General features: G+C 34.0%; 1 protein-coding gene across 1 annotated transcript; it reads right to left on the reverse strand.

Annotated features, from left to right (window-relative positions):
* Nucleotides 1-7,166: 7,166 nt before the first annotated feature.
* Nucleotides 7,167-32,359, reverse strand: LOC129002200 (uncharacterized protein K02A2.6-like). Its single transcript, XM_054429842.1, has 4 exons — nucleotides 30,229-32,359; nucleotides 11,998-12,129; nucleotides 7,969-8,045; nucleotides 7,167-7,229 (listed from the first exon to the last, which is right to left on the reverse strand). Exons 1-4 carry the CDS (start codon nucleotides 32,357-32,359, stop codon nucleotides 7,167-7,169), a joined length of 2,403 nt encoding a protein of 800 aa, XP_054285817.1.
* Between the last annotated feature and the right edge of the window lie 39,730 nt (nucleotides 32,360-72,089).

Genomic DNA, 72,089 nt, shown 5'->3' on the forward strand with positions numbered 1-72,089 from the left:
AAGTGGCTGGCTCCTCACGACACACTGGGAATACCCATCGGCAGTGCAGAGCACACATCAACCCCTGCAACACAACAGGGGCACTCCCAGGGACTCCCAGTGAGAGCGTCGGTCACCCTTTTAGTCGCCTCTTACGACAAGCCCGGGAGGGCTGCGATCCTATTCTAACCCCGAAACCGCACGGGGGGAACAAAAATACATTAAAAGCAAGAGTAGTGAAAAAGATTTGTTTATTGTTGTACTTATAATTATTTAATAAAAGAACACTCCTACACTTGGGAAATTCGTTGTTTTCTTTGTGGGAAATTTGCTAACAGTAAACAGTAACCAACACAAAACTCTATTATATACATTTAATAATGCACTGTACTAAGCGCAATAAAGGGTGTCACAAAAATCCGTTGCTGGCTATGTATAACCGAATTTGACATACATAAATAAGATGAAAATCAAGACCAACATTTTTCCCAAAACCGCTTCGTTATCCAGTTATCCGCGAATTTGTATTTTTTACACAAACATGTTTATTTTTGGATTTTTCCCACAGATCTTTAGGAAACTTTGCACGTAAACGTTGTACGTAGGTTAAGGTAAAATAGACCCAAATGGAAAAAAAATTGCCATCCAAAAAAATAAAATGGACTTGTTGCCATCCAACTTTCTATTTAAAAATTGTAAATATTTGTATTGTTAATATTTTTGTTACTATTGATATTGTTACTACTATTGTTATTGTTCACTATTTGTACAACTTTTACTATTTTGTTTCCTGTAATTTCAAGTTGTGAATGTTTTTAATTGTAAAGTGGCTATGCCGTTGGGAAATAAAATAAATAAATAAATAAATAAAATCTTGATCCAATACAAAATATCAAAATGGTGGTAACTTTATTTTTTCATGAATGGCTGATTTGATGAAAAATTAAAGTAACCACCATTTTGGAATGTTGTATTAGGTCAAAATGTTTTTCTCTCACGGGTCTATTCTACCTTAACCTACATACAAAGTTTCATAAAGACCTGTTGGAAAAATCTAAATATAAACATGTCTGTGTGGAAAAATACAAATCGGTAGATATTTGGTTAGTGGAGCGACTTTGGGAAAAATGTTATTCTTGATTTTCATCTTATTTATGTATGTAAAATCCGGTTCTGCATAGCCCTTTACGAATTTTTGTGACACATTGTATGAGGAAAATTAACTTAAAAATTCGTTTTTTAGCGCTGACCATTTGAAAAAAACAACATTTCAGAGTGAGGCAAAATGAATTGTCAACTGGTTGTGGGGAGCAGTAACATGCTAGAAACGTCGTGAAGTATGTTGAAAGCTGACACGAGTCTGGAGTTAGAGAGATTAAACTGAAGGATAAGCCTTCTACAGGCTTTTACAGCAACTTGACTGACATAAAATATGTTTTCGTCTGTAACACTGGAATAAGGATTATATATTTACTGTTATGAAACAGATTGGTGGAGAGTATTAATTTCTAGTGAATACACAGAGAAAATATTATTTCTCACTATTTTAACGGAACAAACTATATATTCAATTCATTTTTACGTTTACTCCTGTAAGTAAACAGTCAAACTCCAGGAAATGGTTCAACGGGTCAATATAAAGAGTAAATCAAGAATAAAAATTTCCTTTAGTTCTTACTACCGATCATTATGAAACTTGGTATGTGTGTTAAAGTAAAACAGGCCCACGTAGGAAAAAAAAGATCCTTATCTAATTAAACATTGCTAAAATGGTGTCCATTGAAATTACTAAAGAATTTTAATGTTTAAGAAAAAATGTCACAAACGCTTTTATTTATCATCTATAATTTCCTATCAAACAACACAAAGTTCAAAAAGATCGAATAAAACATAACTGAAATGTCACGATTTATAGTTGTAAAATGAGGCAAACCTGACTAGCTTAGCCTTGACGGTTTTGGAAAAAATATTTATTCTTGATTTTCTCTTTATTTTAACCCATAGAACCATTTCCTGGAGTTTGGCTGTTCACTTGAGGGACACCGTGTACAGACATTTTACAAATGCATAAAATATTTGTGGTTTTATTTAACTAATGTCTATTTCTGTATATTTATTCAACCAATACGTACATTGCAGTTTTTAAATAAAACTTCACCGTATAAAATGTGAAAACTAGAGTCTGAATAAAACTGGGTTTATAATTTGAATGATTTAGAAAGTCACTCGTACCTACAGCTTGATTTACATTGCAAATCTAAGGCGTTGTCAATAACGAGTCACTCGATTCAATAGAACAATAGGTTTGTCGTAAGTTGTAAAATAATGCAATCGTGGTAAAGGTTATAGGTCTACTTTATGTTCATTTCAGCAGAAATATGACGATAACCTTATCTACTAAATGGCAATAATTGAATTGCACTTTAGCTCCATTGTTCAGTGAAATATTTGGTTTACGTGCTAACTCATTTGTAATTTACTTCAGATAATTTGGCCTCGAAAATAACCAGTATGAGACATATACAGGGTGAATAAAAAGTCAAGACCCCCCCCCCCCTCTAATATTTTTCCAAGTAAATATACAGAGATATCCTTTTGGTGGTCAAGCAATCTTAGCAGGAAGTTTCATTTTATCTTTTTGAAATTTTTGAGTGTCCCCCCAAAAGGGGGGATTTGGGGGGCAACTCAAATATTTTAAATGTAAACCCCCTTCAAGTGACACCTCATTTTGAAGTGTTTACAAAAACTTAAAGAATGGTGAAAACTAGAGGTCGCTATCCCTTCTCTATCTAAAATGGTAGCCTGTCAAATGTTGTGGAAAATCAATGGTAAAATTGTTAATATTGGCTGTCATTTTGGATAGAGAAGAGATAGCGAGCTCTGGTTTTCACCATTCTTTAAGTTTGTTTAAACACTTCAAAATGATGTGTCACTTGATAAGGGTTTCTATTGAAACATTTTTAGTTGTCCCCCGAATCCCCCCTTTTGGGGGACACTCAAAAAATTTAAATGTAAACCCCCTTCAAGTGAAACCTCATTTTGAAGTGTTTACAAAAACTTAAAGAATGGTGAAAACCAGAGCTCGCTATCTATTCTCTATCCAAAATGGCAGCCAATATTAACAATTTTACCGTTGATTTTCCACAACATTTGACAGGCTACCATTTTGGATAGAGAAGAGATAGCGACCTCTAGTTTTCATTATTCTTTAAGTTTGTTTAAACACTTTAAAATGAGGTGTCACTTGAAGGGGGTTTACATTTAAAATATTTGAGTTGCCCCCCAAATCCCCCCTTTTGGGGGGACACTCAAAAATTTCAAAATGATAAAATGAAACTTCCTGCTAAGATTGCTTGACCACCAAAAGGATATCTCTGTATATTTACTTGGAAAAATATTAGAGGGGGGGGGGTCTTGACTTTTTATTCACCCTATGACACATTAACAAAGACACTTCAAACGGCTTGGCATAGACCATCGGTTATTGTACATGACATGCTATGTCTGTAAAGTACTTAGGCTAAGTACTATAAGCTATAACCACAAAGGTTTATAGGCAATGTTACTCTATGGTCTATTGCAATTAGTAGGCCTGACGGACGTGGTTATTTACTAATCTTTGTGACAAAAATGTGCTTAATTAGTGTTCAGGATTGTTCTCCATTTTTTTACACAGGAAGTTGCTTTGAGTTTTATATGATCCAGTTAATATTTTGGACCGCATACGGTACCGTAACGGTATTATTTTGTGACTGCTTAATAAAACAATAGTCGATATATTGTATAAACTATGAAATTTGGAACATAAAAATATTATGTCAGGGAAATTACTGACAGTTAACTCATGGTTTTCACCAAAAATTCGTATTCAATTATTAAAAAAATATATATTCAAGTGTAAAAGCTATGGTAATACCAAGGATCTTATGTCATGCGCTGACATTTGTCTGGTCAAGGTAAGTGATACAATAATATACAAACTATAGATCAATGAACCTTGAATTGAAAATATGTAGGCTAATCATATTGGGTATCTAGAATTATAATAGGGATTTTACAAAAAGTTTGAGATCTGAATGTAGTACCGGTAATCTCTAAAAAATTACAACTACTTGATAGAAAAGTGCGGTCATAATAGTGGATTTCGTACCTAGGGCCGAAAATGAGGTTTTTCCTACAGTTACCTAACAATGTACATGTTCTCTCACTGATTTGAGAAAGCAAAGTGGCCAATTCGCTCATCAGTGAGACAATGTTAACATTGTCTCACTCTAATTACTTTGTCTCACTCCAGATTTGCAACGTGAAGGCACGAAATAGTGAGCGCGTAACATGCAGGCAACGTCGTATGCGCGCGAAATACGTTGGCAGCACTGGCTGTAAATCAGCTGGTCAGCTGTTGTACTGTTGTATTTGTCACTTCACATTAAATGTTATATTAAAAGTTCACTTCTGTGTAAAAATAGGTTATGTTTCTTCACAAATTTTTTTTTTTTTATGGTAACTGTAGGAAAAGTATAATGTGCAACTCGAGTTCAAAGTACAATTGCCTCAATCGAGAAACCGTTCCTCACTCGCCTACGGCTCGTGAGTAAGGATTTCTCTCGAGTGAGTCAATTGCTCACTTTTCTCACTAGTTGCACAAATAACTATTTACTGCTCGAGATAGTTTTTAAGTTCGATACAAAATCGAGCACTATTTTTCACCACACTATACCCTATTAACACTATTCACCACTATAATAGTGAACACTGGTAGTCAACACAACTACAACTTTAAGGTTATGTGAAGAAATAATTTGAGGAATCAGCAAAAATAAAAATAAATAGTTGCCAACGGTGACAATAAAACAATTCTATTGCAATGCTATGTATTTTGATTGTGTATTTAAAATGCATTCATGTTTTAAGTAAGTAAGTGGACAGCTAATTTTTGGTAAAAACCTGCTCGGTCCCCAAATTACGATGACAGCTGGCATGGCCAGCAAAACGTAACTTCCAGCCACCAATTAACGTATGTAATACAGCCAAAAACATCATAGTGTGGGGGAAATATTATAACAAACTACGTTCCTATTGATTGTTTTTAATTTTTTCCTAAACATATGTGACGAACACTGGGTTATCAGAATGACATATATGCATATCTGTAACAAATACGATGTAAAATAAAGATATTGAATATTCAAAAACTTATAGTTGGGAATTGATAGTATCGTCTTTAATTTTTTTTCACTAGTTAAACTGGGTATACAAGTTTTGTAAATAAGATCGAACGCAAAAAGTAACGGTCCTCTTCTGTTAAATGTAAACTCATAGTTTGATAAGTTTACTACACATAGCGTGATTTCGCCTCAATTTCCACTGGAGGTAAAGATGCTTGCAGCTTGCCGTCTCCAGGACTATATCCGTCTGCCATTGTGTTTGGTAGCTCCGTGGCCGGCGTTTGGGTCCATTAGGTTTTATGAGTGGCGTTTTGCCCCATAATACATGTCGTTGAACGTCGAACAACCCGAAACATAAGTAGTAAGCGTTTACGTTTCTCGCACGATCTTGTAGTTTAGCTATGGTTTTAGACCATTACAGGATAGCAACTATGTTATCGACCTAACACTTTTAAAGTTAAATACATCAACACAAGGAAAATGTGACTTTTAATGGGACGAGACTGAATAAAATTCGGTTAAACACGATTGTTCTTAGATTACAGTTTTTGACGAAGTGTTAAAAATCAATTTGTTTTCTCAACCTTGAACAATCGCCCAATAAAATAAGATAAATACAACAAATTAAAAATATTACATGCATATTTCCGCATAATGTTCTGTAGTTGTATTGGTGTTTGTCATATTATATCATTGTGCTTGGTAAAGGTAAAGGTTCAAGCTCGATGATCAGCGGATATCGGGCGTGAATAAACGGCTTAAAGTCAATGGAGCGGCGCTAAACAACAAGGCCTCTCAATGAGCGAATTTGAATACTGTTTCCACCAAATAACGCCTATAATGACTACACATCTGCACAATCCGCTTATATTAGCTTGCTCCTAACAATACCTTTTCGTCTTGTAATTCCGTCTATATAAAATCCTAGGGTATCACATTGATTTGTTTGTTTTTACAGCTAACCGTCAATGATTTAGAATTCATAGAATTCAGCTGACTTTTTTACATTTTAGAGCGCTACGGGTTACAAATTTGGTACTGTAACAGTACAACTTATATCAATAGTAGTGAAATACCTCTAGGGTGGTTTAAAATATTTTCAGGAGGTATTTAGATGGCTTAACAAATAAAACTGACATCTATGAAAAGATTTCCAAACCGTAGGAGAGTTCCAATTGTGGTCACTATGAAAACTTAACTAACAAGGATTTGACTCTAGAGTATATTGTATACAACAAATGTGAATATGTAACACATTTCGTGTGAATTTAGAGTGACGAGATGCGCATGTGCAAAAGAACCATTTCCCACCATTGTAGCTTTTGTTATTTTTTAATGACATCTTAAACCACTATTGTCTAGGGGTGTGACACTCAGTTTTGTTGGGAGCCTTCACTCATTCCTACCAAAACACCATTCCAATTTGCACGATCTATACGAACCAACTTCCACCAGTTACAGTTGGTTTTTAGCATGAACTACACACACATTGAGTATATACCTGTATAATCAATACTTTTAGCCAGGTGATAAGGAAGAGCACGTTGAAAAAGCTCAAGGTAGTTCTAAAAACAGTTTCTTAGTTTATTATCTCCAGCATGCCATACCATTTTATTGTGCCATACCATAATTTTTTTTTTTTTAATTTAAAAATTGAATCTTGCTCTATATTTGGGGTATGAAAACAGATTCACTAAGGGTATGCTGATTCAAATCTTTATACTGTTAGAATTAATATTGATAGTGCAGCTTAAAGTATCCGTGTCCGCAGAACTGTTTTCACATCCTAAAGGAAGCTTGATTCAAATACAACCAGAAACCCTTCGTGCTTGTAATGTCATGTTTACTTGTATTAAGTAAACCACATGTGCAGGCTTGATTAAGCCATTTACATCCTTGTAGAGTTGTTGTAGTGAGACGAGACACCAAATTTAAGTTATCAGGGAGAGTTTACGTTTATGTATTAAGTTTTACGATGGAAGCACAACAACATTAGGTTCAGACGTGAACAAATAAAAAGGTTTACTGCCAGAACTTAAGCAGGGCTGAGTTTGTTCGAGGTGTGCAGCCCTCAGGGCTGCACACCTCGAACAAACTCATTAAACGTGTAAACTAGGGGAGGATTATGAGGTATATTACAAAACTTTGATAGGATATCAAAATGGTTACAGTAAATTGATAATCTCGTATATCGATGAATAAAGTCCCATCCAAACAAAACAAATTCTTAAAAAAATATTCTATTCTAAATTAAAATATGTCTATACAAGTTTTTGGGGAGGTCTAGGGGTTCCACATTTTATTAGTTACATTAGAACTAACACTACGAAGTGTTATGCATCATCCTATCTATTGTGTTTTACTCTTTTAAGCGTAATATTATTTTAGTAACCAGTACGATCCTGAGATAAGTTATTAGTGTGTTCATGCTTTGGAATTTATATCACGCGTACTTGATCGTTTTTACTTAAAGATTTTAATGGTTCTGGCCAAGGTAAATCACTATATTCTGCAGTCATTGCTCTTTAATTTCGGTTATTTTGCTCCCCTTTCAGTTGACATAACAATCAGAAATAATTACTGAAAAATAAAGCACAATTATTTAAGTAACACAATATTTATTATTTATATGTTTAGCTAGTGAAACAAGTGTAATAAGTTTTTACACGCATTGGCATTGACCATCGTGTTATGACTCAAATGATAGTGGGGAAAAACAACGATGGTTCATAGATATATCAATGTTTTATTTTTAGCACTGGCCCATACCAATGATTATTTTCACTGATATAACCAGGATGTACCAGTTCTGATAAATACTGACTTTGCTTTTCCGCAACAGTATCGCAACATTGATACCTAACTTATCTGTGCTAGCATCAAAGTCAGCTTTCTGACTCACTAGAAAGTGATACAAAGAATTCATACAAGTAGTCGCAGTATGTCTTTTGTTATAACGAGAATGAAAGTCATTATGTTTGATGAATTAAACCGGTTTTACATTTTTTGAACACAAACCTTTGTGTGTATTTCTTACTTACATATGCTACTGTCCAAACTTGCCTTAACCATAATATTATGGTTTGTTTGTCAATAAGAAGTTTTTCCAGGCTCGGTCATAGAGTGAACTTTTATTCTCTTACCACGTATATATTTTTCAAAATCAATAATCATTTCAAGGCGAGATTCCTTTCGACTGCAAATACAAATTCAATTACTGTAATATGAAACATACTCTAGCTTTGTTATGTGATCACTTAAATTAAAGTAAATTCGATTTTATAAAATCTTCAAAGTATATAACTATGGCAAATGCATTAGTTATTAATTAATAATGCAGTTATAACTCAGAAACTATGGAAGTCAAAACAGTTTTTAAGGAAATCAGCTATTCAAAATATGCCATACTGATTCACTATGTTTTTACCCTTAAAAGATGTTTTGAGGTTTTGCCAAAAACCCTTTCAGCAAAATATCTGAAATTCTGACAATAACGGCTGTTTTTCTGGCTACTTGAGTTGGCAGAGAAGCAAACAAGTCCAATAAAAGAACCGCTCTATAATAGAGCAGTTATCAATAACAAGGTCATGTGGGGCTTAAAGATCCCTTCCTCGTCAACATTACAGACTAATAATCAACTTATTTGAATAACAACACCTTCGACAAGATTGTATCTGATTTGTTTCTTTCAGATAGTATGTATCAATTGATAATTTTACACTATGAAGTTACTTAACTTTTACCACCTATTTTTTAACTGTATTTTCAAGTGAAATAATGTGTAATTTTTTTCCACCCAAAACAATAAACCATTCTAATACTTTTTACCGTTCTCCAGTTCACAGTTTTAAATTTATGGCGTAGGCAATTAAGGTTAGACACCCTCGACAAAACGTGGCATTGACGTTCAGAATGTTAATCCTGCTTCCACCAAGCACTTTGCACTTTAACTTCGAACCTACTTTGCTCTATTTGACTCAAAACATGTTTGGCTCTTACAAGACTAAGTAGGGCAGAAATGGACAGGAAAATAACGTTTTTAAAAACCTTTTCCCACTAATATATAATTCCCTTGGACTAATTGATTTGGTAACTTTTTGAAACATCGCCTATTCCTCTTAATAACTCCACTACACGGACTTTTATACACATAATTGTAAGATATTAATTTTTCAAATTATAGAAGAGTTTCAGTTTAAAGCCTGTGCTGAGCACAATAAGTGGGGCTAACGGGGCTAACGGAAAGAAGTGACCAAGTCCTTTTTTACGATTTTAATTTTTTTACTTTTACGTTGGTAATCCTGTATCATGTGCTAGTTTGGGAAATAATAGGCTCATTCCTGAGAAAAAATAAATACAAAAACACCAAAGGGGAAATAACAAACTGAGCCCATACCTTAAAAACGCTCTACCGTAAAATTTCCCAAAATGGACTTAGCCACTTCTTTTATATTTAGCCCTACCTAATCACTATGGCTTCATAGAAAACAATTCACTACGAGAAGCATACCATCGTCGATGTCTTATAGGGTTTACAGAGAAATTAAGGATTTATGACTGTTATTGTTGTTAATCGACACCACCACAGTAATGGGTCACTCAAGCATTGTAAGCAATAGTCTTTTCAAACCATGTTCAAATTTTTGCCATCGAGTGAAGAATCCATTTGGAACATAGGTTTGCATTCGGAGCAAAACCCCTATCTTTCAATAGTGTTTTAGTTTGGACTTTTTACCTATGATGTTTCAAAAAACTTTTCGATGTGCACATTTCTTGTGTAAGCTTGGAAAGTAACTGTCCATACGTTTGCAACATGTATCAGTACAGGCAATAAACATGTTTAGAAAAACTGGGCATCTAAAAAATATTGAAGTTAAATCATTGGGTTAAACGTCGTATTTTTTTGCAACACATGACTTTCAGCATATACTTGGGAGGAAACCTTGCAGTTTCATCTGAAGCAGCAGGATTCTAAAAAAAAACCATACAATAATGAACGGAAGGAAGGAAAGTCAAGTGTTGAAATGTTTAATGAACAATTCCATTGTTTTTTCAGGGCCAACTGTGAAGCAATGCCCTTGATAGAACTGAAACGAATAAAGCTAGCATCAATAGTTTAATTGTTAAAGAATGGTTTAATCTTGGAATTTAAAAAAAAATAATGGCTATGTTGGTTGTTATTGTATAAGAAAATCATTTTACCAAGGTTACAAAACAATATTGTTTTACTGCTAAATTGGTGTTAGTATGATGCTATTTACATAAAGTTTTTTTTTTATAAGGATAAGAAACTATGCCTTGAGATATGTTGAGAAAATTTCGAACATCTTTTTATGAATTTTTCAACAACCACAAAAACCCATTGCAACTAGTAATCTGCCAAACAGCATCTTTCAACCCAGAATTGTATTCCAAACTTGTTGATATGGTATAGTTACATCAATAAGTGGATAATATAACCTACCACCTGAGGCTTAGACAGTCCAATTACAAATTATAACTAGCTAAAAAATTGTAAAGTTTATTGTGTTAGTGTTATTAGTTTTTTAATCGTTCAACATGAAACTTACAATTTTCATAATGTTTCCCCTTTGTTGTCTTAATTACCTTATGTTTGTAAAAGATAATACCTTTAGTAAAAAAATGTGAACATTTGTAACATTTAGCAAATTTAGTGGAACAAATCATTCATTACACAGAACACATCACAGGAAAAACACAAATTAAAAAAATACCCACGATACAAAAAACATATAAAAGTAACATTTTACGAGTTAAGCTACGGTGTTGTAAGTCTATTGTTTTGTCATACAGAAACTCTCGTGAGTTAATGTTTCAGTGCAGCGCTTATGTGATACCAGCGCTATGTCAAACTTAGTGCAAACATTACAGCACTGCGAAACAACTGTGCAAAGACAAGTTCATCTGTTTATCTCTCTCGTTGGTTCAAGGTTACGAATATTTTCCGGAACACGTCAAATATTTTGTTGGTTGAATAGCTATATTAATATTGACAATTAGTTAATCGTCTTTTATTTGACTTATTTCTTTATTTTAGTTCCTCTTTCTATTCCTCTAAATTTAACGAGTGAGTCGTAGGTAAATATATCTTTAAATATTTATAATAAATAAACATTCTCAAGGTGCTTGAATACTCAGAATAGTTTATTACTAAAGTGTTGTTTACAATAACATTTTTACTATTTTACTAATTGATACATAAATGTTAGTCTTAATGCAAACGTACATAATTAATAAACGCATACTTAATTAATAATTAGTAAAATACATTTTGGTATAAGGAAAACCTATATAATTGTACGTTTTCTCGTCAAAAACCTACGTTACGTTGAAAATCATATTGACGTCTCCATTTTAAATGGAAATACAACTAGTAGAGTACAACCTAGGTAAAAGTGACTTAGAATTAAATCTCTATCAGTGTAAATTTCTCAATCCCGTCAATACTAAGAATGTAAACTGTAACAGACTAAGTTTCACAATAACTTTTAATACTAAGAAAACTAATTTTTTTCTAAATAGTTTTTAATACTGAGAATGGAAGCTATGTCTATAGCGTTATAAAGGCTCGCAGGACATAGTCTAAAAACAGCCTCAGTCCAGTGGGGTTTCAGCTCACTGGACTGGAACATGAAGACGACGACGAAGAGGCTAAATAACAATTTGTTTGAATTAGTTCGATATTTTTAATAAACATAGTTGACAATAATAAACTATCATTGGCAATACAAATAGTTTTAAATAAGTGCTCACATATCTCAAGAACGCCTTGGAGTTGTACAAATAGTTGTAGGATACATGTGAAATATCGATTCCAGGATAAGAGAGCTACCTTGACTAAACCAGTTGTAGAATGATGCACTCAGTTGCACGTAGAATCCTAGAATGTTCCTGTGTCGTACGTTGGAGTACATAGTTTCCCACGCGTCCACGACCCACGTAAGGTATCGTGTCCTGACAGAGACTGTTCAAAGGTCGTCAGAGTTTTGCAACTAGTTGTCACAATGTATCATACCTTATTGGAAACAAGTTGATTGTTTTGTGTTCTGTCAATAAGACAAGAACATTTTCATTATGTTACTACAGAATATTAAGGAATCACAACACAAGAAAACTTAAATCAGTTGTAGAACAAAATCAAACTAAGCTAATATAATCGCTAACAACAATACAATAACCTGTTTACAAAGTAATATTTGCTGTCCTCCTTTGGCTATGCTGGCTTAGTGGTAATAACCTTTGGTTACAGAGTTCGATATTGGGTGTAAGTATGTACAGCTTTTAGTAAATTCATGAGTATTAATTAAGGCTTTGGTGTTTTATTGTCTTCTTTAGCGAATTTCCCTATAGGGAAGTAGCTATTACCGTAGGTGGCACGGCAAGACCTAGACCCGGGACCGATTTACTTTTTCATTTTGATGTCCCCAGAGGCCAAAAACACCATTCGTTCAAATTTTTTTATATATATATACGTCCGTGAACGCGATAACTTGAGTAATTTTTGTCCGATTTTGATGAAATTTGGTTTAAAGGTGTAAAGCGGGATAAACTCGAATGAGTTCGCGAACCAGCACGATCGGACCATGGGAACGGGGCTTTACGGGGGGTTTTATGGGGTAAAAATTGGTTTTTCTCACTTTTGACCCTCATAACACAAAATTTCCTGATTTCTCTTTAAACCTTTTTAAAGAGCTTAAAAAAACAAATAATTTAGTATATAAAAGAATTTTTGTTCGATTATTAGTAACGGAGAAAATTTAAAAATTTGTAAATTTATAAAATTGTAAATTTAAAATTCCCATGTTATTCTTATGGAGAATATTGTCAAATGTTGTAGTTTGCTTGTTTATGGATATATTTTGATCAAACTTGGCAAATTTATTTATTTTGTACTAAGCTATCAATATTTTACTCAAAAACACACTTTATTAGTTTTCTTGTAGCAGCAAACCTAGGTACTCGTTAAACCTAATGTTATTAAAATATATTTAACTGAAAATCAATTCAGACAAATGGAAATTTGCTTAGTTGGCAGGTTTGCTGCGGCGGGGGTATTTATCCATATATTATTGGGGAATTTTACTAACTTTAAAACTATATATCGACCCAATATGACAATTATTTTATAATTTTAAACTGTCTATAAGAGAGGAATATCTAGTCGATAAGCCATTCCAGCCTTACCAGACGTGGAACACACAAAAGAAGATTGGGATTTGACATAAAGGAGAAGTTGTTGTATACTTTTTTCATCTATAGCATATAACCATGGTCAAGGTCTATTGGCACAAGAATTAGTTGTTCTTATCAATATATTATATAATTATAATGCTCTATTCTCTACGAATGTTAACTAAAAACACACAAATCATTAACTGCTGCCAACTAAGAAAAACTTGAAGAAACTTTTAGTCTTACTTTTGAATGCTAAAATAATAAAACTTTAACGAAACTTTATGGCAGTTAATTAAGTTTCTATCGAGTAAAAGGTTTGTCATAGGTTTAGCAAGACTCTGCTTAAAATAACCTGACAATACCTTGGTCTAGTGGTGACTAATATTGCACAAGATGTTTATATTTGTCCCTTGACAATGTGGTGACCACAACACATGACTCACTCAGCTGTTTGTTAACAGCTGATCAAAGGAAAGTAAGAGCGGAACTGACACCTTGAACGTGCAGAGGTCTATGTTTATATTATGCGAAGGTAGTGAATGTTTAATGTCGATCTTTGGCAACGTTTACACAAACACACGTCTACGTTCTGATTTATAATATATCTTTAAATATTTATAATAAATAAAGATTCTCAAGGTGCTTGAATACTCAGAATAGTTTATTACTAAAGTGTTGTTTACAATAACATTTTTACTATTTTACTAATTGATACATAAATGTTATTCTTAGTGCGAACGTACATAATTAATAAACGCATACTTAATTAATAATTAGTAAAATACATTTTGTATAAGGAAAACCTATAGGCCTATAATTGTACGTGTTCTCATCAAAAACCTATGTTACGTTGTAAATCATATTGACGTCTCCATTTGAAATTATATTCCAACTAGTAGGCACCTAGGTAAAAGTGACTTAGAATTAAATCTCTATTAGTATGAATTTCCCAATCCCGTCAATACTAAGAATGTGAATTGTAACAGAATAAATTTCACGATGGCTTTTTAATACTAAGAAAACTTAAAAAAATTTTCTCAATAGGTTTTAATACTTAAAATGGAGTTGACAGGATGAATTTCACAATGGCTTTAATACTAAAAATGAAAACTCCAATTGAATGTATTTCTCATTGGCCTATAACTAAGAATGAAAAATCTGACGGAATAAATTTCTCAATTAGTTTTAATTTAAGAAGGATTCCAAATTACAACCGTAAATTGTTTTACCAACAATTTTTAGTTACCCTTCATTCAGCGTTTAGTAAATTACAACAATGCAACAAATTCGAAAATGAGTAAAACGAACACGAACTCTAAGTATGAATTATCTTATTTGCGGACCATAGCTATTATAAAACACAATAAAACGTATTTCAGTTTATATTTACAGTGGTGATACAACAGTTGGAGACATATAGTGTGAGTGTGTGGTCAGCCAGGATACAGTTCGGCGGATCTGTTGGCTCGTTTCCAGTTGCGTTTGAATGATCGATTTTCAGTGTGATTGGAATCTGGGTACGTGTGTAGACTAGGATTGTTTTTTCATTCTATTTTACTTCAGATTGTTGAACCTTTCATACATCACATATTTATTTGCAGTATATTTTATTTTTACTTGTATAAAGTGCGATATGTATCAATTCGTTATTCAATTAGTGAGTTTTTAGTACCGTATAGTTGATTTAATCCTCAAGCATCTTGTTCCCTGAAATAATTATTAGTTATCTAAATAATTATTAATTATTGAGATGATGACGCCACCCAAGTGCGTATTTTAACCCAAATATCAGTGAAGGGTGAGAGTAGAATGGTGTGAGATGATCTGTGTAGCTTTGTTACTGACTAAGATGAGGATCATTTATTTAAATACCAATGATCAGAAACAGCTAGTTGGTTTAGAACCATCAAAAAGCTACTATATATGCCGACGCTTGATATTGAAATCTTTGCATGCTTACCTTCAATTTGATACCTCAATCTCATGAAAATTGGTCGGGTTTAAGAGCCAAACGAACTCGGAAAAGAAAATACTATTTTTTTATTATATTAAGATGACTAGCTGTTGTACCCGTGCTTTGCAACGGGAAGAGAACACGAAATAGAAACATTTTGATCTTTACATCTGTTGATAAAATAGTTACACATAAGCCTTTTAAAAACAAAATTTTACCTTTATGGCCTTAATAGGATAGCTGTTGTCATAAATGTAAAAAAATAATAGTACTGCACCCTGTTGGTAAACCTTGTAACTTTTTAATGCTATTCAATATCATAGAACCAACTTGTGTAGTTGAAACAGCTGACAATATTCTTTTATTCCTTTTAAATACGATTACTCATAAGGTTAACATGGGAAACTCCAGAGCCACTGGGGCGGAGCCCGAAAGGACTTTTAAGATAAGAATGCGTCTATGTGTTAATCGGGAATGTGAGCTATTATCATACCAAATTTCAGCCCAATCCGACCAGTATTTTTCGCGTTTACTTGTCACAAACATACATACATCCATACATCCAAACTTTCTCATTTATAATATTAGTAGGATTATGTAATTCTTTATAATATGTACCCGAATTTATCTTAGGTATTAAATAATAATTTAATTTCACATACGACTAATGAAAAGCTAATTTTATTTTAAGTGGGTCTGTACCTTATATTACTGTCATACACATTTAAACCCTACTATTACAGTACATTCCATTACCTATGCAGTGAAACTTACACCTATAGAAGTGATAAATCACTCTATCTTTTTATGTTTAGAACGGCTATGCTGTTTTATTGGTGAGTTAAAGTTAATAAGTAGCTATGAAACGTTTTATTTGTGAATATACCACATTTATTGCTATCCACCAGTCGTTAAACGTAATGGTAAAACTTTCGTTTTTAAAGGTACGATAACGTTGGTTTTATCGTTATGGCATTCTCTTTGTTATTAGTAGCTTAAAAACGCACAAAATGGAGCATTAGTCTTAATGAAAAGGAGTATCTTCGTACTGTATTTATGTGTTTACTTCAAACCTAAATTATTTAACTACTGTTAACTACTATGTTTTAAGTGTACATTTCTATAAGGCTATAATATTTAAAGTAATTTTAATCCTAGCAATGGTAATTTAACTTCAGACTTCTCATAATTTGTAAAATCTAAAGTTTGTTTTGTTGGGTATTTCATTTTGATTACTAATTTTTCCTCATTTTAAGCGTGGGTTTCCTAGTATGCGTTGGTAGCTCTGCCGGTTTTTATATTAGAACAACAAAAGCATTAGTTTACATAATATGGCCTTTTTATAATGATACTGTAATTTCAAAGTTAGTGAAATATAACATCCATTTTCCATCAGCTATCAAGGCAGTTTAAACTTTTGTAAGTTTCAATTGCTATACTTTAAACTGGTTGTTAGTCAAAACACACTATCCTATTAAAGAAGCGTTTTTTGTATACTACTATATAATATGTTTAGGCTTGACGTTTTGCTCATGTGAATTTTCTGACTGTGTGCTGAAGCCGAAATTTAAATTTTATTTTTTATTATTACCTTACTTAGTCTTATAAGACTTGTATTTAGTGTATCAGAACGTGTTTTCCACCAAATAAAATATTTAATTGATTAAGACATGACTATATTAAAGTGTATAGTATTATTACAGGATAAAACTAACTACATATTAATCTATTAATATATTTAATATATTAATATATTTAGTCTACGTGAATCAGACGTAACAGACCATAGGGCTACATATTTAATGAGTAAATCCTACTTGATGATAATCTATATAATTAATACGCTACATGAAACTTTGTCGGTTGAACTCCTCCGCCATTTCTTAACCGATTTTATCCATTGACGTCTCATTGGAAAGAGCGTGTCGCGTAGATTTGCAAACTGGCCTTACATTTTTGAAAAAGTCCCTTGGCCTCTGCCCCATTGGCTTTGAAAGTTCCCATGTTATCCTTAAGGAGAACACAATTGTTTACATTTTGATCAGCTGTATAATTTAATTGCTGTTATTTATTTTATTTTTCAATCCAATGATACGCATTGAGTACATTTATTTACTACAGTATTTGAGTTTGTGTAAACATAACCCCCAAGACGGATTGTGTTAGTATGGTTGTATCTCAAATTTGTGCATTTATCGTTGTTTTGTGTAGCTATAATGTGTTTAATTGTTGTTTTTTTCTTTTAAATGCCTACGACGTGAAGACAACGAAACATAGACAGGAGGCGTAATCGTGATAACGACCGTAGCTACAGAACAGTGGCGCGTAATAGGCTTAACTCATCAAGTCAGCACCTGACCCTGGACAATCTCAACTATTAAGTTATAAATGCACCCTAACACTACCCCAAAACGACTTTTTGTTCTCAATTGGCCCTCTATCAATGACCTGTGTTGCCTGTACAGCGAGGCATTTTGAGAAGGAGAAAACCGGCCGGAATGCTTTAGGTTTATCAATAACGAAGATAAACATGGTCTGTGTTACACACCAACCGGAAATGTTTGAGTTGACTCTTTTGAACTCATTGTAAATATGACTGTTATTCGTTTCGAAATAACTCCTGTAATACTTTGCAATTGCTCGAATTCGAGCAACGTGTACGCTAGTTAAAATTTATTTTGTTACGGGCTTATACAATTTTAAGTAAAAACTTTCCTTTGAAATATAATAATAATCTTGATAATGAAAACCACGCTACAATCTATGTTCAACCCACCTCATTTCTTATTACAGCTTTATCATAAACTCAAAGCCACAAAGCCACGCCCTGCTGTATCTCTTTTTACAATTTGTCCTTTCTGTTTATTTAACTATGTTAGATTTCCAAAATAGCTTTAAAGGATTTTCTCTTTCTATAACATGCCTAATTGTACTAATTAAAAATAAGAATTAGAAGTAATACGAACTGAAAAAATATGTACCGTTACAGTGTAGGGTGTGTTCAAGTAAAACGATACTGTAACGATTTTTAAAGTAAATAGACTATGGATGAACTGAAATTTCATAATTGTCTCTTTAATTATTTACAAAACCATTTTGAAAATCCATAAATCTCTTCACTTGTTATTTTAAATTCTAAATAATAGATAAAAATTCATGTTTCCCGTACATTGCAAGCTCTGATATTTTTAAAGCACAAAAATCACACAATTACTGGAAACAAATTAGTTTTATAATGTTGAGAGCTTGTACAGAAAGGCATGTCAAGGCCGCACTAGACTTTCAATCCAAAAACTATAGTTGAATCCATATAATCCGCAATCTTGAACTTACATCAGGCTGCCGGGTTAGTCTATGGTAGAACCCACTTAAGCCACAATTAGTTACACTCGAATAGCAGAGATTAAGATGGAAACTTTTATTCTGTACTTTATTAAAGGTAAATTCCCTTTTTTACTGTGATTGAAAGACAAATGCATTCTGTGAGTTGGCAGAAAAGCAAAAGCGCTTACTGCCGCAGTAGTTGTAGTGTTAACTAGTAATTAAACCTGAAGGTCAATGAGGTAGGAGGTGGTCAAGCTACGCATCAGTCTACATCCCGTGAGACATCAGTGAGTCACTCAGTCCTACACCTACATGGTAATTAAGTAGTCTTCCATTGTCTTTGACAAACCACGCTACACTACACTAGAGAAAAAGAAAAACAAGGACGTGTTATGAACGTCTTGAAATGCTGCGTTCTTCTGAAAACCTTTGTGTTTTTTTCAATTATCAATTGAGATGGAGACGCCACCCATGTTCATATTTCAACCGAAATATGAGTGCTTGATGAGTTTAGAATGGAGTGTGATCGTTGTACTTTGGTTCTGCCTAAGAACAGCTGTTTCATTATTCAAGACAATTTATTAAAAGCCCAATGATCAAGGACAGCTGGGTCCAGTTTTGAACCATCAAAAAGCCACACACTTTTTAGGATTGAACCGGCCGCTTTTTGATTACATTATAGGCGAGCTGATTTATGAGCTGTTTAAAAACCACTCAGCTACCCATCTATACAATTTAATTACATATTGAGAGATGGATCAAAATTTGAGAGGATTAAGAAAAGTAGCCTCGAAATAAAATTGTTCAAAATGTTTGTATGGATCATGTGGAACTATTTTCCCACTGAATATAGTAATGATCCAATAGTAATGATTGAGTACAAATTTCATATTTTGTGGTTTATGTCTGAAACTTTACGGATACCGGATTACTTTAATGGTAAAAATTATGTTTTTTGATCAGGAAAGGGTATTTTAAAATGTTTGCAGTTTTGCCCTCTATACCTATTTCTCTAAATAAAACACTTGTTTAATTTGCTTTGAGTGTTTTTGGTAAATCAATCTAGTAAATACATAGTAAATGTATCTATTGCAGAGATGAAGATTGTCAATTCTATTCTATTACGTTATAAAAAGATTTTATACATAGCTAGATACGTCTAATCTAATAGTGTAATGTACTAAGTTAATGTTGTTTAGCAAAACAACAAGGAAGTAGTTGTTTGCTATGGAGGGTGATTTCTTTTGTTAGTGAAAACCCGACTAAATAAATAGACCTCGCAGATAGCTATCAAATGAATGTTTATTGGTAATCAGATTAACTGATGTTTTTTATCAATCAGGAGAGGAAATTTAAAATGTTTGCAGCGTTGCCCTCTTTGTAAAAATAAAACGCTTCTTTAATTTTCTTTTATTACTTCGGTAAAGCCATTTAAGTGAAGAACTCATGCACCTATTGCAGAGAATATTGTAGAATCTATAAGTTATAAATTGTTTAGGTCATATAACAACGTCTAATAACTGTAATGCAGTAGGGTGTATCAAACATTTTAGTTTATGCATCCCTAAAAAATATGCATAAACCCGCATACATAAATGTATGTTTATGCATCCCTAGTGCATGTATCTCTAAAAAATGACGCTTGTAAAAATAACTGTAACTGTTGTAACACAAGGAGATACCAACATTGTTGGCTGAGGTAACAGAACCGCGTGGAATGTAAGCAAGATATTTCTACATAAGAATTTAATTACAAACTTCTCTCTTAGCTACAAAGTATGTCTTAGCACTACAGTTATTACACTTTAAAAACATTAAGTAGTTTAATTTATCGCTCTGGTGTGATTTATAGACCGTACACTAATATCAATATTCATTTGAACTCTAATCCTATCTGGATGGGAATTATCAGAACTTAGATGACCCAGCTTACGCCGGAGTTAACCAGTTTAATGCAATCCAAATATAGCTTCTACTGAAATGTTTCGTACCAAATGTACTAGAATTATAGTTTTGTAAAATGTGTTTCCTAGAATTATTAGTAGACTAAATATTTAAATGTTCGTGTAAAAATTACATTTAAGCTCTACAATCTTTGACGATGAGAGTAAGAAACGAAAATGTTATTATTTCTACAGAAAAATCGCTATTTCTTCAGGATTAGCCACCGCACTTTCAAGTACTGTATTAACTATTTGAAGTAAACAACAACAAATATTAAAAATGCAACGAGATTGTATAGTAATCTTTAATGACTTATCGAGCCTTAAAGAAACTTTGTTTTTATTAAGGTTGTATTAATAGTCAAAGGTATGATGTTAACACCACTACCTTTGCCATCACTATAGCCTTTTCCTTTTCCATCCACTATTTCTATACTAGAAGGGGAACATTGTGTGTTAATAATAAATATTCAAGCAGAACGCAAATTGTTAGTAAATTAATTATATGGATGAAGGATATTTTTAAATGAAAAAAACAAGAGAGATTCTAGTTTTGTTGAACAACAGAATGAAATTGAATTTGTTTACCTAACATAGAGAAACATAAAAACAGATGAACATATTCTATTGTAAACAGCACAAAGGGGAAATAAATTATACAATACGAAAGTAAATGAATTGGATAAGTATCCATATTAAAGTATAAATGAGAGGGGAGTGAGCTGGCGTAGTGGTTAGAGCGCGGGACTTCAGTCCCTGAGGTCCCGGGTTCGATCCCTGCTAAGTCACCAATATATTTTATCTATGTGATAATGCCGCAATCCCTAGGTCTAGCCTAAAGTAATGTAAAAAAACAATCCCAGGCTAAAAAAAAAAAAAAAACTAAAATGAGAAAAAAAGTACAAATGAGGACTTTAATATTAGAACTAGAATCTTTTCTCCTTTTCTGTGTAAAATTTAGTAAAAAATGTAAGATGTCGAATGTTTACTTGAAAAATCCTTTTAGGACACGAAAGTTTACAAAAAGAAATACAAGTTCTCTCATGTTTCCAGCGACCGTTTACAAGAGCGGGCTCCGTGCATTAGCCAAGTGTTGCTTTAAACCGTTTAAAAGCTCCAGCACCCTCCCTGCTTACTTGAGTTACTTGTACTGAGAGTAGTGAGGGAAACAGCAATATCTGTAGTATACGTGATAAAAGTATTTTTTGGATCTTACGCCAACATTAGTATGAGTTATTTGTGTAGTTGTGTAGTGATCAAAGTGACCTTTTTCTAACTTAAATGTTATACAGTTTGCACAAATTGCTCATTACATATTTTGCTCTATACGTTTCATTATTTGACGAATATAAAATCACAAAATTCGAGAAAACTCTAGGGTTATTATGTTAGAAAACTGAGATGGATTGTTGTAGTGATTAATCAGTATCATTGCCATCTTCAAAACTTGGTAAACGAAAAATATTTAAAAATACTTGAGGTACTACTCCGTTTAGTACCGTTAATGATCGTCATAAATAATTATTTTGTTTATCAGCTACAAAATTAGTTAATTTGTTTATTTTTGACATGTACGAATTAATTAAATGTTCATACAGACCATTTACCGTACTATAGGTTACAGTTCAAAATAATCTCAAACTACCTATATGTTTTGTTCAGTTGTCGTTTGGAGTAATGGGTAAGAGCAAAGTAATGGGAAAAGTAAAATGCTGATAAATTGTTTTGGTATTTTAACTCAAGGGAAACAAATCTCACATTTTATGGAAACTATAGAAATAAATGTTATTTTAATACCTTTTTGTATTAAGTTTTAAATAAACATTTTTGACTAGAAAGTTTATCTTCTTGCATTTAATCTCGATATCAAACTATCAGTAATGTAATTTATTTTCTCTATTCTATTTATTTGTGATTGGATTTCTTGTGGTATACTTACTATAATTGTGTATATACACACGATAGATATCAGAGATGGTTTCCTCAAAATTGACGGATTTTAAAATATAAAGCCCCAAGAGCGGGGGTCCTGACAACCGTGATCTTGGAAATTAAATGATTTGCGTTTGGTAAATGTTGAGGTAGTATTGTGTAGTTTATTTCAAAGTCCCCCATCCTTTATATGTCTATGGATATAGGTCAAATGGTCAAAACAAGCCCAAAGTGTATGTAATCGGTACTGACGGCGCTGTTTTGACCCTATCAGAAACAAACGTGCCTGCCTTTGTTACAACGAAATATTTCTTTCGGTTATTCTCAAGCATTCCGGTTGTGAGAGTCCTGGTCATAAATATGCATGTTACCATCGACTATACGGTACATAGTCAATGATCCTAGTACTACGCTGTATATGGATAAAATTATTAGTTTATCTATGGCTATATTCGTATACTTAGGCAATATTTCCTGTTTTCATAATTTCGTAAATACAAAAATAGTTTTTCAATTATTATAAACTATTTAAAACTTCATATGGAGTTAATGGACACAGTTTTATTTCGTGGATTAAATATAACACAATATTGTTAACGTACTTACTGTAAAGTAGGATAAGACACCATGATAACGCATATGCATCGATAACTTGGCTAAATAATTGATCAGAAAATAAATTTATGTGTTTTTCACATTTGAAACTTTAATAACATTAATATCCTTATTATTGTAAGAGGTTTAAAATAATTACGTATAATTACATACCAAATTAAAACTAATCGGAATAACACTAGTCTTCTTCATACAATAGCACTAAGGTGAACTAGGTGGCTGACAAAAACACCCAATACAATATTGGTTTAATTTATACTGACCATAAATTAAGTTTATTTTGACACTTTCATTAAAAGGTCGCGTTGTAGATTATTCAAGCTCTGTCCTACAGGTTTTGAGACCGCCTATTCATTCATTAGTGTTTGTGTCATTATATGCAAATGTAATATTTACATTCAAACCAAACTGCCCCACAGGAGGAATATAATTAGTTGTCGATCAGTTTGAAAGCTGTCGAGATTATCTAGAAGTTATCTGGGTTGTAATTAGTTCGAGATTAAATGTTGACTTGATATAATGTTACTTGTATCAAATATTGCTTTGCATTACATTTTAGGGTATTAATTGTATTTGAAGCTATGCATTATTTACGATATGAATTGTATCATAAATAAATGATTAAATAGTATTATTGTATCACAGAAATAGTCAATCTGTATAATATCCACCATGATAATAAACCATTTAATCCACATATGGTCACAATAGACATTTCTAACCCTTTTAAATCAATAATACGCTTTTTAGTAGATGGCCTTGAGAGAAATGCTTGTATAGCTACAAACTGCTAAATAAAAAAAATAAAAAACCTTGAGAATGTAATCAATGGTAATAGGTTATTAGCATCAATCAGTTATTTAGAATAAGATATTTTACAGAATATTTTAAATGAACCTACAACTTGCAAGATGTGCTAAGAATTCAGACAAGATAAGTCCAAAACCAACTTAACTTCTTATTAGATTCTTTCTTCAGCCGCCTGTAAGAAAGTAAACAAAAGTTGGCACCCAAATAAAAGCGATCCTCTGTAAAAACCATTTATTGTTTAGCCCCGTGTGGAACACCACTATGTAAAACGCTACAGACGACCTGATCTTAAAATCTAATTGTATGTTACAAGATGCAGCTTAAATGCTGCAGTTTTTGAGACATCTTGTCACTTTTAGTAAAATCCGGAAATATTACATCATATTTCTTCCATTTATTGCAAATATCATCAGCTTACGTAAAATGAGAAAGAATATATGTTATAATAATTGCATGATGTACGAGGGCTCAAAAAGCTTATTTTAATAGGGTTCATTCGTAACTTGTTTCCGAGGCACAACGAATCTAATGCAACACCGTTATTCCTTTCAAGTATTACGTTTGTTTGATATAGTAGGCGAGTTAAATTAAATACCAATTTTCTGATGAACTAAGTTACAGATGAAGCAAACTCTTAATTATAGGAAAATTAAACACTAATAACATAAATAAGGTTACTGACCTGTCGTCAATCAATTCCATTGTTCCTAGGGGATAACTAGTTTCGGGTCTTCAACCCCATTTTCAAATCCTCTTCTTGTCAAGCATGAAAGTTGTTAACAATTACTGGATCTTTTAAAGTGAACTCTAGATGTAAATCAAACCCTAGGGGGCGAAGCCCTGTAGGAAAATACCTCTTTAGTTGCCATTCATCACTCCAAAGCTAGGTTATAAGCTTTAAAATGACACCTCCGTCACTCAGTTTAGTAGGACGACTGAGAATGGATGTAACAGAGAATCCCCTTATTGTATTAAGTAGGTCTTTTACATACAGCTTAGAAGGAATATATACTAAAGTACTTCAGCATTAACACAGCTTGTATATATGTCTTGCTATTGTTGCTGAAAATTTCCACTGTGTCAAAAAAGGCTTGAATGTGATAATGGGAAAAATTCTATATCTTTTAATATTACAAAAATAGCCAAGTACTTGCTCCCTCCGCTCACAAACACTACTCCACCGTGACGAGTACAGTCAATGCTAGCTGCTACAATACTTGTACTGATGACAGGAGATGAGTCGGTTGTTCTAGTGATGTCTGTAGGTCATGGCCATGTTGCTCGTTATACGCGAGGACGATGAGGAACGTACTCGATACAACTCTACAGATCACCGTCATCTTCATCTTCATCTTTGCGTGAGTGTGAACCAGGATAAGTAGTTGTTGGCTGTGGAAAAAGTAGAATCCAACTTCTACACGGAGTAATAAATTTAAGCGTGTTTTTTTTTATTCTTTTGAGAATGAAAACCCCACTACAAGTTGGACCTCACAGAAAGTTTGTAAATAATTTGTTTTTGGTAATTAAAGTGGTAGTAATATCAATACCTTTTATAACTACCTAGTAATAATTTACAATTTAAATGCATAGCATTCATGTTTAGATACAAGGTTTAAACTTTATTTTATGAAAAACACAATATTTTTGGAAATTTTATGCCGGTATTCATAACGATGCAGCTTTACATCATAATAATGAGTTTTAAGAAATGTTTTACATTGAATGTAACTTCAAATAACAATAAACACAAGCGTATTAACTTATTTTCTACCGGGAAACATTAACTTAAGTATTGAAAGTACTGACAGTAGTTAGCAGTATAGTTAAAAGTTAAAGATCATAATTTTATTTGAAGAAAACTCAAAGAGGCAGATTTCCGTCTGTATTCAACTTCTTTACTTATTTAAAAACTTTGATTTCCCTACTTTCCCTTCTACAGTGTCATGAAATAGGCGGTCACATCACCTCACTGTAAATCATATTTCGGTGTAATCCCAATAGAAGTTTTGAGGTAACCCTATAAACAGTTCCATCATACCAGAAACTGAAAGTACCTCTATTATCAAATTTGGTTTCCCTTGTTACGAAACCAGATAAGTACCCACAGGAACTCCGTGTATTATAGTGATAGAAAATCACCGTGGGACGCCGCGCCGGTCGGGAGGTGGGACTAGAAAGGCTACCCAGCAAAGGTCCCATTGTACCCAGTTTGGGGTCACAGGGGTCAAGGCGCATAGAGAGTGAAAGACATTCAAAGGTCACCAACGTGACAGACTGGCAGCCTCAGCTGCGGATGTCTTTGCATCTTTGTTTTTGTTTGGTAAAACATAATTGATTTTTTAAACTGCTGGGAGTAAAAATAAAATACCCCCGCCGCAGCAAACCTCCATACCAAGCGAATTTGCATCTACCTGGCTGGAATTCCACTAAATTTTTCCCTAAAAATTGTTAGATTCATTTCCTATACAAATTACATTAATTGTATTGAGTACTTAAGTTTGCTGCCACAGGGAAGACAATTAGTTGTGTTTTATATTGAAATGTTAATAGTTTAGTATGAAGTAAACAAGTTTTCCAAATTTCACTTAAATATGGCCATAGACAATAGACATCCATGCTACAAAAGTAAATTATTCTCCATAAGAATAACATGGTAGTTTTATATTTTACACTTTTTTGGATTTTTTCCCTTAACTGTTTGGCATACAACAACGCTTCAATATACAGTACTTCCTTTTTTGGGGTTTATTTTTAGCTCTAAAAATAGTTTGAAAAGGAATTGCCAAATGTTATCTTTTTGGGTAAAAAATGGGAAAACCTCATTTTTACCCTATATAACCCCAAACCTCTCTCCCCATTGTCCGATTATATAGGTTTACACGTTTTAACCAAATTAAATCAAAATTGAATCATTTTGCTCGAGATATCGTGCTAACAGACACAATATATATATGAACAAAAATAAAAATATATAATATATAAATAACAAAATAAAACACACAACGTGTAGACTGAAAAAAGGTAATTGAGTTACAGAGAAATGGGTGTGGATATAAGTTTAACCTCCTTGGATACCATTTTATGTTGGAATCCCCCTAGGCAGGAGAAGGTAGTGTATGGACTCAACTCAAAAATTAGTAATTTATTGCACATTAATAAATTTAAAATTTATAATATAATTTCCATAATTGCTGGTAGCAAAGCCATTAATCTAACTCTTTCCTACTAGTCCCTTTAAGACAAAATTTGATCTGTGGAAAATAATATACATAAACACCTATAACATACCTTCATACTATAGGTAAGACAGAGTGAATTTATTAGGTAATCAATTAGTTCACTCAATATATTATATCTTGTTATGGTACTTAGTCATACCATAGATAAAACATACTCGTATGTTTGTTCTTTTAACATATAAAACATACTCGTATGTTTTATCTATGGTCATACTATACTTGATTCCATTGGTTACACGAATGTCAGTTAAGAATCATCACACATCGTTCAAACGTATATCCAACGATGAATCAACCCCAAGCTCGGGTTGGGTTTCACAGGGCGGGTTGTTAAGTCAAGGAAAATGTAATCAAGTGAAAGTTTTATGCAAAAAATAGTTATAATTTCAAGTTTTACACATATGTAAAAAAGAATACACACGGATTTTGATACATCCGACACAGAAGAATTTATAAAAATGAACCACTTCATGGGAGAGAGCCAAGTTTCTCATCCATAAAACGTCAACAAATAAATCAAACCGTAAACATATAAAGATAGTGTTTTATTCAACTTCGGACTCCCTAACATAAATTTTAGGGCCTTTCTATAAGTACCCAATCCGAACTGAAGAAATTTGCTTCGGATAAAAACAGGTACTATAATTATTTTTATTAAATTTCTACTTTTTTCAAGATCGTGGTCGCGGAAGATATTTCTTTACAAATTGAATAAATTTAATTGTGATAGTAGTATATCATGGCATACCAGCTAAATTATATCAAAACTAATGACAAATGTGAAAACTGTAACAAGAATAATTCTATAAGCGTCCATCATTATCACTCTAACTTGAAAATACTGTTGAAATGCCACTTAAATACCTTTCTATATTTGATTTTCGGTTGTTATTTAACAATAGGAGGAAGTGTTACTCGCATATAATTTTCGCGGGTCTACAAATTCACAAATGGTCGAATGGTCCTGTTGTGTTTTAAATAAAGAATAGATTTGAATAACTTAATGAACTCATTTTATTAAGATGTGAACAGAAAAACAAAACTGTAAAATCAAAACATAAACAATCATATTAAAATAATGATCAGCTGGTATAGCAATCCTCCTCCCTTATTTTTCTTCATATACTTACAATCTTCTTATTTGGTCCACATGTCTTTTACACACAATTCCTTCTTCCATTTTAACAAGATAAATAACATTTCCTATTTGTTTTTCAATTTTTCCAACTGTCCATTTGTCATTTGAATTAAGGGAGTAGTTCCTCACCAGCACTCCCTCTCCTATATTAAAGTGTCGCTTTGTTACTTGCATCTCTGTCTCTTTCAAATTAGGCTTCTCTACTAATAGATCAAGTTCTGTTCTTATATTCCTCCCAAACATGAGGCTATAGGGAGACTTCCCAGTCGTGGAATGCTGTGTTTTTCTCAACTGTTTTAGTATAGTGTTAATCTTGCTCTCGACACATCCATTTGCAATTATAAGGCTCTTCACAGTTTGGACCACCCTTTCAGCTTGTCCATTTGACTTAGGACAAAATGGAGCTATGGTTTTTTGTATTATTCCATACCTTGTGAGAAAATCTTTGAAAGGTTTTGAAGTTAGCTGAGTTCCATTGTCTGATACCAGGACATGAGGAAACCCGAAGGTTGTAAATAATCTATCCAATTGCTTAACACACCAAGCTGTGGTTGTAGATTTTGTAGGTATAATTTCTACCCACTTACTGTAAGCGTCAACGACGATTAAGTACCACCAACCCCGCAGTGGACCAGCAAAATCAATGTGTATGCGTTCCCAAGGTCCGTTCGGGAGCTCCCATGGGTGAGTTGTCTCCTTAGGTGGATTTTTCAATTTTTGTTGACATGAATGACAATGTTTCACCATAGCTTCAATTTCTTGATCCATATTCCTCCAATAACAGTAGCTTCTAGCTAGCAATTTCATTTTTGTCATGCCCATATGACCAGCATGTAATTCTTCCAAGACTTGTTTGTGTAAAGTGGAAGGTACACAAATTCTATGCCCTCTGAATATGCAACCGTCTTGTAGACAAAACTCATTATCATTCAAACTGAGTTCTTTTAAGCTTTTTCCTGATATAAGATGATCGTATACCTTTTTAAGTTCCTCGTCCTTTTGTGTTTCTTCTTCAATTTGTCTTCTTCATACAGGCATCATCTCTACTTGATTTATTAGATTATTTAGATACGTTCATGGTCGTCACATCCATTTGATACTTCTGTAACAGGAAATCTTGATAAATAATCCACATTAGCATGTTGTGTCGTACTTCGGTATTCAATCGTATAGTCAAAACCCGATAAGAAATGAGCATAATTAAAAATCCTTGATGCAGTCATAGATGGTAAGGTCTTTGTCGGGTTGAAGATGGCTACAAGGGGTTTGTGATCAGTTATTAAAACAAACTTCCTTCCATAACAGTATGCAAAGAATTTCTTTAAGCCCCAGTAAATTCCCACAGCTTCTTTATCTATCTGACTGTATTTGCGTTCTGTTTTCGTAAGCGATCTTGATGCAAATGCAATGGGCCTCTCAGATCCATCCTTGTATCTATGTGATAAGCAAGCTCCTAGCCCTGTAGGACTTGCATCTGTTGCTAGGATTAATGTTTCATTTGGGTCATAGTGAGCTAGAGTTTGATCACTTGTTATTTCTGCTTTTACTTTCAGAAATGCATCTTCACATTCTTGAGTCCACGTAAATTGTTTTCCTTGCCGTAACAAACCATTCAGTGGTTCCAGTAAGCTGGACATGTTTGGTACAAAACGTGTGTAATAGTTGGCAAGACCCAAAAATACTCTTAGCTGGTGTACATCACTTGGTCGTTTGGCTTTAATTATAGCTTCGATATTATCAGCAGATTTGTGTAAGCCATTTTCGTCTATGACATGTCCTAAATATTTGACACTCTTCTGGAAAAATTTACATTTGTCACGATTCAAGCGCAAGTTAAACTGTTTGATTCTTCCAAAAACTTTCTGTAGGCGATCTAATGTCTCTGAAATAGTGCTCCCCTGTATCAAAATATCGTCAAAAAAACAAACTGTACCTTCCAGACCGTGGAGAACCTTATCCATAAACCGTTGCCAAATACTTGGTGCAACTTTTATGCCAAACATCATTCGATTTACTCTATAAAGTCCCAGATGTGTACTTATGGTCTGTATTTCTCTAGATTCTTCGTCCATCGGAAGGTGTAGATAAGCATTACTTATGTCTAATGTGCAGAAATATCGACCTTTATTCATGTTAGAAAAAATATCTTCAATTCGCGGGATTGGGTATTTGTCGTCACATATAAGTTTGTTTGCCGTCACTTTGTAGTCAGCACAAATTCTTACGTTTCCATTTGCCTTTCTTACTGGAACAATAGGAGTTCCCCATTTTGAATTTTCAACTTTTGATATTATTCCATTACTCTCCAGTCTATTTAGTTCTTCTTCAACTGATTTCTTCAATGCGTAAGGAACTTGTCGAGGTTTGATAAAAATAGGTCTAGCTCCTTCTTTTAACTCTATGTGACCTTGTTCTGATGTAATTTTTCCGATTCCGGGAGTGAAAATTTCTTGAAACTCTGTCAATAGTTTGTCCAATTTTTCTGAACAATCACTTTCAACCACTTTGATATCTGCCCAATCCATTTTTACTTCTCTCAGCCACTCTCTTCCAAATATTGGCTCAACCTCTTGTCTCAGGACATACAACTTTCCATAGAAATTAAAATCTCTGTATTTACAATCGACAAAACAAACTCCAAGAGGCTTGATGATTTCACCAGTATATGTTTTCATTTCAACAGCGGTTTTGAAAAGACGTTTATTTACATGTAGTGATTGAAAATCGCTGTAAGATATTGAGCTTAACGCTGCTCCTGTATCAAGTTCCATCTTCAGCTTCTTTCCCTCAATGTCCACATCTATTAAAAACTTATCACTTCCAGATGAAGTTGATCCCATTGTATAAACCTCGTGGATCGATGAATGGTTGTCCTCAATATCAATTAAGTTTGATTTCAATTCCTTGTTTTTCCCAGTTCTTACATCAGTTCCACTTCTAGATAAGCAAACCCTTGAAATATGTCCAATCTTATTACATTTCCTACAGAATTCGTTCTTAAATCTGCATAAATTAGCCTTGTGCTGTTCACTGCCACACCTGTAACACTTGTCTCTTAAATCTTCAAATGAAACTATGGGTTTGTTACCCTTAAATTGACTTTGTTTGTCTTTGTATCCAGATTGTAGGCGGTTAATGTTTGCAGTTTCTTTTAGCATTGTATTTCCATTTCTCCGGTTAATCTCATAACTTTCAGATTTAGATTGTTCAATGGAAATCGCAGTTTGTACCACTTCGTTGTAAGAAATTTTACCATCTTTTTCTTGAAGAAGTCTAATTCTAATTTCATTGTCTTTTAACCCCCGTATGAACTGCATTTTTAAGAACATATCACTTACCGTACTTTCACAGTTATAACAATAAAAATCACAGTCCGTTGCTAAACGTTTAAGTTCTCTGGCATATACGGCTATGTTCTCTCCAGGTTCTTGAACCTTGCAAACAAATTTATGTTGGTTAGCTAGTATGCTAGGTGAAGGCTCAAGACAATTTTTCAAAGATTCTGTGAGTTCATTGAAGGTTTTGTCACCTGGTAACTCAGGAGCTAATGTATCACACAACGTTTGGTGCATCTCTGGAGAAAGTGTACTGACAAACAAACATGTCTTGGTCTTTTCATCTGTAATTTTCTTTAACTGAAAATAGTTTTCAAGTCTCATCAAAAAGTTTTTAAATGTCTCGTTCTCTGTGTAAGGTGTAAAGTTAATGTTAGGTACATGGCTATCGTGTGCAACTGATATAGAAGTTGTGTGTTCATCTGTAGATTTGTTCGGTATAAAGAATGGCTGTAACAATGCTCTTATCTCTAAATATACCTCTTCTACATCAGCCCTGTAATCTTCTTCTTGTTCAAAATCATCTTCATCTTCTATTTGTAAAATATCTTCGTGTAGTGAGATGAATTTATGCCAAGCTTCCTCTGCTACATTTAATCTGCCAGGAGCATCATTGACTGATGAACCCTTGCTTTTTAATAGGTGTAGAGTTCTTGTAATCTGGCCTTTTAGTGCTCCTCTTTTATGTTTCAGTCTTCTGATATCATTTCTTTCATCACTCGTCGCCATTTGTTGTGTTTTAAATAAAGAATAGATTTGAATAACTTAATGAGCTCATTTTATTAAGATGTAAACAGAAAAACAAAACTGTAAAATCAAAACATAAACAAACATATTAAAATAATGATCAGCTGGTATAGCAGGTCCAATCAAATATACAAATTTGCCCTGTCCCTGGCTGGAGTTAGAAAGCTATCCTTTCTTGTTACAAGACTAGAACAAGTTTTTGAATTTCACTATTTAAACAACCATTTTCTTACCGCCAGTCTACGGGCGTTAAGCGCATAGGCGAATTCGTTTTTGGCTGGACCGTTCAACCATTGTGGTCTGTACGTTGCCCACTTTTCAATAACATTATACCTTTTGACAACATTATGAGTAGGTTTTTGTAAATTTACTATTTAATAATAATTTTTATTTTAAACTAGTATTTTAATAATATTTCATAATCGAGGCATTAGCTATGGCAAAAAAATAAAGCTTTGCGCGTTATCATCCTGAAATTAATTTAATCGTATGCTAAATTGTTATTGAAGAATTATTTTTGTCGGGAGTCATTCCTCTTTATTTCTTTGGCAGGTGTTGTTTGCATTTACATGTCGCAGGTGTTTGTTATGTACATAAATTGTTTTCACAATGTCATACTATAAATTAAACATAATATTAAACTACCATTACTACTACAGTTAATATTACTCTACATTAAAATAAATACCCAATAAATCAACAAGAACCATGTTTTCTTCACAGTTATCTGTAACTACGATATTTTATTTTTTTTTCAAAAAAAAATCTACTGATTGATATTGATTGACTTCAACTCCAACAATGTCTTTCGTTGTTTAAGGGTAAACTTTTGTTGTCACTAAAGCACGTTTATGTCTAACGCTGTTAATGACATTAACAGTGCAACACTGAAGTAACAGCTGATTGTCAGTTGCAACTGTGCACTCAACTGTTGACAATCGTCACTTAACCGGAACACCGGTGACAAAGACAACGAAACCAACTATTGTAACACAAAACAACCTCGCTTTCTCCGGTTGAAGTTAAAATAAATTGTATTGTTATTGCAAGTGTTTTGATGCCAGTAATTTTACATTAAAATATAATTAACAGTCTGAAGACTTGAATACATATTGTGTTAACATAATATGCTGTAATTACCCTTATCTGTTACAATATGGTGATTCCAATTACCTAAAACCGATAATTGAATCAAGCAAAATGTATTGTTTGATATCCGCGTGCTTAAACAGAAATTCAATTAAAAACGTTTCATCGGGTCAACACAATGGCAGCAATTTAGTATTGCGATTTCAGAATTACTTTATTCTTATTCCTTTTTTATAATATCGGTACATAAAAATTAGTAGGATGGATAGATGTGGGTTTTCATTTAACATTTTACTTTTAGGAAAAAGTATTTTGCTTACAAACTCTGCTTTTCTTCGTTTAGGGCAATAGATTTTAAATGTAAAATGACTATGCAGTAGTATAAAGTAGGATTGAGTTAGGATCTATGTTCCAAATTTTTTGTACAACCTGTTTTTACTTTATACTTCTATACATAGTATATGGAGAAAGTATTTTTTTTTATTACTTTGAAAATTACTACTGTCTAAATGTTTCTTCTGTGTTCCTGAGTTTACTGCAGACGGGTAGTCATGGGCACATTGTGTCCTTTGTTCATTGGTTTATTCAAAAAATATAAATAATGTTTAGTTCAATAGTTACTATCGAAGTTTATAAGACAAACTGTAAAGTTTGTGTATTCTAACTCAGCCAATGCAGTAAACACATCTAGCCAAATAAATATTGACTTATTGACTATTGATTTGTAAGCTGTTACTTTTTTATATCTTTATCCATTTGTTTACTTCTTTTGTTTTTCATATTAGTTCCAAACTGAATGGAAAAGACTCATTGAAACTGATCACCTTTTTACTTCTCAATTAACTTGTTCATAACCAGCAACAGTATTCAGTATATGTATTCGATAAATACATTGAATCAAGAGTGATTGAACATTCTGTTTACAAGCATATCACGATACGCCGCAAGCTGTTCTGCTTCTTACATCTGAACAAACAGATAAAGTAAACAAGGGTAAAGAGGTGCTCTATGGCGTAATGAAGCAAGTTCTGGTGTAATTTAAGTTTTAGTTGAACTCTACTGGCTATGCTAAATCATCGCATTATTCAAAGTAAATCACGATAAAATGCAAGCAACTTAATACTTTGGAGAGATATTGAAAATAATCTATAATATCGTAATTTTAATACATTTACATGATATTGTATATTGCGTTCCAATAATTGTAGAAACTTGAAGTTTGGAATCTCGAAGACGAAATCAAAACTTTAAAAATTGAACCCCAAACCTTAAACCTCGACACCTAAACACAAAATGTATTTACATTTTGAGTATGTGTCTAATATAGCGTATTTTAAACTAAAAAACACACACATTTTTACACTAAAATAAATTTAACTCCAGACACTAACATAGAAAAAAAAACTAATACTTACCGTAAACCAACACTATTTTTATCATCTCAATGCACTAATATAAATTGAATTCCTTATGTGATTTAATTACTGTAATAATTAAACTCCTTTTTTTATTTTGAAACTTGTCAATCGAATATTGAAACCGAAACCATTTAAAAGTTTTGATAATTTAGTTGGAGATTTGGGATCCAGTTTTGACACATCACTACTATGTATATTTTGAGTTATTATAAGTTTCCATGTTTATTGACTCAGAGTATAGGTATTCCTAGACCAATAACTTAATGCTGTAATAAATAACTTAATTATTTTATTTTAATGAGTCTAAGGAATGCAGTAATTGATAGGCTACCCCCAAAATGTTTAACTCAATTCTCTTCAAATCTTTGCTCAAAACGATACCACTGTAACAATAAAGGAAAAAATCTTACACCGGAAACTATTTTTTAAGTATTGCACAAATATTTTTGAAAAAAATTCCAACAACAGGAAAAGAGATCCAGATATCATCTAGTGAAAGGTTAAAAGACGAGCTAATAATGTAATTTCTCGATGGAGAGAAATATCAAACTAAAGCTGGTCTTTGATCTTACTGTTGCCTCAATTCCAATAACTGTGAGCTTCAAATGTGTTTGTGATAAACGAATCTTACTGTACTCTGTAATTAACTTTCATAATTGACTTTATGACACATTATATTACCTTATAGGCATACTTTATCGTTAGTCTATTTTATTGATTAGTTTGCAGTAATAATTAGTGTATGCAATTCACTTTATTATTACGTATTCTCTAAAAGCATGAAGAATAATACAGTTCTATTGAATAATCAAATGTTATTTAAAATGGAGTATAGTCTTATTATATTTTCTTTGAGAGGCTGTATAATTGTTAAGTGATTTTATATGTGTGATTTATTCTTGAAGGTGCATTATTTTAATCGAACAAAAACCTTTTTACGAAATTGAAATTTAGCTGATTGGTTAAGGTTAGCTCATGTTTTTTTAAAATTAAAATTACTATTAATAGTGATACTTAACACCAGCCTAGGTGTCAAAGTTAGACCTCATAACCTTTCTTATTATACTATCACACATGTTTATTATATGAACATTATTTGTACCATTCCATTCATACAGGGCATAAAGTTATTCCCAATTGATTTATTAGATTTATTTTCATACTCACTAATGTTTAAGTGAACCAGAAAGTGTGAAAAGACGATTTTATGCATTTTTCCATATCCTGTGTTTTACGTTGTAATCCTCATCACCCTTTTTAAATTTCTTATTTCATTGTATAGACTATAATTTCAGCATTTGATATTCGAATGTACGAGTATATCAATCCGGGGGAAAAGTTGTTCAAACTCATCAAATATTTGTGTTTAAGATACAAATTAAAGGGTAAAACTTTAGTTTTTGAAGCACTGGGGTATTTTAATCAAGGACGAGAATGTTTTTCTCGGGGCAAAGTAGGGATGGGCCGTAACTGCTGTGCGTGACTGCAAGGGTGGATTGACGTGACTATCACATCTCCCTCAGACAGGGGTGGAAGTAACACGTTCACTATCATACAATATATCTCTGGACTATCAATATATAAATATATTCTAAAAAGGAAAAAGTTGAACTTTTGCTACGACCATTTTCGTGTAAACCTATGTCAATAACACTATTTTTAACAAGCCTAATTCTATTTCTGTGCAGAATAACATTTAACCATGATAATATAATGTTTATATTTGTGTATAATCCATTAAATATAATTGTTTTACATAAAATAATTTCCTACAAAAATAAATGTATTCTACAACTATTCTTCTACAATGATTTAAATGGTAAAATGATCAAATTTTAATACTAGTAATATTGTAAAAAAGGGCATATAGAGCCTTTCCTTTAATTAAACTTTTTTCGTAATTCCATACTCAATTGTCGTCCATCCAAAAGAAAATATTGTCATTAAGTCAAACTAGTGTAATCATTGACAAGATATACATTTCGAGAAGGGATGGTTTTAGTCCCGAGGTAACAAAATATGTACCGTATACATAATATAAATAAATATAACTTGATTAGTATTAAAACATTTTTACATTTTAGATTTTTTTTTGTTACGAATATAACCTTGGCCAACAAATTATCAAATAGCCTAAAGCTACGTTAATTTTTCACTGTCGTATATATTTTTTCTTTAGAGACGCTTCAAAATACACATAATTTATACTAAATTGAACGCTAATGGAAAACAAAATTACTTACAATGTGTACTATGCAAAGTGCAGTAAACAGAGTAAGTTTCCTGTTGGGTGTTGTGCAGTGTGCAACATTATTGTAGGTAGACAACATGTACCTTACAGTTGCATGTTGTACCAGTCCGTGCTTGCCTACGTCTACAGTAAATATATCGACCCTCCCAAACATACTACTTGTATGTTATCTTACAGGTTGTGTTAATGATGTGTATCACTTTTAGCATATCAGTTACACTGTAATATTTTGGTTTAACAACGTTTAGCTAGTTTGTTAATTACACAAGATTCTTAAAAATTCTTTACATATGCTCCAATATCTTATTGATCAAAATGAATATGTTTACAAAATAATAAGTGTATAGGCCTTGTATTGGTTTATCTCAATACCATTATCATAGCACATTATCTTTGACGGTTTTTTTCTCATGTATAACGGTATATTACGGTTATAAGGTAGGTAAATATGGAAATATGTAAAAGGGAACCAAATATATAACACATATCTTTATACAGTATATAGAATGAGACTCAACAAGCGCGAGCGGCCACAAAACGACAATTTTATTGGAACTTACATATCAATTGAATGGTTTATCCCATGTCAGTGACCTGCATTACACAAGACCCAAGGCCAAAGTCCTCGTACTGGGGAAAGTGAAGGAGAGTTGATCTAAGGTCGCTGCCCTGAAACTGAGCGAAGTAGACACTAGGCAGGACTGAATCCTGAGACCAGGTTCTCAAGACTCTTGGGATTTGTTCCTGAAATCTCCTGCAGGGATTATCCTTTAGTTTTGTTCTTCTTGAATGACTTAGACAACCAATCTTATCTTAACTTAGATTGGTCTCTGTCTAGTTTGAAACTATGGGAAATTCTCGTACCTATACAAACTTGGACAGGGGCAAAGTTGAATGGCGAAAACTCAATGCGCTATGGTCGTCCTTAATTGTGGTCGCCATTAGCAGGCTCTCTGGATCGAGGCTGTTGAGCTTGAGGGAATTTAGGGGAATACTTTTGATATGATTTCAAAAACTATCATAATTACATAATTGCCTGGGCAGATTAATTATAATATAAATTTATGAATGGCTATAATGCTCACCTTTAAATATGAAGGTGGTTTGACTCCAAGAGAGATCGTTACTATATATTAAAGACCCAGATGTGATTTGTCATTATGCTATCGATTAATGATGCTATGATTAATATAACAGAATTTCGATGTTAGAAGCAACCATGCTACCATGGTTTGTGCTACACCATGGCAAAAGGAATGGCATAGAGTAGATAAATGCAAAAATGAGTGCTCAAATGTCTGACCTGTAACCTAGTGCAACTTAATTTTGTGCTCTCCTTCACGTCCAGGTCACGTAGATGTTGTTAATAAGCCGATTCTTGACTTCATAACTCTGTAAAATCATGCTCATTTGATAAGTCAAGCGTATATATTAGTGAGGTCTTAAAATTGCAATAAGTGTGCTTGCTAATTTCTACAGTAACAATCTTGTTACATACTTTTAAGTAATGCGTCTAACGAATAATTGTGAAGTCGCATTGCAGTTATGATATAATATTAGAAAGGAGAGCTTAGTTTGTGTAATATAATCAAAGCTCTTTCTACGCAACCAGACCCAAATGCGATTCTGCAGTTAAGTCTGAAATAGGAATTCTTGCTATGACTATTGTGAACGTGATATAACGCTGCACTACTTCACGGGGATTTAGAATGTACAAAATTAGTTATAAATAAAGTAAATTTTAAAATATCCGCAAAACCGGAACAATCCTAATAACATCTTGTCCTCTTGGAACTTCCATTATGAAGAATTGCATTGTAAAGTTAATAATTAGGTTTTCATAAACGCGCGATGAATTCAATTGTTTACAATCCCACCACAATAAAGATAACGATCAGCTATATGGATCCTTACAAAATAAACAAATAGATTCAGGTTATGATTCAGGCTGATCACAGCAAGTTTTAAACAACGAAAAGCTTTTACCAAACCATTGCAATAAAAGAAAGCGGTTGGTCCGGTAATGGAATCCTGGTCAATTTATCTTGTTTTTTATTGCAAAAACCTTAATTTACTGCCAAGAATACTTATGGTGAAATTATAGCTAAGCACAAGGCACTTTTGATTTGTTCATTCTTTTTTGACGTTTCAGATATGAGCTACTTAGTTATCGCTTTTATGTATTGCTGGATAAAAAATGAATACGGCATTGACATTAGATACCAAATGAATTTAGCTTAATGATACCAATCCGATATTATTATAATTGTGCATTTTTACCTAAATCTCTTACAAGTGTTTAGCATCTATTTAATTAAGTTAAGTTGTACTATCTATTTGCATATTATGTTATATTATTAGTAAGAAGAGAGAAAATATGATTTAAAATAATTTTTACGCACATTTTATAAAATATTTCCTTTGGCATACAAAAATGTGTTGCCGTGCTGTTTACTTATTTATACAGTAGTAATATAATTCTTGTTTACAAGCACCTAATAATACTAATACAATAAACCTAAATACAAGACCTAGTTTAATAAAGATTAACAAGATAGATTTCTATTGTTATTGGAATTGTTACTCTTAAAAGGTAAGAGTAAATGTGTCCCATCAAATTACTGAACAATTATTTTGTAATTAAAGAAATTCCAGAATAAAAAGCAACAGATAGTTCCCCTGAATATTACCGGCGTTCATTTTTGAAAGTTGTAAATTACTTCAAATACTGTTGTATCAATGTAATTTACTGTACCGAATGTGTATAGAAACAAACTTTCTTATATTCAAAATCACGATATCATTTTTAAAATACCAAATCAAGAATAAAAACTCTTATTTTCTATAATATCTTAATTTTTCTAATATTCTTCTTTTTAAATAACGCGTTAACGCGTTTTAATAAACGTTGTTGATTTGATAATAAATATAGGATCCAACCGTAGAGTTTTCAAAAGAAAATTCAACTAAGTTTTAAAAACAACTTTGAAAATTGAAAGTTTATTGATTTTCATTTACCAATCAAGTAACTGATTATTTCTTACTTAACTCGGAGTTTTCCCCGTTTTCGTTCAAACATTTGAAACAGTGGTATTCAACGTTTGAAGGCGCACTCTTCCAAATTGTAAGTTATCACTTTATGCAGATACTAAGAGTTGAGAGATTGCTTTCTCAATGCTTTACACAGTGTACAGGGTGATTCAAAAAGGATTTTACAACTTTGAGAATTCATATAAATCTTATTAAACAAGGTACAGAGCTGGTTTTGGTGTTGTTTTAAAGGAAAACACTTCAAGTTTTTTTTACCTTAAACTAAAGATGTTCCATGTGACTTCCTTTGGATTTGGGGAAAATAATTATTTAGGTATGAAAAAATAGTGAAAACCGTTAAAAATTTGAGAGAAATTTACAAAATTTTTAAAGTATGGCGTTTTTTGGCGGTGAAGGAGTGCGATTTTCGAAAAACGCCTAATAAGTGTCTTGTAGGAAATTTTATTCTGAACCAACGTTTTTTCCTCAAATCGTTTCTAGCTCTTACCTTTTTCGTGCTATAGCCGTTTGAAAAAAACGTGTTTTGTTGTTTTCAGAGGTCCACCATTTTGGATTTTTGGGGGGTTAAAATTTGAAAATGCGACTTTTTGGAATTTTATGGGTAGTTTGGGACCAAGAACTACAAGTGTGCGAAATTTCAACTCCCTAGCACATCTAAAAGTGGGTGTATCGCACTCCTTCACCGTCAAAAAACGCCCTACTTTCAAAATGTTGTAAATTTCTCTCAAACTTTTAACGGTTTTCAATATTTTTCATACCTAAATAATTATTTTCCCCAAATCCAACGGAAGTCACATAGAACATCTTTAGTTTAAGGTAAAAAAACTTGAAGTGTTTTCCTTTAAAACAACACCAAAATCAGCTCTGTACCTTGTTTAATAAGATTTATATGAATTTTCAAAGTGGTAAAGTCCTTTTTGAATCACCCTGTATAATACTAGATGCAATCTTTGAAATCCCCCTCAAAAGAAAGTGGTTACCGTGTAGCTAAAAGCGACTCTTTTATCTCAGGTATGACGTAAGGTAAACTTTATTCTCTATTTATAAACGCTTTTGTGTGGGTGAATCGGTTATGGTTTGAATGCATTTGCAGTAAAAATAAAAATATATCACCGTCTTTACCGTGATTAAATATTAACCGTCATATAACTATGTCAAATAAAAATCACAAACATTTAAGTTTTATTGTTATTTTTGTTGTATACGTGTTAAACACCCTGATATTATTATCATATCGCATAGTTTGAATATAATGCAAATTGTGAATTTTCTAAAGATGTTAGTATCAATATTAATTATAAAATGTTTGGCATATTGCACCTTTAATTCTTCATGTATGAAAAATGTAGCCTATCCTCAAAAATATCAGATTTAACCCTATTCTATTCCATTACCAAACTGTATTTAGTTAGTTTTTAAGAACCAGACAGATTACCTGCAGACTGCATTTACTTCTCTGGGAGTGTTTTTTGAATCGTCATAGAAAAGGATTCATCAAATTCTCCTTTTTTGTTTTGCGAAAAACAAAAGAGACTGCAGAAGAAGTCAAAATTGCAAGTTTTTTTCTGATGCAATAATGTCCTTAAATACATTAAATATGCACATTATATTTCAATTACGGTTTACAGTACAACCTTGATAACACGTATTTCATGGGGATGACCAAAATGACTTGTTATCAAGTTCAAATCATTAAAGGTTTTCAATTATATGTAATTTGTTAGTATTAAATCAAGATATTTAAAGAATGACACTTTTTATCAAACGCCACATGTTATTGAGGGTATTCTCATCGAGGTTCCACTGTATATATTATATTCATTGTATTTACCATGGCAATAGTTGCCAAAATGCCGATGCGGGATATCTATGCACGTTCCATAAATGTTACGCACTTATTTCTACATTTGTACGCATAAAATATAAATTTGAAGCGTTTTACAAAAATAAATCAAATACACGAGAAACCGTGCTGACCTAACCTTAACCTTTTCCGAGACAGTGAGAAGACCAACCTCCAATTGGTTTTCGCGTTGCACTGGTAACCTCAACCTAGTTAAAGTCTAGAGGTGACAGTAAGGTAATTTTCATTCAAATGTGCCTCAGTCGTTCCTTGCCTTTAGCATAACAATGGGCAATGTTGTCAAGCCGTCACCTCCTTCCTTTGGTTAAAATGAGGGTCTTCCAGAGGAATTTGTGGATCTACAAATGGCTTCTGAACAATACGAGCTTAAACAAAACAGTTTTTAGATTCTAAATAGAAACCTATAACAACAAAAACTCACCACAACATCATAAGAAACTTTAAGATCAATAACTTTTTAATTGTGTGAACAAAGTGGAAATCATAAAGCGGAATAGTATAATTCAAAGTTGGTTTTGTATGTTTTGACAAAATACACAGCTGAACGTAAAAGCTTGCAATGAAATCATAACCATTAAAAAAAATTAATAATTCTTTGAATTTAAGAAAAATATTCATGCTAAGTAAACTTTTTTGCTGTGGAATATAAAATTTAGTACATGAAGAGTTTCCAATGATTTCAAAATATTGTTTTGCAAATCATGAGCCAATTTTCCATAGAAATTTTTAGTAGTATTAATCATGACCTTAATAAACAATAAGAAATATGTTGATACATTTTAAATGCCATTAATTATTTCGTATGCACAGTTTCACTTTTAACCAACTAAATTAAAATTAACAGAAACATAATCATACAAAAATAGCTGTACAGGTGTAGTTTCTTATTCCAAAACCTTTATGGATCCCAGGTGATTAAAGGATAGAAATTAGTTTTCAGTTTTTAAGCTTGCATTTTGATGTAACTTTTTTGTTTTACATTGATACAAACTTTATTTAGTTTGGAGCAAAAGGTAGCTGTGGTTTATTCCTCACCGTTTGTTGTTCAAAGACTATTTTCAGTCAATTGAACTGTCGAAATCAGATAATTATAATAATTGTATTTATTTTTTTTTTTATTTTATTTTTTGATAAAATCAGATAATTATTTTTGTTTCACAATAAGCTGACACTGAATTAACGAATATTTAAATAGTAATACATTACAAATTTGTTAATAACATTATGTTTATTTTTAATAAAAACTGTTTCGTAAAATCAATGTAATGTGTAGTTTTTAAACCCAACCGATTACAATAACGTTTATTAACATCTACAAAATGCTTGGATCGAGAAAAGCACAGTTAGAAAAGAGAAACAAAGTTGTAGCTCTTTTAGAAACAAAAGTTTTAAAACCTGGATCATATCCAAACCCAATTCTGGTATTATCTGTAGAGGAAACCAAACTTTATTGTTTATTTCCTTTGGTATTAACACTTGCATTTAATGTGTTAAATAATGCATGCAGGAATACAAACAATAAAATAGCCTACATTGTAAGTTATAAAAGGCTATATTTAGTAATATCATATTTACAACATTGTAATCTGGTAAGTAACTCACAAACCTTAACATTTATCTCTTGGCAAGGTTTATCAATTGACCTGATCAAACCTTTGATTCCAACGATTTAATTGACGTATGTATTTCTCATTGGAGAAGATGGAATTGATAAACTGTTATTTACATACTCTTGTCAATTAATGCTGATGGTAATTTTATTATAATGCTGATTCAAAGATTATAAGTTACATAAATTATTTCAGTTTTATAATTTATAATTTAGTGGGTGCTGTAATAATGTTGGATACCAGAATTCCAATACAATGGTGATATGTTAATTAATTAATCGCGAAGTTTACCTTCAATATTTGGTCGTTAAAATGAGTTTTTTTACACTAAAGAAATGTCATCAGTGTCACAGTACTGAATTAACTGAAAAATAGCTTTTCCAAGGAAATTGTATTTCATGAGAATTATTGTTTTGTGATATTATTTAGAGAGATAGCATAACTGTATTACAAAAAACAGCCTTCAATAAATCATAGGCTGACTCTATACAAACAGTTATAGAAATTGCATGTATTGCATTGAAGGAACGGTTAATTTTCTTTTACGTTTAATGCTTATACTTGGTTCTAATACGTTTTATAAACTTTTAATTTAATTTAACTTTTAATTAAATTTAACACTTAGCAGTGTTAGCATTATTGTTTACTTTGTACTCGCTTACTTTGTATTTTAATAATTAGGTATTATGGTATTATGCACGATAGCATAACATTTTTCGTTGTGGTGTAGTAGGTATTTAAAAAAATTACCTCACCCAATCTTCCCCGATTATTATATGTCAGTATTGCGTAGAACTAAGTATACAGTTTGAAGTCTCGCCTTCAAACATAAACCTAAAACTATAAAATGGTGTTAAATCAAGTTACCAGCTAATGTATTTTATGTTAATTTTGTTGAATAAACGACTTATGACTTATGACCACGCCATTAAGTCACACATGGTAAATCTATAATATTCATTAAGGTGTAATAGTTACGGAAAGGGTGATGTATACAACAACAAGGTATTGTTTTGTACATTAGTGTTGATAATAGCATAACCTGAAAATTAAAAAAAATACGTCTAATAACACTTGTAATAATATATTTACACTTTGTTGACTCACAAGACGGTAAATACATATCAAAGATGGTAAGTGGTGATCGATTTCGATTGGACACTCCAATCATCATCAGACCCAATAGGCGAATAACTTGGTGTACCCACCATCTTTTACATGTACATACACATATGTATTTACCGTATTTTTTACATGTATTTACCGTCTTATGAGTCAACGGTATGAGTATTAAAATATTATTACAAGTGTTATTTGAAAAAAAATTTTCATGTGATTTAATATCACGCAGGATGCTGATCAAGAAAGTATTTTAAAGCATAACATAATACTTCGCTAACATATAACTGAATTAAGCTGGCACAATCCATGGGGAAAAACTTCCAACAATCCAAAGTATTGGGACCACTCGGGGTCGCACAAATAATAATTCAACAGTAAAAACCACATTTGCTGAAACATCGATTGAGCCGACCTATTGATGACGTATCACACACTATGCACTTGCAGAATTATTTCCATTGTTATGCCATTAGCGTAGTTATTTCTAGTTTCATTAGCATAATTAGTGTTAAAATAAATTAAAAATAAAACTAGGATACTTTAAGCTGAGATGGGATATTTAGGCCTACTAATAATCTTAGTGCGTAGTTAATTACATGCTCTTAACAATTTTGGAGGGGCTGGGATGTACAATTATTTATTCTAAAAATAATTTATATGTTTAAATAAATATTGGCTTCAATAGTTGTTTATTATAATTATTGTTGTTTTGATCACCGTTGTAGATTATTAAACATTATATAGAGCGAAGCTAAAAAAACAGTAAAGATTTTTAATGGGATTTATAAATGAACAGAAGTAATGTAAATCTATTTATATGTTATATTTACAAAATAAAAAATCTAATTTGTACTTCCATTGGATTATTGTAAATATCAATGTACAGTGCAGTACGGTATACGAAATTATAAAAAATTAAATAACTTATTGTTTTAGCATAGTTCATGTACGTTAACAGCTTGCTCAATGAAATAGAGCTCCACGAACTATGAACTTTATAGCCCTCTGCCTAGACTGCATCGACTCGGCAATCGGCTCTGTCCTTATGTGGACTTCTTTGACTGCTGTCCACGGTTATCAAGGGGATTGCGTCTTCGGTTCTTGAGGAACAGTAATCTCGTTCTGCTGTGATTTAATTGTACAGGTCTTGTGTAATATTTAATTCTTTGTCAGTGCTTCCTTATCTCCCTAGTCATTATTACCCTCTGTTACTGGTTTATTGATATTGCTTGTACTATTGATGTAGTTATAATCTTTCTTGTTATCAAGTCGCATGTTTTCTTGTAGTATTTTATCGAATGTTATTGTTTCCAAGTTTCTATCCATTGTTATGCTTGCTATTCAACTAGTTTTTTTCTATTAGCATGTGATGTTAGTATTGATGTATGTATTATCTTTCTTGTTATCTAGTCGCATGTTTTCTTGTAGTATTGTATCGATTGTTATTTTTACCAAATTCTATCCATTGTTATGCTTGCTGTTCAACTAGTTTTTTCCCATTAGCATGTGATGTTAGTCCCTATCTGCCTTCAATAAATTCTGCAAAATAACAAAAAAAGTAAAAGAGCATGAGAAAAGGCAGAAAGGATGCTAATTTAATTAGGCAAGTAGTTATAATCCTTTCATATTATTCAACATTTCATTTGCATTCGTTATTACTTTGTGTTAATTAACTTTCAATATTGTATTAAATACAATATTGTGCAAATTTTGTATTTGTATAAGTATCAGCATGTCAATTTTGAAAAATGGTGTAACCTTAAATAAATAAATAGATTGATGAATCAAAATGTATTATGCAATGGGTTATGGTTTATAACTGACTGGGACGGGTGGCGTCGTCCTGTAATCCAGCTACTAGGAGGTCACGAATTGTGGATATTTATAGGGATGCACTGTGGATGCGATGCTCCCTGGTGTGGATTAACGTCCGCACTAGTGAGTACTACGACTATCCGCAGTACTATCCTGATAATTAGACCAATTCGTAAATTACAAGGAAAAATGTGGTTCGGATTCCACTATAAACTGTAGGTCCCTTAGTTGCCATTAGCTGTATGGGCTATTAATTAACAGCTGTGTCTAAGGAATATGTCGGCCTTAGTCACTAACAAGACTACAAGATCGCGCCACTCATCCTACACTCATCCTTCACTCATATTTGGGTTTAAATACGCACATAGTGGCGTCCCCATCTTAACTAATTGATAATTGATAATTGATAATTGGTTAAAATCTTTTTAAGTTCATATTGCATTCGAGGCAACAATTTTTAAATAGGATTTATTCATGATTGATATAAACTGGTTTAAAGGGAGGTTATTAAATTTCAAATCAAAATGATAGAACAACAACTTGCACAAATCAATTCATGAATAAATTATCTTACAAAAAAATATAAATGCAAAACGTTTTTTAGCGACTGCAACGAAAGAAAGAGCACGGTTTGCTGTCGAAAAACACCTTTACTAAATTAAAACCCTCTGGATTTTCTGACAAAATATATCGCAATCGATCGAATGTAATTTGCTTGATGTACTCGAGTCTTCAAAACGTGGGTTGTGGATAGGATGGTACATCTGTGTGTGATACTATCCTTGATTAATGACGGTGTTTTGGAGCGAGCAGTATACACTTAGTCTGAGTAGTTTAGTAATCAAAAGGTCGCCAGTACGATTCCAGAAAAGAATGTAGCTTTTGATGGTTCCAAAGTGACCTCAGCTCTCCTAGATATTTAATAAATTAATGGCCATGGGCAAGAAACAGCTGGTCTTAGTCAGTAACAGAGCTACAATGATCATCTATATTACTCTACATTCATCTTTCATTCTTATCAACTTGAACTATGCATCACGATTCACGAATGTGATCGCCGTCTAAAATATCGTAATAAAATTAAATATTAACACTTAGTAAAATTAATATTTAAACTCCTAATTTGTATACAACCTGTTACAATATTCTACAGGTGTTCCTCAAGTTAGTCTCGTGTATTCACTTTACAATCTAGAGCAAGGTAACTAATACAACGATGGGACAAACCGGGTAAAGCCATCAGTTAAACACTCGTTAGTGTCTGACTGGAATACAAACCAGGGCCAGGTGTTGTTTACATCCACTAAACTGCGAATACAGTTTACATTTGTTTACCCTTTTAGTGTTTACAAATGTCAAGTGCGGAAGGAGAACGTTTTCACAACTCTTTTTCAATGGGTTAAGTTTGACTTTTAAAGTGTTTGCAAAACAAAATATTTTCACTTAATTACCGTTTATGGTTGAAAATTTCAAAGGAATAATGGTCAAAGTTTTTGAAGCTACAAAACGATTATAGCAAAAATAAAAACCTATATTTAATCCCAATCTCTAAGCCTCTAACGTCAAACATCTTACCTAAAATAGCATCAAGTACTTTCTGAAATGAACCCTCAAACAGGCAAGGTAACTTGTGGATAAATTTAACCAACTGCGAAGTAGGAAACGGTGTCAAGAATAGATTCTATAACCATTAGATACCAGAGATTGGCAGGTACAGGCTGGTACAGCATGCAACTGTACAGTGCCTAACTCAGACCTTCTCTACTGCTACTCTACATTCCACAACACACTGATTATGTGGCATTGCTGCAGTAATCTACTCTAACGATAGCTGAGCTTTGTACGTTAAATTGAAAACCATGCTAAATATCGATTTTGTCTACAGTTTTTATACAGAGTGGCCCTTTTCATTTGAATTAGTTTGCAATGCAGCTAAAAACAATAGCTCAATACAAACAAATAAAAACAATAGCCTCAATAGCTGTAAAAACTGCTGACTTCGTAAAATTTTACTTTCTTTTCTCCGATGATCCAATGATCAAACCGTTTTTAGATTGTTTGTTTGAATATCATTCTATTAAATTTATCTTTTACTATTGATACTACTAAACATTTATTTAACCCTAAAACCCTACTTAAATGTCTTGGATTTTAGACGTGTTTTAAATTTTTAATTATTTTTCGGACATATATTTGTACTTTCAATGATCCCAACATTGAAAGAAAAGTGCCTAAAGTGACATTTTGAAATTGTAACTAACTAAAAAAAAATGGCGGATTTTCAATAAAAAAGGTTGTTTTTTGGCGCTCGTTTGGCCAATCCGTTGTGCACGGGTGGTCTGATTCAATCTGTATATTTTTACATACTATGTATGACTTCACTGTTGTACATTCGTTCGATTATTTCACTCTATAGTTTTATTATATAAATAAATAACACTACTTCTGGAATTATAAATGGATTTAATTATTTTGGGAACTTTTCAAGCATTTTGACCCAAAAATATTAAAACTCATGTGGCGAAAAAAAAACAAAGATCCTTGCTTTCCACAATCGATAAATTAATTGATATTGGTTACTTTGTATTTTTCAGTCAAATTAAATCAAATATTTCCAATTAAGCTCAAAGTAAACCACCCCGGGTATCAATATACCAATCAATTAGTCATTAACCTGCTTAGTTCGGTGGACACTGAGATGAGACAACGGACTGGCAGCACTGTTGTAATTGATTTTTACAGCTCATTGTTTGGAGTTGGTTGTTTCTATTGACTCAGTAACGGTTCCAACAGTAATAATCTGCAGTGACAATAGTTTTATAACGAGAACTTAAAGCGTGCATTTGGAACACCGTTGTGAAACTATGCACTTAACTAATAAAATGTTATTTGGTATTCTAAAGCATCGTGACTGGTCCTTTGTCCACGCAAATAATATTTTGAAATCATCATCATATATATTAAATCGTGAAAGGGGTTTTTATTTCACGATTCTGAATCAACCACTTGACGGATTTTCATGATTTTTGTGTTGAAATAAAGATACGTTTGAAAACTATGGAATGTCGAAACCATAATTTTAGTTTAGGGTTTCAGTTTTTTAGAAATTTATAAAAATTCTAGCAGCCGACGTCAACATTCTAGACTAGCTTTTGCTATTATACCATACCATTGCTTAACATAGCAGTAAACATTCAGCGTTTGCGACACAAATTCAGCTTTTGGATAAAAATGAAATGTCAAACTTAGGGTTGACTTATTTATACTATTTTTAATGCTATAATCATTGATGCGTTCATTTTTCGGTAAGAGAATGACAGATTATTTAAATATAAATAGTAAATTACTAGATGTTCGATGTTCTAATTAATTTTTTAGCAGTCTTTAAAATCTTTAGTTTTAGTGAAATATAATTTGTTATAACTAACAGCTGGTTGAATATAAAAATCTTCAGTAGTAGTCATTTTGGGGGTTCTAGGACAGAGGAGGGAGGAGTGTAGACCACGTGGGTTGAGGTAGGTAACCTCACTTTGCCTAACCTAACCTAACCTTACAGACAGAGACTGATCCTCTGATTTGGATGACCTTTTTTTTGTGTAGATATAAAGAACGTTAAATCAGTTCTCATTTGGTATACTTGTCGTATAATAGGATCTCATGGTTGAGATCGAAAACGACGACAGCTTTTGAATCTCATTTTATATAGGACCACCAATAGGTTCTCAACTGCACAAAAATGGCGCCGATTGCATCATTCGGTGCTCATGTTTTCACTAGAGGATTTGTATGAAGATGCAGTATTTCGATCTCAATGTATACTGACACGCCATTTGAAACTCATTGTTTTCATGTTGATTTGTACGTGTCTTTTGAGTTGAGTCGTTCCGTGTTTAGTGACGTCACTTGTCTTGGGATCATGTGATCATGGAATGTTCTAGAAACATTACCATAAAAGGAAATGCCACGTGATAGGTCACGTGATCATCTTGGAACGTTCGAGAACATTACCATATATGGTCATGTGTTTCGACGATTGTGCAACAGCCCGCGCGGTCTTGCGTCAGTCTTCTCTGAGAGGTGGTTGTGAGAGGTGCTATTTTTCGAGTCTTTGAAATTGTGTAGTGCGTGAAAAGTAAGTTTTCAACCATTTATAAGTGTGACGAGGATTTGCGGTGATGGCTAGTGTCAGTGCTACGGAGCGATCGTTCCCTAGTGACAACGAGAGTGATGACGACAGCCTTCCTACACCACCGAAGCGTCGTTGGTTCCAACGTTATAAAGACGATATTGAGGAACAACAAGGTGCTAGGGAAGAACACCGTTTGGATGTTGCCTCGGTCTCTGACGGAGAACATCATGTGTCACCGGTTGTTCAAAGTGCTACCAAGCGGTCGTTTCCTACTGACAACGACAGCGATAACGAGACCCGTCCTACATCACCGAAGCGTCGTCGAGCCCAACATAGTGAGTTGGATATTTCGGAACAACTACAAGGTGCTAGTGAGATGATGGACATTCAAGAGCAGGAAGAAGATGTTTCGGATGTCGTGCAGGTTCTACCTGTCAGGAGAGTCGATACAAAAACATTAAAATTCTGTGATGTATGTCACCTCAGTATTACTAGGAAAAACTGGGCCCGTCATACTGGGAGTAGAGCTCATCAAGCGGCGTGGATACAAAAACAGCAACTAAACCAACCATCCGTCATAGTTCAACCATCCATCATAGTTCAGCCATCCATCATAGTGCAAGTCCCACGTAAGCCTCCGCCACCACCTAATCTTGAAATCATCCAATCTAAAACGGCGTTCAGAGGTCGAATGAAGACGTTTGAGATCAATAATGTCAAAGTAAATGGTTACAAAAGTGTTGAAACTTTTATCGAAGATTCCAAAAAACTTATAATTGAAAAGGTTCGTGATGAGGGAACTTCATTGAAAATCCAACTTATCCTTAAGGCAAAGTTCGCTAAAGGGATTACGGAAAAAGTCGAATCTGATTTTGAATTCAAAACGAAAAACATCATCATTTACGAAGATTCTAATCTATCAGATTTGTTAAATGAGGCAAAACAAAAACTATTGACTGAGATGGAAAGTTTTAATCACAAAGGCTCCAATTGGAACATGAAAACGATTGAATGTCTTTTTTTACATATCAACCGACTTAAGCCTTTGAAAGGGTCTAGTTACATAGCCCTGCCAGAAAAAATTCGCTTGAAACGTGCTGTTGTAAACATAAAAAACAATGATCAGCGTTGTTTCATGTGGTGTTGTCTAGCAGCACTCCACCCTTCAAACGTACACCCGGAGCGGATCGACAGCTACACTGCTTACGTAGATGGATTTCTCAAGTTATTTGATGGGATAGATTTTCCAGTCAAACTGACTGATGTAAAAAAATTTGAAAAGCGTGCAGGATTATCGATCAATGTATACGGTCTTGAAGAAAATAGTGATGTTTTTCCCTTGTGTGTAACAGATGAAGAAAAGCCCGTGCATGTAGACCTGTTGTTGGTTAAAGATGGAACGAACTCACACTACTGTCTAATCAAAAACCTATCTCGTTTAGTTCGCAGTCAAGCTACAAAACATAAAGGAAAATGCTATATATGCAGACGTTGTCTTCAGCACTTTCATAACGAAGACAATTTGAAGACACATATGGAGGACTGCTCTAGACATGATGCTCTAAAAATAAAGCTCCCTACCGCTGGAAAAAATGACAAAATAAGATTTACAGAACACAATAAATCAATGAAAGTTCCTTATGTCATTTATGCCGATCTGGAGAGCATGCTCCTCCCGATTTCTACTTGTGAACCATCGGGAGTTGATGAAAACGGTGCTAAGAGATCGTACACATACAGCTATCAGAAACACGAAGCTATAAGTTTCTGTTACTATATCTCTGGCAGTGAAAAGCCTCCAACGACATATTTCGGGGAAGATGCTGGACGAAAGTTTGTCGAGGCGTTGAAAAAGGAGGCCGTAGAGATAAAACAAATCTACGAAAAGATCATTCCAATGACACCATTGGAGGAAGAAGAGATACGTAGACATAAAGAAGCGGTAACCTGTCACATCTGCCAGGAACCTCTCAATGAAACCGACAAAGTAAGGGATCACGACCACCTCACCGGTTTGTATCGAGGCCCTGCCCATTCCAAATGTAACTTATTGTTTACTAAACCCAAATTTATTCCTGTTTTCTTGCACAACCTTTCTGGCTATGACATACATCAGTTCATCAAAGAAATAGGACGACAAGGTGAGAAACTCAAAGTGATTCCCCAAAATGATGAGCGATATATATCATTCACCGTTCAAGTTAGGGGAGGGTTGGAACTGAGATTCTTGGACTCTTTTAAGTTTTTAAGTGCAAGTTTAGACCAATTGATTAACAATTTAACTACAGATCAGTTGGAGCATACAAAGAGATTTGTCAGATCATCACAGATAGAGTTGGTAACAAGAAAAGGAGTTTATCCCTATGACTTTATGGATAACATAACAAAATATGATATGACAACTCTGCCGGAACTTCATGATTTCAAAAACAAATTAAATAAGTGTGATGTATCAGAATCAGATTATGAGCATGCTCAAAAGGTTTGGAATGAGTTCAACATCAAAGATATGAGAGAGTACACATTGTTTTACAACAAGATTGACGTCCTCCAGTTGGCAGATGTTATGGACAACTTCAGAGACGTTTGCCTTCAAACATATAGTCTCGATCCAGCGTGGTACTTCACAGCTCCCGGATTAGCCTGGTCGGCGATGCTGAAACTCACTGATGTAGAGCTCCAGTTACTAACCGACCTCGATATGATTCTAATGGTTGAAAAAGGAATTCGTGGAGGTGTTTCGCAGTGTTGCTTGAGACAAGCTCGAGCCAACAACAAGTACATGAGTCAAGGCTTCGATGAGAACAAAGAACCTAGCTACCTGGTGTACTTAGATGCGAATAACCTATATGCTTGGGCTATGTCGCAGGCAATGCCATTCGGTGACTTTAGATGGCGAAAAGATACTGAAATAAATGTTTTAGACATCAGTGATGACGCGGCCACCGGCTACATTCTCGAAGTTGACCTCGAGTATCCTGAAGAAATTCATGACCACCATGCAGACTTTCCACTGGCACCTCACAACATGATTCCACCTGGGTCAAAAATACCCAAACTAGTCACCACTTTGTACGACCGATCTAGATACGTTGTACACTACAGAAATTTAAAACAGTATCTCAACCTCGGAATGAAACTAAAAAATATACATCGGGTTCTTGAGTTTTCTCAAAAACCGTGGATGAAACCATACATCGATTTAAACACTAACATGAGGACCAAGGCCAAGAATAAATTCGAAATTGACTTCTACAAGCTTATGAATAACGCGGTATTTGGGAAAACTATGGAAAACCTTCGGAATAGAGTGGACGTTCGTCTGGTAACTGATGAACGACAGGCGGATAAATTCATTGCCAAACCTACATTCAAGAGTAGGAAAATATTTACGGACCATCTTGCAGCTGTGCACATGACCAAAACATCACTTCTTTTCAACAAACCGATTTACGTGGGGGCGGCTATTCTAGATGTGTCGAAAACCCTTATATACCGTTTCCACTATCAAGTGATGAAGAGCAGATATGGTGATCGGATCATACTCGCCTATACTGATACCGACTCACTGATTTACATCATATATACAGAAGACTGGTACATGGACATGAAAGAAATGATTGACGAGTTCGACACGAGTGCATATCAAAGCTCCAACCCTTTTGGTATGCCTCGAGTAAACAAAAAGGTTCTCGGAAAAATGAAAGATGAGCTGGAAGGTCTGATCATGGTTGAATACGTTGGTCTGAAGTCAAAAATGTATGCCACTGACGTAGAGGAAGGTTTGAATTGTATAAAAACATCTAAAAAGGCTAAAGGAATCAAGAAATCAGTGGTGGAAAATGAAATCACAATAGATGACTATCGCAGATGTTTGAAGACTCTCGAAGATGTGTACAGACAAATCAACAGCATCCGAAGCCACCTGCACGATGTTTATAGTATGACACAATTCAAGAAATCACTTTCGCCAAAGGACGACAAACGGTGTGTTCTTCGAGATGGAATAAAGACGCTACCCTGGGGACATAGAAGAATTCCTACTGAATGTACATAAAAAAATGTAAAAAAACTATTCCTGTAAAATATATTTTTTTCGTGTTTTACACTGTTGTTATTTATTGTCCTGGTGTGCACAAGGTTTTTTGTAGCTCTTTCTCATAAAAAGATCCAATTATTTCTTCACCACTTTTATCTTTGATTCTATAGGTTATTGGAAAGGTGTCTTGCACTTTGGATATAGTAAATATCTCTCTAGTCCAATTGCGACTGTATTTATCGGCAAACGTATCTTTTTTTGTCACAATCCTCACTCTGTCTCCTAGTTGAAATTTTATTTTTCTAGGTGTGTGAGGAATATTGGAGAACCTCTCAAGCAAACTAGGTACGTCCGCATTAGTAACCTCTGCAGGTTTCATACGAATCGTACGATGGACACTGTTGTTGTACTGATGTAACAGGTCTTGAACTATGTCCAACCACCGAAAACAATTTCGGGTCTCAAATATGACTTTCATTTTTTCATTCAACGTACGATTGAACCTCTCAACGATTGCACTCTTTTCCTCATTTTCAGTATGATACATTTTTATGTTGTACGATTGCAAAACTGACTTAAAATCACGGTTAAGAAATTCTTTGCCCTTATCGGTGTGTAACAGTCTGGGAGCGGTGTCACCGTTGACGTCAATTGCTCGCTTCAATATGAGCATAAACGATTCCGCTACTTCTGCACCCCGTTTGGTCATCAACGGCTCTGACCAGGCGAATTTTGAAAAGGTATCAATCACATTCAACATATAATTATAGCCATCATTCTCACTGGCATACTTTCTCATGACAACCAGATCTGCGGCCCACAGATCGTCTATACCTAGGGTAACAATACGTCGTCGAGGAAAGTGCTTGATCACTGGTCTATGTACTTCCTTGGCGGCCATACTGGGCTTAGGAACTTTGACGAAGGCGCCTTTACGCTGACCGCAAATATTGCATGTCGTATTTAAACGCCATTTGTTGTTAACGGTTTTGACATACTCCCCACTGTCTTGAGACGTGGTTTTCCTTTTGCATTTCATACAGTAGATTTCCATTGGCTCTTATATAAGTGGGAAACACTTAAAAATTAGTGAACTGCACAGACACAGAATTCACTTGTCCGACGGTCAGAAGCGTAAGCTACGCATCGCGTTTAAAAAGCGTAGAACTGCTATAATTGGTTTAACTAATGATAGCCTCTCACGTGGAGCGGATCATATACTGCTTAACGAAGCACAACACAAGGCTGTTGAAAAAGCTATCCGGAACAAAACCGGTCTACGTCTGGCTGTGAGCTACGACCAGCTTTTGAAAAACAAAGAGGGCGGTCTTTTGAAAGAGATGTTGGAAATGGTTGAATCAAAGGTGCCATATGGAAAACGTTTCATATCTCCATTGATACGACATCAGGTGGCACCGATTCTCAAGAACCGATTCGTGCCGTGGTTGAAAAACCTGATCGATAACGAGCTAGATTCAATAATTGAAAAAGACCCCAAGGGAGCCGGCCTTAAGCGATGCATCAACAACAAGCTGGACTCTCTTTTAAAAAACCCCGTAAGATCGTTTGAACCTATGTCACTGGGAGAAATAGAGCTTTATGCTAACCAATTAGGCATCCGTGGCTTTCGAGGAGTGTTTATGAGACAGATATTACCCGAAGCCCCTATGGAGTTTGAATGTGGAATCTTGAATCTGGGTAATATCGATTCTTCTGGAACCCATTGGACTTGTTATGTTAAAGACAAAAACAAAAAGTTCTATTTCGATTCGTTTGGAAACGCACCCCCACCACTAGAACTAATAGACTATTTAGGTTCAAACGATCTCTTCTATAATGACATTGCTGTTCAAGAGTATAATGATCCACCTATCTGTGGTCATTTGTGTTTGGAGGTTTTACGACGAAACTCTAGTGATGAGCCTTGGGATGATATCATAAGAGCTATACGGGATGATAAATACGTATGGAGTTGGTGGTGGCAGCGGAAGATTCGTGTTCAATAGATTCGGGGACGAGGTGGACTACCAAAGCTCAATTCGTCAACAAATCGAATCACAAACAAAGTCTGAAATTAGAGATCTTGTCAAATCAGGTCTTTCGGAAATGAAGAAAATGATGAGAACACCTAACGACGATTCGAGCCATGTAGCATTAAACAATAGACTTGGTAAAATAGAATCTACGATGAACATCAAGGATAATTTCATTGGTTTTAAAAGCAAACGTTTGGTTAGCGTCTCCAATGCAATTGATAAACATGATGTTGTAAACAAATATCAATTGGATACTGTCAAATCAACGGTGGATAGACTAACAAAAACATTCGATGTTTCGAACCCTGAGGTGGTAAATTTAAACGGACATCGAAGAATAGGAAAAGTCAGCAGATCAAAAGATCTTTATGACGTGATCGTAAGGAAAGAACTAAACGAGTTAAATGAAAAACTGGTTACATTCCAGACAAACCTTAACACGATATTGGTTAATATACACGATGACATTATAAATTTAAAGAGAGCACAAAATGGTTATGATATAAGTGACAAAGATGCCGCTAGTGAAAATCCGGGGCAAAGGATGCCAAATGACATTCCATCCAGAGCACCCTATCCGCCTCAGTGATGGTAGCAAGTGCCGACTAGCTCTAGTTAGCTTTATGTCGGAGAACTACATAAACAACGTGTTAGAACCGGGTAACATATATTTTTGGGACAGCGATATTTATCTGATCTCGACGCCATTTACGATCTCAAGGGGATATTGGACTATTGAAAAACTAAATGAAAAAATCAACGAATATATTACTGCACTGAAACTTAACGTACCTACCAACCAATTTTCAATCAAAAGGGAAAATGATCGTATTGCAATAACAAGTCCATTGAAATTTTATCTCGACGAAAAGGCGGCTTCATTCCTCGGATTCTCAAGTCCTGGAGAGAAACCATTAACCGAGCAGGAATCATTTTACGATGTCAATACGCTTCTGGTTGCGCCAAACGCACCCAATTTCAGGGCTGTAGACGCCATAGAGGTACACTGCAACATCGTAGAGCACAGTTACATCAACCACGATGAGAACAGACACAAACATGTGGAAGCAGAACTGTTGTACACGTTCTTCCTGAATGTAGCACATAGCTACAAGATATATGAAGTGCCAACGGAGAAGTTGTACGTTCCTCTGAGGAATGGCTTACAAACGATCAACCGAATCGACATCACTCTCCGAGATCAAAACAATCGCTTGCTTCAAAACGAAAACGTTGAATGTGTAATAGTTTTAGATTTATATAAGTCTTAAAATGGATATCAATGTTTACTGCATCGAAGAAGGATCCATAAATAATCTATTACCACACCCATTAAGATGTCTTATAGTCGGTTCATCAGGGTGTGGAAAAACAAACCTATTGCTCAATTTTATCTATAACGTTAAGGGTGTAAAGTTCAAAAACCTTTATGTGTTCAGCCGATCCATTGATCAGCCAGCATACACACAGCTACGTAAACACTATGAAAAAGTAGAGCACGCACTCGGCACAACTATTGCATACTTTTACTCAAACTGTAGTGACTTGATACCTCTAGACGAATGTAAGTCCAACTCTTTGGTGGTGTTTGACGATTGTCTTTTAGAAGAACAAACAAAAATAAAAGACTATTTCATACGAGGGCGTCATAAACAGGTATCTTGCATTTATTTGAGTCAGAGCTACGGGCGGGTAGACATGCAAGTAATAAGGAATAACGTTAATCTTTTGTGTATATTCACACAGAACAAACACTATACACAAAAGATATACAACGACTTCGTTGGATCCGATATGATATACCAAGAGTTTGTAGGCATGTGTAAAAAGTGTTGGGCGGAACCTCACGGTTTTATGTCAATAGACACTACTAAAAAAACGCATCTAGGTAAATATAGATGTATGTTTAAGGAAACGCTATATCCCTAATAAAAACATTTTTGCATCAAATACGTGTATTTTGTTACATTAACGATATTTTATACGTAAGAGCGTATTTACACTAAATGATAGTGTTTATGCTAAAAAACGATATTTCAAATTAAAGAGTGTTTCTGCGTTAAATAAACGTTATATTTTTATCGAAAGCGTTTCTACACTAAATAAACGTCATATTTATGTAAAGAGCGTTTCTACAATCAATAAACGTTTCACATGTACATGTTGGAATAACGATGTGAATCTTACGTCGTGTTTATGTGTTACTAAGTGCACAATGGATGCAAAAGAAGCTAAGCGACTTGAGATTCTAGAAAAGAATCTCGTCAAAAAATTTCGGACAGCGGAACAGGAGGAAAAGAAAGAACGAGCTAAGAAACTAGAGGAGATTACAAACTCCCATCCCAATACACATGCAATACAAGACATCACAAAACCCCCAACACGAGTAACAAGTAAAACGCGAGATGAACCTCTGACAGTTGAAAAAGCTAGACAACTGGAGCAACTGCACACCACTCTGCAAAACCAGTTCGGAGAAATACATGTTAGGGAAATGGAGGAACAACGTGTAAGGGAGAAAAAGTACGAGGCTATCACCAAAGCGATTAAAGAGAAAAAAGAAAAGGATGAGGTACTGGAGAAAAAAACAAAAGAAATGCTGAAAAAACAAAAATACAACCAGCTAATGAAACGCAACTTTAGACCATCAGTCTCTAGTACACCAGACCGAGTTGGTTATATCGGTTCCACTCAATACGATGATGATGAAGATGAAAAAATGGAAGTAGTTGCGGATCAATCAATAAAACAGTTGATGGATACCAAGGTCGTTAATCTCGGAGTGGTCGGAGCTAAATATCTACCACGAGCTAGTGACTCTCAATTCGGCATTTATTTCGATGAGATAGATGAGCAACTAAAAATCGGTTCTGAACCGATTGGGTTTGATTATGATGATATTATTGTAAACAACAAACGATTTAAAGGTACTGAAGGACTTTGGAAACTTTTAACAAAGAAAGGGTTTGTGCAGTCTAATGAATACACATCAAACGATTGGCAGACATATAAAGATATGCTTTTGATGACAAACTCTATCTTCCAGAAAAATGATCCTACTCCAAAATCTAGTTCAGGACAAAAATGGCGGAAAATGATAAAACCTATTTGGGACGAAGTTATCAAACCGACCGATCCGATTGAACAAGATATGGAGAGGGATCTATTGACGGGATCCGGTTTAAAACGCTACCATGACGGTCCGGTTGAATATCGCTACATCAAAGACCTCAACGAGCTCATCAACCGTCTGAATTTTATTTACGCAGAGGAGGTTGCAGGCAACAACAACTTTCACAACGAAAAACTATCTGTTGTTAAATTCATATCCGACCGTATGCAAGAACTGATTGACCAACCGAACGGGGTCAAATACGTAGTACGATGTTTGTCAGCCTTGCCTGAACGCGCGATAGAAGGCTCGGGATTGTTGAACGACATCAACAAATTACCTGTAGAACTACACGCCCCGCGTAACTGGAAATTCGATACGTACAACTTCTGCGGTCCAGGCACGAAGCTCGCTGAACGATTAGGTCGTGGTGACAAGGGTGTGAACCCTTTAGACGATGCGTGTAAACAGCACGACATATGGTACAGAGACCACCGGAAGCCCGAAGACAGATGGGTCGCAGATAAAGCGTTACAGAAAGCGGCGTGGGATAGAGTGACGTCTAGCGACGCGGACCTTAACGAGAGGAGCGTAGCCCTCGCGACCACGGGTGCGATGTGGTTGAAACGTAAACTAGGGATGGGTTTAGGTACATCCGCGTGTTCATATCCCTGTAGAAAAAATGGGTATATATAAGTGAACAGCATGGACAACGCTTGGCGAATCTTGTCCCGCGAACCGAAGGCACCGAACGGTGTACTCACCGACGAGCTCGTTATGAAGTTCGATAGGTACCTCAACTGGGACCTGTTGTCAGTTCACTATGATTTCTCCATCGATATGCTACGTATTTACTTTCATCGTGTTGACTGGGGTCCTATTCTGAAGAGGCAAAAATTCAGTGAGAGCTTCCTTCGTGAGATGGCACCAAACTTTGAGCATGCGTGGTTTGCTGTCAGCAAGCACCAAATACTTTCCGAGTCGTTCATACACGACTACGCAAACAAAGTCGATTGGGAATACATTAAAAAATTCCAGATCGTTTCACAACAGTTTTTGGATGATCACAAAGCTTACATGGAAGAGGAGTTCGATGAGTAAGCCTATATATACCATGTAATTAAAAAATAAATAAAAATAATTAGCTTATATTTTTTTTGTTCTTCTGTGTTATTAAGTCATTGTAGACAATGGAAGCACTGTACGAACGTTTCTCCACCGGAGTGGTGAAAAGCGAGTACCGAGCTGTTATGCCGATATCCGAGTTGAATTTCAACACACCAAACAATTACACAATCTTCAAACTCGATCACGGAGACACGTTTTACGACTCAGCAATTCAATATCACATCTGCGGCGAGGTAGTAAAAAAATCCGATGGTAAAACATATGATGCGACTGCCACTATAGCCCTGATTGACAATTTCATACCATACCTCTTTACAAGAATCGAACTGAAAAAACACAACACAACAATCGATGTAGTCGATCATCCGGGAATTACAAGCACTATCAAAAGTATTCTAAACTATCCTCAATCGATGAAACCCGCTTTGCAAAACTGTGGGTTCGCATCAAGATACTCGCTTGGTGGTGGCAAGTTCGAAGCAATTGGAACCTTAGCGCATCTCGGGTTAGGGTTCTTTGACCACATGCGATACCCCATGTACAAAGGTGGATTCGAGATTGTATTCACAAGAGCTGAAGATAACGATGCTCTATACCATTGGAAAGGAACCGGTACCGCAGCTACCGAACCTGAGGATGGCAAAGTGAAAATCACTTCCTTCGTTCTCAGAGTTCCCATAGTGGAATATACGTCAACTAGCAAAATCCAACTAATCGATGGTCTAACAAAACTTAGTGAAAAAGACGAGTTGGTCTACAACTATTATCAGTGGCAATGTATTGACAAAAAGGGTGTGTTCGGATCTACGTACACATTCGACATTACAAACGTTTATAGAAACGTATACAACCCTAGATTCGTAATCATGTGCTTTCAAACTAACCGCACGAATGATCAGAAAAAGAACCCAGCGCAATTTGACAGCGAAAATATAAAGAACTTTGCAGTTAAAATAAATGGTCAACGTTACCCTCAAGAACTGCAAAACGCTGCAATCCTCGAGGAACGTTGGAGAGTGATTTACGAGCAATTCATGAGATATCGTAAGGTGAATTTCGATGACAGCTCAATGATCATTGACCCAAGCGAGTTTATTTCACACTACCCACTGTGTGTTGTCGACACACATCTTCATCCGATGAATACAGACCGTTCTAGAAGTGACATTCAAATAGAATTCGATTTCACAAACGCAATCGCATCACCATCGGCCGATTCAGACACTACCGCATATGTCATCGTAGTCTCTGAAAACGCGTTTGCCTACGACATATCAAGGAACATAATCAAGGTAATGTAACTGCGCATTTATATAAGTGAGAGACATGGCACAATTGGTAGATTTGCTTAACGCGTGCCAAGCACCCAAATACACTAAAATCGAAGAGCTGCGACATGAGCATCCCTACAGAATAGTGGAGTTGCAGCGAGTCGTGACGAGATACGGTCCCTCGGTAACTGCTACTGTCGAAGAAGACCCTTGTGGCAATCTAAGAAAATTGTATCTCCCATGCAGGTACAACAACGTTTTGACAGACGTCATGATTAGAAACTACAACAACGGTGTCAATGAAAAACTTGCTTTGATACCCAAAAGCCATGGTCAGATCGAGTTTACAACAATAAACTAATATAACAGAAATAAAATACGCAAAATAACTGAAAAACACAAAAAAATATTTTTTCGCCTCCGAAGGATTGGCGTGGTCGGAACCACGTGCTGAGTCACTCAGAAGACACGTAAAAATCAACATGAAAACAATGAGTTTCAAATGGCGTGTCAGTATACATTGAGATCGAAATACTACATCTTCATACAAATCCTCTAGTGAAAACATGAGCACCGAATGATGCAATCGACGCCATTTTTGTGCAGTTGAGAACCTATTGGTGGTCCTATATAAAATGAGATTCAAAAGCTGTTGTCGTTTTCGATCTCAACCGTGAGATCCTATTATACGACAAGTATACCAAATGAGAACTGATTTAACGTTGCAATCGGCGTCATTTTTGTACAGTTGAGAACCTATTGGTGGTCCTATATAAAATGAGATTCAAAAGCTGTTGTCGTTTTCGATCTCAGCCGTGAGATCCTATTGTACGACAAGTATGCCAAATGAGAACTGATTTAACGTTCTTTATATCTACACAAAAAAAATTGTCATCCAAATCAGAGGATCAGTCTCTGTCTGTAAGATCATCCTCTGTTTACATGTGACGTCATGGACACACCTCCCTTCCCGACCTACCTCAACCCACGTGGTCTACACTCCTCCCTCCTCTGTCCTAGAACGTGAGTTTCAAATGGCGTGTCAGTATACATTGAGATCGAAATACTGCATCTTCATACAAATCCTCTAGTGAAAACATGAGCACCGAATGATGCAATCGGCGCCATTTTTGTGCAGTTGAGAACCTATTGGTGGTCCTATATAAAATGAGATTCAAAAGTTGTTGTCGTTTCTGTAAAGTCGTCCAAATCAGAGGATCAGTCTCTGCCTGTAAGGTTAGGTTAGGTTAGGCAAAGTGAGGTTACCTACCTCAACCCACGTGGTCTACACTCCTCCCTCCTCTGTCCTAGAACCCCCAAAATGACTACTACTATCTTCTATAGAACTATGAGTTTAGTTTATTTACTCTGTGATTTTGTCATTGATTATAGGAAGTAAGTAAGATACTATAACCATTGCTGTATACGAATCGAAGCTCACAAAGCTTCAAAAGAAATCTTATGCAAATTACTTTACTACTCGTCTTTTTGAGGAAAGGTTGGGAAAATAACAATGATTGCATGTTTTAATTCATCTTGGCAGCTTTTTCTTTAGAAAAACTTTTTGCACTGCTTAAACTATGCTTGAATTAGGAATAGAAATATTGATATAACTATATACTGTTTTAATGGACTGCTCGATTACCGTACGTAGGACGGGTCAACAGATCTTATATCATAATGTTATGATTTGTAGTATCAAATATTAAACATGCTACGGAAAAGTATTCTCGTACTCGCTAATTTGCTTTTGACACGTGTTTCGGCCTACGTGACATAGAATATGTACATTTGGCAACCGTTAATAACAACTGTGGTAAACAACCTACACCATTGATTATATTCTATTCCTTTCAATTCATTTAAACACGAGCCATTTAACTAAGGCGTTTAAAATTACTAAAAAAATTGCTTCACAGTAATAATTTTATTTAAAAAGTAAACATTAGAGCTTTTAAAATATATGTCACCTTAAACACTAATCCATGCATCTATTAAACATTTTAAACTATTTATAATTAACATAAAGTAACATTTTAACAACTATTTATCAAATATAAATCAAAGGTTTATGATACACAGATGTTGATGGTTGAACATATCTAAATATTGTAAATTCAAATAAATTTAATTTAATGCATTTCAATTCAATAACAAGTAACTACGACTAAGTAATAACCCTAGACGTATTTGCTATATGGTATCCGCAGTATTATCATGATAATTAGACCAATTTCGTTTATACCAAGGCTAAAAGTGGTTCGGATTCCACTATAAACTGTAGGTCCCTTAGTTGCCATTGGCTGTATGGGCTATTAACACATACAGCTATTAGCTAATAGCTATTAGACACAGCTGTGTCTAAGGAATATGTCGGCCTTAGTAACTAACAAGACTACAAGATCGCGCCACTCACCCTACACTCATCTCCATTCATCTGGGCTTAAAATACCTACTTTGTATGGTCGCTATTTCATAAGAAAGTATTAAAGTAAATAGGTATAGCTGTTTTCTCTTATCGATAATTGAAATACGTTACAGCTAAATAACAATCGTTTCCAGAACTGCACCATGTGGATAAAACAATCAGTAGTGTTTAATAGGGAAATTCTTTTTTTTTTTTTGTTTATAAAGGCAATTACTGTAATTGAATTTGCCTTCCACCGCCACCGGCGTCGTAATTCTGAATTCAAAAGCTATTTCCTCCTTGTCATTTTTATCCCAGAGAGTTTTTAAGAATTGTTGGATTTCAATTCCCTCCAAAGATATTAAATGCTACGAATATATTAAATGCATCTTATTTCAAGATTAAATGCTAGCAAATATGTATTATTTGCTATACATTATTCTTAGTATATGTATTGTCTTATCAGAAAAACAATTTAAAAGTGAGGAAATTTGTTAAGTGAATAAAATTAAAAATAATTCCGTCAGAAAGACGTTCTAAAATAACCAAATAATATCTGTGAAAATACACTTATGAATACATAAACAAATTAAGAAAGCCTGCATATGTAGAAATCAATCATATTTATAAACTCTTAATACATTTCATGAATAATACAGTGGAATATGTGTAATACCTTTATTTTTACCAGTGCTGATGTTTAGGAAATTTAGATACAATTTAGTACATGGAAATCTCTCCTTATTTTAAGGAACGTTCTATTTTTCTTTTCTAACTGATAAAATCATAGACGATTCATCTACAGTCAGTAATTGAATTACCTATAACATAAGGCGGGGTCCAAACTATCAAGGGACAGCAATATCTCTAAGCTCAAATTCATGCTGGTGATTTGTTTTGCTTGAACCCGCAGACCTTTGGCACATATGCCTGGCTCACTAATAACACGAATCTTAGGTAATAAAACACTATGTTTTATGCACGTTAACAAAGACACTGGAAGTAGACTTTATGAAAAACATAAATATTCTACCAATTTATAAATAGGATAGGCCTAGATCTAACAAATAATGAAGTTTGGAGTTTTTAAACGCATCACTCTCTTAATACTCATATTTTCTATGAAAACGCTTTGAATGCATCTAAATTCTAGAATTAAAAAATATCCATAATCAATTATATTGAATGTTCCTAGTGTTTGGCTACAGCATTTCACTGCATAAACAGCTGGCTAGGTAGGTATAGTAGATCTTTCTTAATTATCCTCAGCTATTTCACTTTTCAACTACCATTAAAATATACAGTATAATAAACTTTAGCAACTTAAGCAGTAAAGATTATTATTCAACAAGTTGATAGAACAACTCTATAATGTAATAAATATGTTTAATAAAAATACTCTGCTGATTTAACTAAGCGAAAAATGTTTACATTGTCACTATTTTAATTGTGTTAACCGTTCAGAGACTGTTGAAATTCTTTATTGCTACACAATTTATTTAAAATAAAATGTATTGTTTTCAAGAAAATTCTATAATACGTCATGTTCAGCTGGGGCCAACCACGTAACATGTTATGTGTCACGTCACTGGCACTTTCAGAAATTGCTTTGCTCAGAAATGCAAACCCGCGTATAAAAACACCTCCGAACATTTTTCATGTTTTTATACTTGACACTGTACACATATAGTTTACCATGTCACCACATAAACCTTACATAGGTGTTGAGGTAAATATAATATGACAAACAAAACTCACTTAGATTGGCATTAATACATTATTTTATATTGTTAGAAGGGGCATTAATCAAAACAAGATAAATTAACTGAGAGCCTATTACTTTAGGCCTAACTGGAAGAATTAAAAATTTGTAAACTGATATGTCACCTTTGCCATCAGTATTTATTATTTATTTGCCAACAAATAGTAGCACAAATAGTAGTAATTAAATTAATTACTTCTAACAAATTGTTTGGTACACACGTGTAACAAATTGTACAGGCTTTACACATGGGATAAGGTGTTTGAAAACAATAATACTAGGAAACACACTCAACGTTTAAGCGTAGATAAAACCCACTCCCTTGTGTTTAAGCAACTACACACAATCACTGTAAATGGCTAACCAGCTGATCATAAATGGGGAACTTAGCAATGTTTACTTTCGCGTGACACTGAAGTTTGCCGTTTATATGACTGTTTTGCAAAGCTGGGGTTAGTTATTGCAAGTGGTTCAACGGAAAGCAAATGGTGCGAAAACAGCATCACTTCTGGGGCCGGAAGTACAATCAGCAGTTAAGCAGATTTAGATGTTTAGGGGTGGAGTAAGCGTTACTTGCTTCTTAATTAAAACGCTTATGTTTTTATAATATGGAAGTTTCTAATTATTTAACACAATATTCATATATTGTTTAATCAGGAGTTTAATTTTTAACGAGTGCTTAAGTTTGCTGCTATGGGGAACGTAAAAAGTGTTTTTGATCAAACTTATATAGCATAGGATGAATTAAATAATTTTTTTAAATTTTATCAACATATATCAATAAACAAGTAAACTATAACAGTTGTAATTTTATCCTTACTAATAATATGGACATTTTAAACTTAACACTTTTTTAATTTTCTCTGTAACCTTTAGGCATACAACAGAGCTTCAATAGACTGAATTATTTTTTTACGCTCTACAAAAAGGTTTAGAAATAAATTGTAAAATGTTATGTTTTTGGGGTAAAAATGGGAAAAACTAATTTTTTACCCCAGAAAACACCTCATAAACCCCCGATACCATGGTCCGATCAAGCTGGTCCGCGAACTCGTCCGAATAAAAATGTAGGTTTGCTTATACTAAATTTCGACAAAATTTGCTATTTTTTCGGAGTTCTCGCGCTAACGGACACATATATATATACAGAGTAGCTGAAAATTAACTTACACCCCCCCCCCTAACTTTTTAACCATTTGAGATATTTGAAATCTGTTTGCGGCAACCTTCTTAGATTTGAGGGGTTACAATACAGGGTTAGGCAAAAGTCTGGAACCCCCCACTTAACTTTTTAACGCGTTACAGTAGGAAAACCAAACTCGGCTAATAATTACAACATAAGAAATTGCACTTTTTCATCAAAGTTACAACTTTGCCCCAGTCCCCAAAATGGGGTATTTTAAGGGCAGCCCCAAATTTTCAAAGTACTGTAAACACCTATCATGTGACCCCTCATTTTAAAGGGCTTATCAAGAGAAACTGAATGGTGCCAACCAGAGGTCAATATCGCACCCTTAATCAAAATGGCAGCCATTTTATTTTAAGATGAGCAAGCAAGATAAAGTCAGGACACCCCCAGTTTACTTTATAACATGTGGCAGTGGGAAAACCAAACTCGGGAAATGTTTACAACATAAAAAATGCACTTTTTCATTAAAGCTAGAACTTCTACCCGGCCCTTAAAATGGGGTATTTTGGGGGCAGCCCCAAATTCTCAAATGTAAACACCTATCTTGTGACCCCTCATTTTAAAGGGTGTATCAGGAGAAATTGAATGGCGCAAGTAAGAGGTCAATATCGCACCCCTAATCAAAATGTCAGCCAATTTAACAATTTCAGATGAGCAAGCAAGACTCCCATTTAACTTAAAAAATTAATATTTGAATACTGACCTAAAGGTGAATTCTCTTTTTTTATAAAGGTATGCTGAGCTTAGTTTTCCTGCTATGACCTGTTAAAAAACTAATAAGGGATATTTCAAAATGACTGTCATTTTGATTAGGGGTGCAATATTGACCTCTTGTTTGCGCCATTCAATTTATCTTGATAAACCGTTTAAAATGAGTCACAAGATAGGTGTTTACTTTTGAAAATTTGGGGCTGCCTCCAAAATACCCCATTTTGGGGGCTGTGGCAAAGTTGTAAATTTGATGAAAAAGTGCAATTTCTTATGTTGAAAATATGTGCCGAATTTGGTTTTCCTACTGCAACGCGTTAAGAAGTTAACTGGGGGGTTCCAGACTTTTGCCTAACCCTGTATATGGTCAACTTTGGAAATTTTGTCGTTAGAGGTAGCGGAGTTAGGGGAAAGCTCACATTTTTCAAATGAGAAATATAGTCAAGGTTGGTATCATTTTACAGTTCTTGACAAAACATAACAATGAACATAAAGCAAATAGAAATCGGACCATTAACAACAAAATGACAGTTCTAAATAAATTTTAATAACCGTTGTCTTCATCATTTTTAGCTGCAATTTTGTTATTAATAGTCCGATTTTAATTTTCTTTACGTTAATTGTTTTGTTAACTTAAACCAGCTGGACAATAGTTTGTTTTTAGTAAAGATTTTGTTTTTGTTTATTCTTATAAGTTTCCATAGTTACAATATTCAATAGTAACAAGTTTCCATAGTTACAAAATTAATTCATTCTTGGCTTATGTAATTTATACACTGATGTTTTTGTCATACCTATTAAATTCTATTTTCCGTCAGTTTCTTGAATCATTTTATCATAAAAGTAACGGGCATAGCTAAAGAAGAACCTACTTCTTTACTATGAATGTTTGATGAAATATATGTTACTTACTGATAGTAAAATATCATAAAAAATCATGGAAACGTTCAAGGCTGTAGGGTGGAGTCCTAATAAAAATTTATCAATACTTGGCTCGCGTCTACTAGCAAGCAACTTATATAAGTAGATATAAGTTTATTCATTAGGTTAATAATATGTGGGTATTCAATGCATTAAGTTTTACCATGGGATTGTGTTCACCAATACACACTTTTGTTTTCATGTATTGGTATTTATTTGTCTACAAAGACGTTAAATGCAAAATTAAAATGAACATAGATTACCACCATGGATTCACTTTAGTAAAGATATTTAAGTATTTCAGTAGAAGGGTTATTTGTAATTGTTTATACAAAAACACGTGCAACGTTAGTAAAGGTATTCATGAAGAAGTTAGATTAAATTGAATTAGATATTTTTATTTCCCACCTTCACTTCCAACGCCAGGCTCTTGCCTGGAACCGTTTTGGAATTACTTCCACATAGGCCTAGAGGTTAAAGGCATTATGGCTAAAGCCCATTGGTAATTTGCAGGATTTTAAGCCGTAACTTCTGGGATCGAAGTCTACCGGTTATACTACAGCATAAGCTTACAAAAAAAGGGTTTTCAGTCAAGTATTCCATTGACAGAATCTTCTCCTTCGATTGCATAACACCTCAGATGCACGGCCAAGCTTGCAGTTTGCCGATCAGAAGCTGCAGGTGTATATCTTCTACAACTCTATCATTCCTGTCAACTGTATGATGTAACAGGTTGTATAAGCCTATTGAATTATTTATCCACTACGCACGTGTGTACACTGAATCTCAATAAAAAAATGAATACAGCTGTAGTTAATTCATGAACCTCGCTCGAGTTTTCCTGCTCCATTCTAATCAACCTGGGTTTTTATAGTACTTTTTTACGTTGGTATAGTGATTTAGTGGTCGTATTCTTTTGACAAATTGTACAGAAGGGGTGTATTTTATCTAGTGTCGTCGTAATTAAATGTTTTCAACACATTTTATACAGTTTTAAATAATTGTAAGCCAGAATATTTGTTTGAAATGTACTCAAGAATGCGTGCTATCCATATGAGAGGAACTAGATTTGGTAAAGAAGATAATAATTTCCTGTGCATAGAACGGTGATATATAACAAATCTGTCCATGTATTATCAATTAGACTTATCAATAATTTAGATAGTGAGATGAAAAACCTTAATAACCCTAAAAGTTTTTCTAAAGCACCAAAAAATCTGTTATTACAAAGATGTGAAGTATAAAATCATTACGTAAGGAAGTTTTTTCAGCTATTACTTTCTAAAAAAATACAAATATTAGGTATCCTCATTTTGTTTGACAGTTCCATAATAGTTGTAGGTGATAAAATTGGTAGTTATCAATGTAATATGTTTTGATTTGTCAGTGTAAGTTAATCTCTTTTTTACATTTCTGTATTGTTATATAATTTGTGTTTTCACTTACTATAAGTAAATTTTAGATTTTCATAGTCCACAACTATGTACATGTATTGTTTGTATATTTGATGTTCCTGTCCTGGGGGAAGAGTGGACCTTTGGTCTAACTCGGGGCAGGTTAAATAAAGGGCTTGTCAATTTGTCACGCCTACTATCAGCTTACAAGATTAATCACCAAATTAAAGTATTCTCCCTAATTGGCAAACCTGGTAGGGTTATAAGGTTCGCGTTGATTTGTGATTGGTATGTGGTAACGTACTTCAACATTTTACCATGGGAAACTTATCTATACTGTACATCTTACCATAACTTAACAATGTGTGTTCTTCCCAGCATAGATGCAGAAGTTTTCTAATCGATCGTTCATCTATTGGTCACATTATTTACCTTTGCCTGTATGACCAGACATAATAGGTATAGTAGTAAATACTTCAATGTACTCAAGCATTAAAAGACACTAACGTGGCCTTCAAACTGTCTTTAACAAATCCTTGAGGATGATACATCTATAGAGGAGTGTGTTTCATACTACATATAACATGGGGGACGTCATAATCCTAAAGACATAACTTAAAACTCATATCTAACGTAGAACAATAGATAAAACATTAGGGAGTATGTTTTATCCATGGTAAAACCCTAGACTCTAATGCTGTATAGCATGTTCCTAATAATACATCTACATACAGTATACACGAATCAGCAAAAGACTTGTCATCCTATTAGAACATTCAAAAGCAGTTTCCATGTGTTTCCATGTGTTTTAGCAAATTTTCTTATAGGGAAGTAGCTATTACCGTAGGTGGCACGGTAAGACCTAGACCTGGGACCGATTTACTTTTTCATTTTGATGTCCCCAGAGGCCAAAAACACCATTCGTTCAAATTTTTATATATGTATATATATATATAGACTTATATATATATACGTCCGTGAACGCGATAACTTGAGTAATTTTTGTCCGATTTTGATGAAATTTGGTTTAAAGGTGTAAAGCGGGATAAACTTGAATGAGTTCGCGAACCAGCACGATCAGACCATGGGAACGGGGCTTTACGGGGGGTTTTATGGGGTAAAAATTGGTTTTTCTCACTTTTGACCCTCAAAACACAAAATTTCCCGATTTCTCTTTAGACCTTTTTAAAGAGCTTAAGAAAACAAATAATTTAGTATATAAAAGTATTTTTGTTCAATTATTAGTAACGGAGAAAATTATAAAAAAATTGTAAATTTAAAATTCCCATGTTATTCTTATGGAGAATCTTGATAAATGTTGTAGTTTGCTTGTTTATGGATATATTTTGATCAAAGTTGGCAAATTTATTTATTTTGTACTAAGCTATCAATATTT

The sequence above is a fragment of the Macrosteles quadrilineatus genome, unplaced genomic scaffold (genome assembly GCF_028750875.1).
Source record: "Macrosteles quadrilineatus isolate MER2022 unplaced genomic scaffold, UCM_ALF_1.0 Scaffold_1__1_contigs__length_201487025, whole genome shotgun sequence".
Classification (NCBI taxonomy): Eukaryota; Metazoa; Arthropoda; class Insecta; order Hemiptera; family Cicadellidae; genus Macrosteles; species Macrosteles quadrilineatus.

Bases quoted from the DNA above. Each gene is read 5' to 3' on its own strand.
- LOC129002200 (XM_054429842.1), bottom strand. From the start codon at position 32,359: ATGGCGACGAGTGATGAAAGAAATGATATCAGAAGACTGAAACATAAA. The intron at 12,130-30,228 runs GTACAGTTTGTT...ACCTTTGAACAG, and splicing joins GGTTCTCCACGGTCTGGAAG to TCTCTGTCAGGACACGATAC. The intron at 8,046-11,997 runs GTAGCTCTCTTA...ATCACTTTCTAG, and splicing joins CTACAACTGGTTTAGTCAAG to TGAGTCAGAAAGCTGACTTT.